This window comes from Scardinius erythrophthalmus (assembly GCF_964197995.2).
Source record: "Scardinius erythrophthalmus genome assembly, chromosome: 21".
Classification (NCBI taxonomy): Eukaryota; Metazoa; Chordata; class Actinopteri; order Cypriniformes; family Leuciscidae; genus Scardinius; species Scardinius erythrophthalmus.
In genome coordinates, this window is record NC_138241.1 from 26661889 (window position 1) to 26733977 (window position 72089).

Below are 72089 nucleotides of genomic sequence, written 5' to 3' on the forward strand. Positions count from 1 at the left end.
TGCACTTAAACAGCACTTTGACTGACATAATTGATGTGGGAATTTCCTGGTTATTTCTTGCGCTCTCTCTCTCTCTCTCCCTTTCCATGTATATCCCTTTTTCTTTCTCTGTTTTTCTAATGACATATTTAACAATTTGTCATAAACACCACAATCATACCCTCTACCCCGGGAATTTCTATTAAAGGGGGTTGAGGGGAGAATCAGCGAATAAATAAAAAACATTCTCGGGGGAAATCAAGGAAACATGCAGATACATGTTGAAACTCTAGAGAGGCTTCTCATTGAGACTTGAGAGGGATCTGCCAAACGCTGATGTGATGGAACCACAGATGCCACACAACAAGAGGAGGGGGAAAAAAACAGAGGGCCCGAGACCCGCAAGAAATAATGAAGCAATTAGAGAGACAATTATGAGCACCTGTGATGCTGATTGGCACACTCACACTCCATCTGTGTTTTCCTGATGCTAAAGATGCCTTAATGTTGCTAAGTTAACCTCTAACAAGGCCAGTAATGATTAGGAGTGCCCAAACGTACCGTCTCTCACACACACACACACACGTCCTCATCTGTGCTCCATACACACACAGGAGGTTTGCATTAGGAAGAAGAGTTCATCCCATAGAGCAGTATTGCGTCATGTATTATTCAAGCTCTTGCTTGTATAAACACAACTCCAATAAATTGGGGTCTCCATTTTTCCGATTCATTAACGTTAATGCAGTTTTAATTAGTACTTGATTTGAAGCCTATTAGATGTAATTTATAAGTCCTCTCTCGGACCTGCAAACTTTGCTGCATGGGATTACTAAGATAAAAGGGCCGAACTGAATTAGTCACTGTCTGGTACCGGCATGGGCTCTGAGATTCCTTTCTATCAGTTCTAACTGCCTGTTTATTTGCACAAGTGCTTTCAATCACATTAGGTCGGACTAATGAATGGTGGCTTTCTCTTCTGGGATTGCATCACCAGTCTTGTCAACTCTTTCTGTCAGATTAAAACCATCCGTAATCAATTCTGAAGGAAAAGGGTGTTCCTACATTGACGTTTCTCTGCGATTTCCTGAAACAACTCTCTCTCCCTCAAAGCTCTCTCATGGGCGAGTCTCTTTTTAATAGCTGGTTTTATAAAGGATCAATTATTCAAGAGAAGAGAGAGAGGATATGGCCTTGGAATTAATGGAGCCGCTGAGCTTTTCAATTGCACTTGCGATTTATGTGTGGCCTTTTGCCTTAGTGGGAGAGAGATAAGGCATTAACATCATCATCTTATAACCTGACTTACACGTCATACTTCTTTGTGTATCATGTCGTCTGTTGTGATCAGCTCAGTGAATGCCATTGTGAATGAAATTGTGATTATTATTAACATAAAGTCAAAGAACATGACTGTTCTTCCCATGAGCTGTTTAACCACTAATGAACAGGTTTGGATGAAAACAGGCTTGAATAGTTTGAACTTCATTTGTGTGTGTGTGTGTGTGTGTGTGTGTGTGTGTGTGTGTGTGTGTGTGTGTGTGTGTGTGTGTGTGTGTGTGTGTGTGTGTGTGTGTGTGTGTGTGTGTGTGTGTGCAAGAAATATACAAATTATAAATTTATATATTTAAATCATAAATATATAAATTACTATATATATATATATACTGTATATATATATATATATATATTTCTAAAGTCTCACTTTTTATATTCATAGTTATGACTGTTCAGGATTTACATACTGTGTACAGTATATTCCAATTTCAGACATTTAAATATATTTAGACCTACAAATGTAGATATTGAGATTAACATCTGTATTTTCATGATATCCATTTATATATTCATATTTACATTATATTCACTTATATTCAGATTTATAAATAAATATTCAGATTTACATTTCTATATTTAGAAATGTGACATTATATTCAGGATTTATGCATGTAGGCTGTATGTATTTACTTAATGTCCAAATATACACTGACATGAATAACAGTAGGCTTACTGGACTACACGCAAACATCTGTATCTCTCAGTATCTGTTCTCTATTATAGTAAAGGTCTTTGTCAACGTGTGAGTGGCAGCGATATTACCTGTTGCTCATCTGTTTCTGCTTTCACGTATGAACACCACAAAGCAGTAAAACTTCCAGTGCGATAGACACCAATACAACCGACCTCCTCGTTTTGTTTTGATATACTTATTCTGGGAGACACAGACTGAAATGTTAGAAGAGAGTCAAATTTAGCAGAACAGGACAGATACTGTAACATGGTTCCCCTTTGTTGACAGCCAAAGTCACAACAGATGAGAAAATCCCCCCTTTTCAACATGACGTGCTTACTGTATGGAAGAGAATCGTTAACATGGTCAATTTGAAGGCCATGTCACACACACAGATGTTTATCTCAAGCGTGGAAAGACAGGAAAACTTTCTGACAGGAGAGCAGCGAGGAACAGGTGGAGCACTTCTGCTGCACAGGTTCTCTGGGAAAGAGATATTCTCTTTCACTAGCATGTGTTTGTGAATTGCCCCTAGACGTGAATTAAATGGTCCCATCTGTAACCTTATAAGACGCAGCTTTGCTCGCAAGACCTGAGATCGATTTTGTGCACTTATTCTTTGAGAGGAAAAACGCAAAAGAAGCTCGCCGGGGATCCGTTTTCAGACGGATAATGGCATTGTGAAACAAGGGGGCAATAAAGGGCAGCGCTTTCACACATTCTTACATCTTTATATCTACATAACATGAACCATATTTACGATCAAAATCGCAGCCGCACACACAGAAGGTTCCACTTCATTCAATCTACCTCAAGCTATTACATTTCTACTGTGTGCTGTTCGTTCCTTTATTAGCTTATACAAACAGCTGTACTGGAACTGGATATTTCATCCACAAGGAATCATACGTTTCACTTTTCTTAAGTAAAAAAAACTTTTTTTCCCCATTTTGCTGTATTCCTTTTTATTCTTTCGTATGGACTTGCATGTGTAATAATAGCTTTTGACTGACACTTGACCTTTGGCTCTGTTCCTCGTGCTTGCAGACAGTGTGGTGAGGAGAGAGAGGTTTGCTGGCTCGTCTTAGTTTATCAGTCTAACCGGCTCCAGCCACTAGATGGGGTATGATAACCATGAAGAGATTCCCCGCAAGCTCTCAACTACTTAAAAACCTTTAGATCAGTGGCTCCCAACTGGTTTTGTTTGAGCATCCATGTTTACGCTGGTCATCATGTGGCGAATTCTAGAATTATTTTGTGTGTAAATGTGAAGAATATTAAAATTTACAATTGAAACTTGATACATTCTTAATATGACAGACTGAACAGGACAATTGACATGTTTAAATCCATGAGCAACAGAAGATTTAACAAATGTAACAAACAATATTACATTGGGCTATCCATATTGTGTTGTAGCTTTAGGCTTAATTTTTTTCCGTTTTATTTTTTCACTTTTAAAAACAGAAATTCTAAAAACCTAAATTCTTTACTGTCCTATGCACAATTTGATGGTTAGTTTCAGTTTATTATTTGTTTATTATTATGTTGTTCGCTTTCACGCCATGACTACATGAAAAAAAGACTAGAAAGAAAGAAAGATTTAAATCTCTTTTTTTTCCACAGGTCTTGTTGGTGATTTATGGTTTCTTTTTCCTCAAATGAAAACTTTGCACTTGCAGTACACTATAATAATTTTTATGGCTGTCTTTAAAGACGGGGAATTTCATAGAAAGTGATAGACCAATAAAAGTCAATTGTAATTTACATTAACAACATGATAACTGGTCTGTATTTCTGTACTTGAAATGTGGTGACATACCAACTTGCCATGATGCCAGGGCTTGATAGGAAATTCTGCTGTTGTAATACCATGTAAATCTATGTGTCTAAACAACTGTTGAACTCACTCTTTTTGTGATGATGAATCTGTAATATCAAAGCTGCAGTGAAGTTAGTGAATTGAATCAGTGAGAAATACTGCAAGCATTTTACAATTTTTATGTATTAGAAATAAAGTTAAAACAGTAGAAATATTTTTGACTTGATGTCTAACTTGAAACGCAATTACAGCAAATTTCTGACCCCAAAAAATTAAAATGCAGGTGTGCAAGAATCAATTTACATACAGTTTTTGGTTTCAACTGATAAATTCCCAAGCTAGCGAAAATGTCAGCATGTAACCAAAGCAAAACACTCTCTCCATGGGTGGATATTCCATCCTTCATGAATATTAAAATCTTTCCAAAGTAATCACGGGTGTTTTGGGTTTCATCCATGTAACCTGATGTAGGTTTGTGTATGTGCTGATGGACTGTATTGAATTTTTTTTACAATCCATACTGATATTTTTAGAGAAATGAGAGAAAATCACACACTGTATATATATATATAAACAATTTGAATATATACACACACGCTACTGTTCAAATCTTTGGGGTCGGTAAGATTTTAAATTGTTTTGCTCACCAAGGCTGCATTTATTTGAAAAAAAAATTAAGTAAAAAGTAATAGTGTGCAATATTTTTACAATTAAAAATAACTCTTTTTCATTTTATCTTATGTTAAATATTTAAAAAAAGTATTTAAATATTTTAAACTAACTTAATTCTGTGATGCAAAGCTGAATTTTGTTAAAATTTCACATTTGATTTTTTTTAAACCATTTTTTTTCAGGATTCTTTAATGAATAGAAAGTTCAAAAGAACTCGTTTTTAACATTATAAATGTCTTTACTGACAATATCAATAGTTTGATGAATAAAAGTATTCATTTCTTTAAAAAATATATAGTTATGCAATAAATGCACTGTCACACGTCATTTTTTCATAGCCAGATTTAACCTCTGAGTCTGTGAGTGAGAGAAGTGATAAAGCTCTACTGGTCACTAGAAAATTTAAAGCAGGTCCTAGATTACAAGAGAGAGACACTGAGACAGAATATTTCCCCACCTGCTCTGAGTTCAGCAAGGGTTCACTCCTCAACGTTAAGCCGCTTTGAGTTCACTCTCCTCAGGGCACCCTCAGTGTAACACCAGTCAGACTCACACTCACACACATGCACAGTTCAAGCCATCTGATTGTAAGTGCTCAAATATTTTTAATGTCTTTAGTGGTGCAGTGAGCGGACAGGAGTGGAGGAGCATTCCTGGGACTGAGTTGGTACTAACGTGCGCTTCTCACCGCAACTGGCCAGGCCGATCGTGCTGTTATACCGAATAAAACGCATAAAAGCAAACATTTGCTCCCCACAGTTTAAACACACTTTTGGATGAGATGGTGTGGATATATTGTAAGTGTGGGATATACAGTATCAAGGGGAATTTATTCCCTGCTCAATTGTAACACCCACCGACCAGCACCTCTATTAAAATCAACCTACACCATCCCCATCTCTTATTTGACCTTTCTTCTGAAATTTTCCCTCGCCCCAAAATAATGAATGCCTCCTGACTACTTCAGAGAGATGACCTAACACGTCGTCCTGCAGTAGTGGAATGTCATATCGCTCCAAAATCGCCCAATCAGCATGCCGGAGCACAGAGCAAACAGAGAGGGGGCCCGGTTGTGGGCCGAGGATGAGTTCGCGCTGGGCTGAAGTGCGCTCCTCGGGATGTCAATGTAATAGACTGGCTTATGATGTGTAAATAGCACGCTGCTTTAATGGCGGCTGTGTCACGCCGATGCTCTCAGCGATTGAATTTAAATCACAGGGGAGAGGAGATGGAGGTAGAGTGAGGGGAGGCTCCACACCAGGCCATCCCTGGCTTCCTCTCACGTTCCCCGGGCTAATCTCGTTGACCTCCGGGGTGGCAGGAACTGGTGGAAGACAGGGGCCGGTGAAAGCGGGATATGGAGTGCTGGCTCACATTTTACGTGACATACATTTACTGCAGAGCAGCGTTGTATAGTTCACATTTAGCATTCTCCTTTTGATGTCAAGAGCTGGATCGGTGCATTCAAAAGATTCACATTGTTTCATTTGAAAAGTGAAGATATTTGTACAGTAAATGTGTTTTTCTGTGAGCCTTTCTGTGTAATTACTGAAGTTACTAATCAACACAGAGATTGTAAAATAAGGGAAGTTCATAAATTCACACTTTTTTCCTTGTACTTATCTGTTTTTGTTTCTTATACAAATAAATCTAGTCATTTTTAGTCCCATGTATGAATATATATAGGATAGCAGACAACAAGAGAGTCTTTTAGAGGAAAAATGCATTTTCAGAATGCCCTGCATTATACATTTTTTGTTGCATATATGTATCTCATATTTTATCTTTAATTTAATTATATAACAATATATATTTATTTAATATTTAAAATAATTATAGTGTATTTATTCTATTAAATCATAAAAATGCAAAATATTCAGATAAATGAAATAAAGAACACATAGCCTTTGTCTGAATCTGGCAGCTGAAACTCCTCCAGCCGGGAATTTCTTTTAAACACACACAACGTTCACACACCAAATGCTTTTGTCTCTGCTACTGTCAAGACCTTTTAATAGCTGAGAGAAAGGTTTATAATGTAAGACTTATAGATTTAGTGTAGAGTTTAACTAATGAAGCTTTAGATTAACATCACATCATAAAGGATTTAATACTGAATCAAAGGTCAAATATAAACCTTTTATTATTTTATTTTGTTTTCACTTCAATCACAGATGCATGGAAATAATATTAATAACGTATAACGTAATAAGTTAATACGTTTAGCAACCAAAATACACCCACCATCTCCGTCCTTTATTAATCTCTTTCTTTTTCATTTTTTGGGGGAAAAGAACTCACATGGTCAAAATTATTTTTGGATTGACAAGAATACCACATTCATCTGTTTATATTTACTTATGTGGTTACATAAGTTTCACTTACATTTTAATTTTGTACTTGGCTGCATGTTTCCAATTTTACTTTGAATTAAATGTGGTAGATGCAAACTTACTTTTAACTACATTTAGCCCCCCAGTTATGCCACATATACTTTACAAGGCCTCCATCAACATGAAGTAGACATATGATAGTGTCCGCTGAGAGAGGTGAAAGCAAGAGTTTGAATCCAGCCTCCGTGGAGGTAGCAGCCTTTGATACGTTCTCCGTTTTCTTTTTCATTCTGGCAAAAGTGTCGGTTCCCACAGCAATTGACCTTGGAGTCTCTTCAGAACTTTCTCCCCACCCAATCTGCTGGTGCTAAAAGCTTGCCTGGAATCTGGATGTTGTTTCATTACATCACTAAACTCCGACTCTCTCGAGATCCTCTTTTGAAAAATAACACCTGAGTTTTGGTGCAGCAGTGGCACGGGAAAGGAGGATCGGATTGGAAGCGGCAGGTTGGAGAGGGCAGATAAAGAGAAGAGGAAGAAATAAACAAAGTAGATGAAGTGAAATATAATTTGGCCTCCTGTGTAATCCAGGGCTGCTGGAGACACCTCTGATCTGGCAGTTTGTGTGGTTAGCTTAGCGGGACTGAGCGAAGCTCGACTGGCTGCTGCTTTTCGTTCTGATCCTGAGAAGCAATCAGGCCTAGGTCGCTATCTCAGGAGCTGAGGAACACTCTAAGCCCATGTGCGTCTGAGGCAAGTCAGCGCAAAGTGGAAAAACTGAACTGTGGCTCGACATCCCATGATGCACTGGGGGAAACCATATTTAATAAACATTTACTGAAACAAATTAACACATCTTAGTTATTATTATTAGTGGTGGTTCAGCCAATGTATTTTTTATATTTATTATGATTATTATTATTATTAATAATAATTATTATTGTAAATAAGAACTACTACTACTAATAATAATTATAATTATTATTCGTGGTGGTGGTTCAGACAATAAAATGTTGCTCTTATATTTAGTAATCTTATTCTTATTATTATTCTTATTATTAAATATTATGAATATGAAATATACAAATATTATGAATATATGAAACTACAACTAATAATATTAGTAGTAGTAGTAGTAGTTCTTATATTTAGTCATATTTAATAATATAATAATACTTATTATTATTATTAGTAGTAGTAGTAGTAGTTATTATATTTAATAATACTATTTATTATTATTATTATTATTGGTGATGTTATTAGTTATTAGTGAGGCAATAAAATGGGCAAAAAAATATCCCATAGAGATTTTTTGCAATGGCCTATCAATTCCCTAGCAACCATTCACAACACCTTAGCAACAGCATAGCAACACCCTAGCAACCACTGAGTACACTCTAGAAAGTCTTCTAACTCCAACATTGTGGAGGAAAGTTTTGCACGAGCAAACACTTTTGCATGAAAAATTTAAAAAGTACATTTAGTAGTAGTAGTACTTATATTTAATAATATTTTATAAAAAATAATAATAATTATTATCATTAGTGGTGGTGGTTCAGCCAAAATAATTTAGCTCTTATATTTAGTAATATAATTTGTATTATTATTATTATTATTAGTAGTAGTAGTAGTAGTAGTAGTAGTAGTAGTTCTTATATTTATTAATAATAATAATAATAACAATTATATGTATTATTATTATTAGTGATGTTATTAGTTATTAGAGAGGCAATAAAATGGGCAAAATAATATATCATAGAGATTTTTTTTAAATGGCCTATCAATTCCCTAGCAACCACTCACAACACCTTAGCAACACCCTAGCAACCACTGAGTACACTCTAGAAAGTTTTCTAACTCCAACATTGTGGAGGCAAGTTTTGCATGAGCAAGCACTTTTCCATAGAAAATATAAAACTCTAGTTAATATTATTTTGGTCTTGTAAATGTTATGCAGTCTTTTAATGTTTGACACAGGCACATTACTTAATACTTCCATAGAGTATTTTTGCTTAAGTTGTGGATTAATTTACATTTTGCTCCGGCATATTCACAGTCCATCTTGAGCGGAAACTGCACTTTAAAATTATAAACACAAGTGCTTGCGTAAAGCATATTTCAAGACATTAGTCTCTCAGATGTGTTTGTGTTCTCTGTTTATACAAAAATCTTTGGTGGTAAAATGATATATCACAGGAAACCTAATTCTTCGATAAACCTTAACACAAGGGCAAAGAAAGAAAAAGAAAACAGTGAGAAAGAAGAAAAACAAAGTGCTATGTCCTCCAGAGGAACTCGCACTATATGCTAATAATGCGTCTGCAAATCATCTGGACAGACAGACCATCTCCCTCTCCTGATATACTGCTTCCTTTCAGCCCGTTTCAAATTCCTGTGACACTTCTAATAAAGGGTGACTAATACACATTAGTCATCATTTACTAATTAAAGTCCTAACATGTTTATACACTTTTGCTTCGCTGACATGTCAAACATTTTGAAGAGTAGTTAGATGAATCTACATGAATTCAAATGTTTATTGTGTTTAAATTACTTACTGGCACAGAAGGAGAGTTTGACAAATCACATCTTGGAAATTCTGTTTGCGTTGTGTTGGATATTTGCGTAGCATATACGCTGGTCAGGCAGTATGAATGAATTAAACTCTGATCATGTAGCTAAAAGTCAAAAAGAGATTATGTGTGAAGCTGAAACACTTTACCAGCTCTCGCAAAGACCATGACGTAATTTTAAGTTTGTTTATGAAACTTTTACAGAAGAACTTTGATGCACAAACTCTCAAAGCTTGTGTTTGAAGAAGAAGCTTAGTGTGTGAACATACTGTATGATGAACGACTCAGTTATCATATCAAGAATCAGTAATGCTTTCTAACAGTGACAATAATGCACACTATAAAGTCAAATGTCTTGCAATGAGCGCTGAACATGATATAATTCCCACTGCTTGTGGAAAAATATTACCTTCCTGATTTCTACCTTGTGAAAAAAGATTATTGGAGTATGTTTTACAAGAAAATACTATTTCAGTCTTTCTAGTTCAAAATTTCACGTTTAATTCAATGTTACTTGCCGTTTCATTTGTGAAAATAATTTGATTGAAAACTTTTTTAGTGTACAGTACCTGCTTCATATCCCATTGCATTCCATGCTACCATAATGTTTATTGAGTGTCATGCTAAAAGAAGTTTATTGTGACATCCTGAGTAGCGTGACCATTGAAATCATTTGATATGTGCTTGTTTAGAACCGCAATCAACTGTATTTCAGTCATTTGGTTCTATTTAAGTTATTTGATCCATTTCACTGATCAGATTCACTCCTAGAAATGTGTTTAGACGAAGCTTTTCCTCCTTTTTGAGCACCACCAGATGACTGTTTCAGGCTACAGCGTTTATCCCAGGCCCAAGGCATGGCGAATTCCATGCATGTGCGTTTATTTGATTGTTTAAGAGTGATTTCCGGAAACCAAGTATTAAAGCGCCAGGAGCTGCCTTGTAACAATTAGGGGGTTAAATGGTAGTTGGCCACACAGGAGGGCATCGTCACACTGCACCCCTCTTCCTGGTCCCCACAGGTCAAAGTTCAAGGAACTTTTCAGGAAACGTCAATTTCTCAACTGCCCCAAAGCAGGTGGACACCAGGCTGGCACTGTTTACCCAAACAGAATGAGGGAAGTGAGGGAACGAAGAAAGTCCAAGGATGAGGGTGTCCCGTTGTCTCTCCTGAAACCCTCATCTCCAAACTGTGTGGCGTGACGTGTGCAAAGTGGAGTTTGTTATTATTATATTAGGTTAATCCTGCCCTTCGGCAATAGCAAGTCTAATTTAACTTAAACTTTAGTTCAGGTGCTCCAGCTTTGAAGCTGATGCCCTTAAAGCTGATGGTCCCTCAGAGTTATGCACTTCCTCCATGTTATTGTATTGAGACCTGAAGATGAACCCTCCGGGGAAGAGTTAGCCATTAGTAAAAGGATCAGACTGTTATTTGAAGAGCCAGGGTCAGATTTAGAAGATTGAAGGAGAGATAAGCTTTAGGCTTTAGTGTTTTGATTATGAGGTAAACATCATGGTCTCGGTTGGGACGTCTCTCGAAGGAACGCTCCGCCCTTTCTCCACCGATCGCCACGCACCTGCGAGAGGAGCTCGAGGAGTACAGCAGGGGACAGAGGTCCCGGGAACTCTGTGGCGTTGTTCTCCTTGACACCAGCTGCCATCACCAGCGTGGCCAAGGGCAAGGTCACTACGCCGACCAGAGGGAACAGCAGGCAGATTGTTTTCGCTCCAGCAATAGACAAACAGCCGCCGTGGACACGCTGAGAGAGCCAGCTGTGGCCGTGACCTTTACACCCCACAGCCTGACCCCAAATTAGCACTATAAAGGCAAGCAGGGATGACAACTAATTATTGGCCTCTTGGCCGCCTCTGGCCCCACCTGAGAAAAATGCAGCTCAGATGTGCTGCTATGTGCTGCTTGTTTAAAGGCATACATTTGAGTTATGACTTCAGTGGGTATTTAATTTTATACAAGCAGCAACTTGTATCATTAATTCATTCATCATCTATGACTTTTACGACAAAAACTGCTAATTACTGTTTATTAATAGTTACTAAGGTAGTTGTTAAGTTTAGGTATTTGGGTAGGATTAAGGTATGTAGAATATGGTCATGTAGAATAAGGCATTAATATGTGCTTTATAAGTACTAATAAACAGCAGTAACATGTTAATAGTGAGAATTGGACCCTAAACTGAAGTGTTACCATATATTTACAAATCTTTATATATGAAGACTTCAGTACTATAGCCTTATATAGTACTGGGCAAAAGTCTTAGGCAAGTTAGGTGTTTTGCTCCTTACTGCCTACATAAGCATTGCCTTCTAAGAAAGCATCGGATCTGAAATGGGACTTCATTAGTGATGATTTGAAATGCTCCACATATGGGCAGCAACTCTGCACAGCACGCAAATAACGCTTCACACGGTAGACTTGACTTGCAATTGATTTCAATTGAGTTTGATGTTAGCATGTTGCTAAGCAAAATACTCAACAAAAATTACGGCACAGATGTTCATGATAATATAACATTAAATATTTGATGATTTGATTATATTGAACTAATCTGAACAATGCTTTTTTTTGTAATGAATTAAGGAATTGTGATATATATATTATAATTGATTAATTTATATATTTTTGAATTGTAATATAAACATGGATCTTTTCTCCCATCTTGGATTTTTTTTTTTTTTTTCAGTGAGCTTGTTATGCGGCATTCTGGGATCGTCTTTTCTGTGAAGGATATGCCAGAAACATTATAATGGGAGGAGAATAGATTTTAGTCAGGATTATATATGTTTTTCAAAAGGACTATTCATTTCTTAATTGTGCACCTCTAATTTTTATGTTTGACTTGTAAGTAAATTTGGCTTGTAATTTTATCTTTACCTCTTAAATACTGTTATGCTCAATATTTGTCCGTGTGAATTATTAGTATTATTATAGTTGGTGTATTTTACTACAACACTCACATTCATCCCATGACCTATATTCACCGTCAGACAAGCCTCTGTAATGACACCGATTTTGTAGTCTGTCCCCTGACAGACTGCTTGCCTAAAACATAGGTTTTATAGGTTCATATGACATAACATTTATCGCTAAATTAAAGAACTGCTTGCAGTGTTGGCTCGGTTCCCTCCGATGGAAATACCCACATAGTCGTCTAATTATTATCATTTCAGCACTGTAATCACGGAAACGTTTGGTAAAAGCTACAGGTTAGCATTTGAAAGCGTTTTGCACAAACACAATTCTCACGAAGATTGTGCTCCACCTGTTTTACCACCCAAATGAAAAAATATAGTTCCATTAAAACAACTCAATTTTTCCATTGCGTTTCCCATCGACCACAAGCTCATGAGCTCATAGCACATATTGTGCTGATGTTGCCTGGTGTTCTTTGCGCAGTATGTCGCTAAGTTGGCCTTATCCCATTATTAGGCTAATGTAATGGGCTGTCCTAATCCAAACACACCAACTCGCTGGACCACAGGGGGTGAAACGTTGGGGCACCATGTTATCTGGGCACAATGCGGCTTCTTCCACTGATACTCTGGCAGGCATTAGGCCTGTTCAAACAAGTCCTTCACACCAGCTCTCTTTTAAAATGATTTTCTCCCTTCAGTCTCTCTTTTTCTCTCGCCCCGACTCTGACTGACAATCACATCGCTGGCTGTGCACATTCTACGGTCTTTAATGCCAAATTAAGCTCCGGACTCTTTTATTTTAAATGGGGGAGCCAGAGAGAGTGCTGACAATCACGATTGTGCCAGAGAGAGGAAAAATTAAACGGTATTTAAAAAATACAGAACCCCACATTAAAACCCTCCGCCACAATTGCTGCTAATTGGTAGATTATCCGGCCGCTCTTGGAAGCCTAACACACGGGGTGAGGAAGAGGAGACCCGGCCCCCGTACTCTTCCTCGGAGCGGCGGGGTGTGGGGGTCCAATCGCGTCTGAGTGGGCGAAGGATTAGAGTAGCGCCATTGTCGGAGAACATGACCTTGAGTGGAGTTTGGTTTAGCCCCTCCCTGTCCTCTCCGCAATCTCTGTCACCATATTCTTTAACGGCACATAATGATATGCTTTGGGAGAGCCGCCGATCCCACAACAGACAGGATCATGCTCGCCGATGCCAAAGGAGGTCTGATTTACAAGTATATAAAAGTGTCACGTTTCATGTCCTTTTGAAATAAAAGAGAAACAACTGGTAATGAATTCCTCCAACTTGACCTTCCAGAGTGACAGACATAAAACACACTGATTTGGGATTTCACCCCAAAAAATATATCCTCATGTTGTTCCAAACCTCCATGACTTACTTTCTTCTGTGACACACACACACACAAAAGATATTTGAAGAAAACAGTCATATGGATTCATTTCGTGTTAAATACACTATTGGTCAAAAGTTTGGATTAATTATGATTTTTTAAATGTTTTTGAAAGAGGACTTATGCTTACCAAGGCTGCATTTATTTAATGACATACACACTGCAAACAGTAATATTGTGAACTATTATTACAATTTCTGTTTTAATATATTTTGAAATGTAAGTTAGTCTGTGTATAAGAATGATTTCTGAAGGAGCACGTGACACTAAAGACTGGAGTAATCACTAAATTACATTTTAAAATACAAGTTATTTACTGTATTTTTCATCAAATAAATGCAGCCATGGTTAGCATATTTCTTTCAAAAGGATTTAAAAAAAAGTAATCATTTGAATGCATGTGCTTTTTAGAGCTTGAAGGTTTTGCACTGCACTGATTTTCAGAATATGGACAAAGGAGATGATGCATTCTTCAAAATATCTTCTTTTGTTTCCTGAAGAATAAAGAAAGTCCTACAAGTTTAGAACATCGTGATGGTGAGTTTTTGGTCGAACTATCCCTTTACTATTCAGAATTTTCTCCAAAGTTGTTCCATTTGAAGGGAGAGATCAAATGCCCAAGCTGTTGACGAGCAATTATCTTCATTAATAAGAAAAATATTTAATTCCTGTACATTATAACTAACTGCTGTACTATCTCCCTCACGTTTATTGCAAAGCCTCTTTTAATTAATCACTACTGCACCATAATAACACTCAAATTACATTTAAACTTCATTACTATTTGGCTTACTGATCCATAAACAGGGGGCTGGGAACAAATTAGCAGTGTGTTGTCCAGTATTGCGCTCCTAATAATTTGAACCCTAATCCTTTAATTGCGAGTGTGTGTGACTCGGATATCGTAGCAGGAAGACGTGTACAATGTCCACACCTGTGCAGGCGACTGCTTTTCAGCACTCTGAGTGGACACTTTACACAGTCCTTGGCTGTGTGATTTCCCAGAACGAGAGCGAGACCCATTACCGTCCCAAAGAAAGAGATGTTTTTCGGGGCTGCTTTTGATGAGCGTCCATTTGCATCAAAAAAGGCCTCAGTTTCCGACTGTAACTTGTGAACTGATCAAAAGGCCAAGCGATGTCTTAAAAGCTGAGCGGCTTTTCCCCTCTTTTGACATAAGAGAGGCTCTCCAGAGGCCCCCTTGCTGTTGTGGCCTTGGAGGTTAGCTAAACCAGCCTCTCAGACTGTACTGAACAGATCTGTGCGCTCCTCTCCACTGTGACCCGTTTCAAAGGAGAGGCTCAGTCACAGCGTATCGACGCCCCCTTTCACGAAAACACAATGAAAGCAACTTGTGTGCCTGCAATATGTGTATATGTGCGTATCGGTGGTCATAATGTGCGCTGCTGTGAGTGCATGTTGGAATGCTTTGGAATAAAACGCCTGGAATTCTAGAATTATCCCTCGAGTTGCATTATTCGCGCTATGCACCGAGTACATTTATACTCCCGAATCTGCTTAAGATATATGAGAAGAAATACAGTGAAGGTCTAAATGTCTGAGAGCACTATAGTGATTTTTTTTTTTGTGCAAATATTTAGAAACATAAAAAATAAAATAAAATGTTTTATTATTATTATTATTTATAAAATATATTTTATATATATATTTTTTTTATTTGAATATTATTTTACAAATTGTATTATCAGCGTGACAATTTGAGAGAAAGATTAAACTTAAAAATGTCAAACCTGATGATCATATTTTCAGCATGATTTGAGAATGATCTAAAGAGTATCATATGCTTTAATGGAAGCAATAATGTCTATGAAATGGAGTTTGCATGATCAATATCATAAATTTGCTTTTTGAAATTTGCTATTTTATTACTGGCATTGAAAAAGCACAGAACATTAATTATATATATTTAAATAAATATAAAAAATATATTTTACATCATAATTTTTCATAAGCCCTCTGTTTATTTCAGTAAAAAAAGAAAAAAGAAAAACAGATTTAAGATTTTCAATTTGAACCCCACTATACTGTATGTTCCCTTGACCTGCTTTCCTCCATTTGTTCTGCTAAGGTAAGTAATAGAGCACTTCCTTTTAAAAATAAACGTCAATTTAGTTCATTTAAGAGCTATCGATCCATCTCAGTTTTAAAATATAAATATTTGTAAAAACCTTTACAGATGTCATATTGACCCTTCATAACGTTCTACATTTTGTGAAAGGGTTTACATTTTTTCATAGACCGGCACATTATTATAACACAGAATAGAGTTGAGAACAGGTTGTATGTGTGCGTGTATGAGTGTGTACATGTGCAAATCTCTCCTGATCTGCACCCAGCTGCTTTCACTTACAGGACATAGGGGTATAGGGGTCACAAGGTCACAGCATGACCTCATCAAATTAGCCCCAACCGAGCGAGGTGTTTAGCACGAGTTAACGCTCGTAATCTGAAGGGCATTAAATGCAAATGCAGCAACCATATGCCCACTTCAAACAGGCACCTCTCGCTGGCCCCCCCTACCAGTATGTATTCACTGCCCAATCATTCACATGCCTGCCTGAGTAGGGGGCTGTTAAAATGACAATGGTTTTCTCTCATACTGACCAGGTGCAAAACATTTCCATCCCTGCAGAGGGAAAGACTGGGAATGGAAAGGCATTTGATATCTGTTACATCAAAATATCTAATGTTGAGCACCAAATTGTGTTTTCCAACTCTTCCGCACTCCCATGCATATCTCCTGATGAGTCAATGACGTGATGCAGATTCTTTGTCCGATCTATTACTTTATTTAAAAAATACATAGTGCAATTCAGATACTGTATAATTTGAATACAGAAAAAAATTATAAATATGACATATTCATGACAAGGCACAGGGATTTCAGATTATAAAATCCCATGAGGTGCAACTCCCAGAAAGAGATTTTTTTTTTATTATTGTGATCGAGACATTCAATTTAAAAGTTTTAAACATTTGCCTCTAACATTTAAACTAACTTTGTTTTTTCATTTTCTTAATCGTGGACATTCTTATAAGACACTGACCCTTATATATACTAGAGTACTGTTGATCTAGTGAAGTGAACTTTAGGGTGTATTTACAAAATGGTTTGCTGCCGTAGTCGATCTCTCATGAGACAGAATGAGTGAGTAAAAGAGAGAGAGTGAGTGCTGCCAGGGTTGCTGATGATTATGGGTGTGAGGGCTGATTGTACACCCTGAGGCTGTGTTGCATGCTGGGACATATGGCAGCTCCTATGTGCTAATAAACACCTGTGGACAAAGTGAAACAGGGGAGACCCCCACTGGGCCTGAGGCCTTTAATGCCACCTGTGCAGACCTCCACTATTCATACTCTTGTTTTTTCTCCTCTTGACTTTGTAATTTTACCCAATAGTTATCTTTTATCTCCTTTTTGGTCTGGATTTCTTTAATGATGCACTCAGGAATTTTCTGATTTAAAAAAAGTAACCCAACTAAAATTACTGAGTACACCTTGAATACTGTTTAAAAAAAATGGAGAAATTTGAAGATACTCACCATTAAAGCGTAATGCAATGTTAAAACGTGTATCATGACCACCACGTACTATTATTATGGTGGCATTTGAATAAGGAAATGTTTTCATAATGCTCTCAGAGTGAGATTCAAGTGTTGGGTTAAGACGCACCTCTGCACAGCTGCTGTGGAGTAGGAGGAGTTCCCGGCAAAAAGAGAGCATTGTGGGAGAGCTCCCCCCTGTCACTCAAAGCTCCTCTGATTAAATTTGTTTAAGCTGTAAAAGCACTTTGACAAGAGTTAGACTGTGTGCCTCATAACATATTCCAAATGGTAAACCTGAAAATTAGGGATGCGCTATCAGGGATTCCCAGAGAACAGTTTGCTGCTTTGAAACCAAGGGAAATCGAGTCTACTATGGTTAATGTCTTTTAAAACTAATATCACCACTGCTTTTAATATAACCTCAGAAAATATTTATTTCTCATCATTAATGAATGACACACTATCCATTATTGTTATGTGTTGGTATAATATTATGTTGGTGAAATTCATGATCCCTTAAGGCCAGGGCAGAGTGGCCAGAAAGCACATGATGGTATGTGTGTGAGATGTACACATGCATTTATACCCACTTAAAACTCAGATAATTAGATTCTTTACTGTGGGTCCAGTCTGCAAAACCACATTACAGAGGGGCAAAATATGTGGGGCTTTAATCTGGGAAAAAGGCTATGAGCGATGTCCTGGTACATATTTCAACTTATTTCAAAATAATTTATAGAATTTCATTTTAAACATCTGCTTTTCATTAAGAGATTTGTGTGATGTATGCTGACCTCTGTGGACATTCTGTGTATTTCAATGAAGATTTGAAATTTATTTTAATAAATGTTTTTCTGCTTTTATCCGTATTTGATAAATTACACAGAAGTTCTGTAAAACAAAATAAAAATACATCAATGGGTATAAAAGAAGTATATTGTAACTGAAGAATTTACTGTAAGTGTATAAGTGTATCTTTTGTCGTCCAGCTGCTGATTTAAAAAAAAAAATTACATTCTAATCAATGATACACAATAAAGAGTGATTTTTAAAAAGGAATATCATTTTTAAGAATAGCTCAAATGCACTCACCAGAGAAATATTTGTAGACACACAATTCAATCCTTTACCTTCTATCAAAATAAAAGTTCCACAAGGACTTTTTTGTTCTTTAGCGGTTTTCAACTTTTTTGTACTGTCTGTCCGTCTACACATGACTTATTTATATGTATTATTTGATTGCATGGACTTATGAAATAAAAATGAGTTTAATTCATTTGCAATAGATCACATCATCAGTTGCCACTCGGTCACACGTGTTTTGCGTCGTTTTCTTGTTTGTTTTGGTGGCAATATTACAAATCTGAGATTTAGTTCACCCTACACAGCCAGGATTCTCAAGATTACGTCAGTTCAATTCTTTGTTACGCCATTTATGTGAAGACTAACATTAGACTACCCACCTTTAATCCTTTTCCTGAGCCTGTGTCCTAAACAAGGGCCTTTTGACCCATTCATTGAGCCTGTGCCCTTTGATATTGAGGACTGGTTGTAGAGGAGCGCAGCCCCTTTTGCAATGCCTTAATAAGTAGCTTCAAGCGCAAGGTATGGAGATCTGCTCTTGAAGGTGAAGGGTTAGCATTGCTAGGGCATGAGATCAAGCACTGGTTTATCCCAGCATGGTATTGAAAAGCAGAGCCACTTCAGACACTAACTGCCCGGACAATGCCGATCGGGTCGAACAGCGTTTGGATGAAGTGGTGCCCCTTTCACATCCGCAACAAGTGACAAAAGAGGCAGAATGAGAGACTAACCTGCTGTTTAGATAAATAAAGCTACTCTATCAGCTCTCATAATTGCTCCGGCCCCCTTCTCCTCTTCAGAGTCCCAGCACCCCTATTGTCCAGCGGCGAGTGCTGCATGGCCCCCTCAGATCCTCCTAATTGCTGACAGATTTGATTTCTCAGTGACGGCGGGAGCTCTGTTCGTGGCCTTTACATCCAGTAATTGCTTTCTCTTCTCCCCCCTCGTTCTCCCCTTCCCCTTCCCCCTCCTTCTTCACTCTGCAGTCCGTTCTGCCCCCACTCTTCTCCCAAAACGGAATTCCCCCCTCCCCGTTCCGAACCCCCTTTTAATGGTTTCCTTCTATGTTAATAAATCCTCGCCATTTAAATCACATTTAGAGATGTTTTGAATAACTGATTCCAATTACCCCGTGCCCCTCTCGCAGAGGAGAGTCTCGGTGCGAGACCGAGCTGCATTTGGAAAGTGGGAAAAAGTACAGGGTTTAAAGTGAAAGAGGGGTCCTCGAGTCTCTCTTCAACCCTCAATAGTGCATGAGCGCATACTGCGGAAGTTTCCAGAAGCCGTCTGAATCGTAGAATCACTGGATTTGACTCTCCTCTTGAATATTTCAGGGAGATTAAAATGATACAGTTGTGCTTCGTAATTCTTTTTCCTGTCTAAAGGTTATTATTATTTTATTCATTATTATGAATACTGTATATCCAGTAATTTCCATTTTAAACAAGAAAAGTAATTAATAAATTAAAAGTAATAATAATAATAATAAATATTTCTAGATAACAGTTCAATGCAGCTTCAATGACATGAAAGACAAATCATACAAGTTTTCTTGTTTTATGTTCTTATTCATGTATGTGTGTGTGTATACAATATTATATATATATTACACACACACACACACACACACACACACACACACACACACACACACACACACACACACACATATATATATATACACACACACACACACACACACAGAAATTAATTGATGCAGCCATGCAGTTAAGCCATAAACATGCCTCAAATATGCTTATTTAGCCACTAAAAATTCAGCTTTTCTAAAATATAAGTTCAGTACTATTTTATTCTATTTGTGTATTATATTACATATTCTAGCTTAAAACAAAAAATGTTTGATATATCAAATATTTAAAAAAGATCTGTCTTTATATATATATATATATATATATATATATATATATATATATATATATATATATATATATATATATATATATATATATATATATGGTGTAATTTTCATATACATACTGTAAAATAATATGATAAAATATACTGTAAATAATTACATGTGTAGGTGCACCAAAATATTTTACGATGAAATTCACGAAGCACATTCAAAACACAAAGCAATTTTGGCTCTGTAAATGTGTTTTAAACATGAATGAAAGGGCAATTTCAAAAGCAACTAACCTATTAATGCAACTCCATTAAAATATGTACAAAGCCTCAAGCATAAAATCAAAAAGAAGTCTAAACAAACAAATATGCTGAACTACAAAGTTATTTACAGCCAGAAAGCCACTTTTCCCCGCTAATAAAAGTCCTCAACACACATACACAAGCAAACACAAGTCTCATTCCCCTCAGGAAAGCTAGAGGGCCCACTTGAAAAAAGAACAGGCACCAGAGCACAGCTCCCACAATCACTCCAGCAAACATTAAAAAGCTAATTATCCCGGGAACAAAAGTGCCAGTTTATTTTCACTTAACACAATTAGTCATAAACTGCATTTTGAGTTGTTAATCCAAGCCAGCTCCCATTCTCTGCCAATTATTCATAGTTGCATATTCATGCCGACCGTATTCAAAGTTTCAAAGCAAATGTTTTTTTTTTCATTCGGTTGTGTGAACGTTAATCACCCCACCCACACATTGCATGGATTAGCCATTTAGATATGAGGCTGTATCAGGGCCCGAACGCAGCACCGCCAAGTGCTCGCTTTAATGTATATAGTGTTTATTCTCTTACTGTGGTAAGTGGCTAGGTACTATGTTCTCTGTTGAAATCGTTCTAATCCACTCTCAGAGTGGGTGGAATAATTAAATGATTAGCAAAATATAGAAATATTTAATGCGTCTTGCCTTTTATTCACTGAGCATCAATGCAGCCCCTTGAAGTGTCATAGGAGCTTGAAATGCTCAAAATCAAATTGGCTTGACATTCATTTTCAAATGCTTGAAACTAATTCAAATGAACTCTGTCAACGCGTGACCCTGAAAGCCACAACTTTTCATTACCGTCCTGCAGACTCACACGTTCACAAGTGTGCGTGAGCTTGTGAAACTGACCAACTGCTTTTTTGTTTGTCCTGCCCACCAAATATTTAGTGAATGTTCCATAAAAAGAAATGTGCAGAATCTCTTGTTTGGAAGTTGCATCTCTGTTCCGTATGTTTAAAAATACCAAATTATTATTTCCGATCCATCGCGGACATCACCTCTGAAGGTCATAAACCTCAATGTGTCAGTCAAACGCGTCTAAGGAGCATAATGTCATCTTGGTAACCTTTAATGTTAAGATATCATTTTTTAATCGAAACACCTCTCTGATGTGAGATGCCCTTTGTTCAGCCAGCAAATATACAAATAATTATGTGGCTTGTGATTCAAAGACTTGACGCTGTCGAGTATGCAACCTCCTCGTTTGTTTGACTGTGACAATGAAAAATAAAAGTAGATGACCTGCAGGCCACGTTCAGGATAAGGCACAGAGAATAGTAGGTGTACAAAAATATCAAACATAAAGCCGAATGCATAACATCTGGATAGTGCATTAGCAGTCTGGTCAGATATAAGTGATTTTTTGGTAAGGTCACTAACACGTCTTGCGCAGCGCTGGATGAAGAGTGATGGCGACAGTAAAGCAGTGCTGTGACTCGCTGACCCTCCTGTGCTACCACTCCTGGGACACCTGGGAAGAGTTTTTAACAATACCCATGACAGCTACGGTCTACACAGAGGCGTTATTTAAAACATTTAGAAGTTACGGCATTTCCGCTGCAACTTACTTCATTTTAGCGTCCTAGTGCAGACTTATAAAATACACATACAGGAACATCACATAAAAAAATGTAAAGTGTGACCAAATTTTCTCTGATTTGATTGGTTACATTTTTTTCAATAGTGCACTTTAGACATTCTACTAAATATAAGTAACTTTGCAACTACGTCAACTAACTTAATTTGCAACATCAACTAAGTGTACATTTACAAGATTGCGTTGCGTTTTTTTGCATACAGACAACGTTTTCAAAGTGATCCCCATTCACACAGATCCTCAAAAATGATTAAAAACGCTCTATGCCAGGCCAGTAGTTGATGATGTCCCTTTGTAAAGAAACAATATGCACCTATAGACTGAAAACATAACATGCATGCACATGACGTCACTTTTTTTTGCTTACACAGAAACGATAACGGTATTGTTTTTAAAAACGTTCACTCTGAAACCTGTTTTTAGACCTCCAAATCGCTGTTGTCGCGTACATGAGCGTCCACAACGCGTAATACGTTGTCGTGTAAATGGCCTTTTACTCTCATTAATTTGCAATTACATGTCAACTAACTCTCATTTGTTACTGGTAGCTTATAGGGTTAGTAGAATAAGTTGACTTGTTCTTGCAAAGTTACTTCAGTATAGTGTCTGTTGGGGAGCATCAAAATAGTGTTAGCAGATATTAAGTTAAAGGACTGCTAGATGACATAGTTGCAAAGATATATTTAGTAGAATGTCTAAAGTGGAATATCAAAATAAAGCGTTGATTTATTTTGATTTGCCTTATTATTCTTTTCTTTTCACTTGCATACATCAGCAAAACTTGATTTATGAGTACATGGCTTTTGCAGGTACTTGCAACACCATTTGCGGTGTTAAACAACCATAAATAGCTCTGTCTCTGCCAGTGGATTTGTACAGTACTAGCCTTGTAACGGTCTAGTGTGGATACCAGTCCCAAAACATTTGAAAATGATTTCTAAGCTAGACGAAAGCATGTCAAGACCCCGAGATGACTTCATCACAGCTGCGGAGTGAAGATGTGTGAGTGTTTGTACAGTAGTTTTGTACGCCGCTCTCTTCTGCTTCAGGGATAAGATGAGTGTGCTGATGTAGCTGGAGTAGAACTTTGCCTCTAGTCAACAACACAGCTCTCTGTCTGCACTGGCCTCCACTCTCACCATTCTGACTAACAAAGGTAACGGGAAAAAAATTATTCAAGGAAATATTGTCTAACCAAATGCATTTGTTATGTATATTTTTATGGATTGTTCATTGTGTTTTTTAAAACCATCGAAATATATTTTGTGTGAGTAACTATGTATGTTCAAAAGATTTTCTTAAGTAAATCTCCATTTAAATGATTAAATAATTATTTGTGAAGTAATGAATTTGTGGTAATTATATTAGATGAATGATAATATTTGTTGCTTTAAAAGGAACGATAAAGACAATCAGCAGTGAAGCATGCAGTCACCTGATAAATTACTCATAGATTCAGAATAAAGCAAAATGTGCTTATATACACTGTCACAAAGATATTATCAGTGTTTTTACTTAAATACAGAATGCAGTTTTCAGCAAATTTTTCATCCATAAATAAATTATACGGTAACATTTATTTCAGTGTCCTTGCTGCATATCTTTCATGCACTTTTACCGGTAAATTATGCATAATTACATGCAGCTAACCCTAAACCAAACAGTAAATCTATAGTAAGTACCCTATAGTAAGTACATATTGTTAATTAATATTAGTATTTAAATAAGTAAAATAAAATGACACCTTAAAAAAATACCAATTATAATTTAATATAAAATCTTCTTTCACATTCCCTATAATAGCTTCGGTTCATGATGTGTCTTTAACTACTTTGCATTTAAATTAATCATTTAAGACAATTCACTTCTTGTTTGCATACATGTTTTTGTATATATATTTTTTAATACCTGCATGTAATTACAGCTGTTATTAATTTCTGTAATGACATCTATAATTACACTGTTGACCCTTCCCTTACCTCTTAACCCACCCTTAAACCTAACCATATTACTAAACTGACCCGTATCTCATCTCAATAGCAGCAAAAGTGTTTTGCAATACAACATGAACACAATAATCACATTGTACCAGACATTTGTGTTGTTGTTGTTGTTGTTGTTGTAAGTACATAGTAGTTAAAGTGTGACCATAGCATAGTAACAAATATCTCCTTGGTTGTGTCTTGAAACTACTCACAATGCAACAATTTATCAGTTATGGTATCGCTCGTGTGCATGGCAGGTCGAGACAACCTTTATCGGTGTAATGCATTCCCGTGGGAGAGAGAAGACCTTCGCCACAATCCTAACCTTTGGCACCAGGTGCACACAAAGGGCATCAATTTAGCTAAATGTTACCAATAAAAAGAGATGCATCTACTTATCTCATATATTACAAAAGAAAACTGCAATGACATTAGCAGCTAGATAATATTTGATGGATAAATATCATTCTGTTCAATGTAGTAAAATCACCAAATGAAGGCTGTCTGTAAAATGATGAAACTGTTTCTTATACAAATATGCAAGTTACAAATCGCTACTTTGCAAATTTGCTAAAATGTATGAATTATTATTATTAGCATTATTTTGATGAGAAAGACTATCTGCAAATGCTGTTAAATCTTGGAGGGAAAGATTCTGTATTTGTTAATGCTAATCAAAAATAAATCATATATTATTCTGTATTTAATGCATTTACACAATGTGGGCGACGAGCACAAAACGTGTCCATTATCTTATTATTAACCGGAGTGTGTTTATCAGTTGTGTATTCAGTACATTTTTTTTTTATTATTGTGCAATTTCTGTTTAATTGACATTACTGATTACTGTAATTGCATCATGTGTTTGTCTGTGTTTAGATTGTGAGAGGTTTTATAAGGCTGTCCTGTCCATACGCATTCAATAATAAATCTTTGCACATTTTCACAAACATCTTCAGGAATTTTGATTGATTTGTTTAAACAGATTGAGAAAAGCCTCGTCTTGTGCTAAGATTTTGCTTATTCGGCGAGGCTTTCAATGTGGGTGTCTTTTCATTGTGCGTGTGATTAACCGCATGGAGTTTGATTTATATATGTGCAATGTGTTTATTTAATTTATTCTAATATGCTGCTCAATATGAGCTATTTTCAAGCATCTTAAATAGATAAGGCTTTATCACTGAGGGAAGACATGAAAACAGTACGCCGTTTAGTGCGGAGTTGAGCTTCCCAGTGACTGCTAATAGGCTTTCACTAGAGCGCTTTAGCACTTTGAAGCCGAGGAGACTTAATGATCCCACAGAGTGCATTTCCATGCAGGGTAAAGCTGTTTCTCACACATTTTTTTGAACTCATCATTACTTTAGATGTATAGCCCCTTTCCCCGTAACACTTCTCCTGCATGTAATACAGCTTAAATATGTCCCTGGTATGCAAATAACACAGGCTCTTATACTCCTACATGGAAAAAAATGGAATGCCGTAACAGCTTTTTCTCCATTTCTCCTACTTCAGGCTATAAGCAAAAAAAATTTGGAATAATAATTTCAAATTCTGAGAGCAAAAATGTTTGACTGCCTTCCTCAAAGACATCTGTATATTTGCTCATCCTTGTTACATAAAAAAAAGATATAGGCCTAAAGAATTTACATAAGAATATACACACAAACACATTACTCTATCAGAACAATGATTTTTTTTGGTAAAACAGCTAATACTTATTATACGCATAAAATGTTAATATAATGTTGACAGTCGTTATATTAATATAACACACGATAGATAGATAGATAGATAGATAGATAGATAGATAGATAGATAGATAGATAGATAGATAGATAGATAGATAGATAGATAGATAGATAGATAGATAGATAGATAGATAGATAGATAGATAGAGAGATAGATAGATAGATAGATAGATAGATAGATAGATAGATAGATAGATAGATAGATAGATAGATAGACAACTTTAAGAAAGTATAGTGTAGGTGTGTGTGTATATCACTCTCAGAAAAAAAGGTACGAAAGCTGTCACTGTGGCGGTACACCTTTGTACCTAAAGAGTGCATTTAAGTCCCTCAAAAGTACATATTGGTACCAAACGTGTACATATTAGTACCTAAATGGTACATATTAGAATCCTTTTGAAGGGTACTGTCCCAGTGACAGCTTTTGTACCTTTTTTTTGAGAGTGTATAGAGAGAGAGAGAGAAAGAGAAAGAGAGAGAGAGAATTCTTTATTTTAGTATTAAATAGTATTCAATTATATATTAAATGTGTGTATTCTGAGACTGAAATCATCATCAACAACCACATTAGGTTGCAATCTCTCATGAAGGCAGTGATGAAGCATCGTAAAATTCCAGCGGAATTTTTGGCTTGTGAAATCTAACCTGTCAGTTTCCGTAGGGGAGATGCCTGGTCTTCGGTTGCCCAGCACATTTCATCAGGCGTCAGAATTACTGACATGCTATAGCTTAACTCATCAGCACCAACAGAGATCTTACTGAGAGATAAACACACATGGCTCCTGTGTTAAAGGACAGGTCTTTGATATGGACTTGACACTTTTCTTTCGTCAAGTGTAAAAATGAAGATGGGTTTGAGCATTTTACAGTTATTCAAACTTTAATGTCACTTTGAAATCAAAATTGATCATTCTTATTTATATGCAGTATCGCAGTATTTATTATAAATGATTTATCCATGCACATTATTATCATTATAATTTGTATGTGCCCTCAAAATATCAAAATAACTTCCCCTCCCTCTTGCAGCGACTTCTCTTCTTGTCACTCACATGAGATCACAGCAATAGCAAACCACAACCATCCAACCATCCAATCAATTAAAGAAAAAAAAAAAAGTCCCGCCCTACATTTTTTCTTGTTTGAGAAGCTGTTTCTCTCTGATATATGGCACAATTAACAAGAAAATTCCATTGCAACTTCCGTTTCATGCCGTCCTTAAATGGAATCAGTCTGCAATCTGTTAATAAGAAATATCTCAGCACAAATGCAGACTGTGGCAGTCAAAAAGATGAGTCATTTATTAATTGAAAAGCAATTAACACATTTCTTTCCCTGTCTACAAGGCACGCATACGATCACCACATTAATCAGATATAACATGTCATTCAGTTCTAACACTGTCACTCCATCCCTTACAATGACTTCTGGTTGTTATTTTAATATTATTGCTGATAAAACCTATTATTTGCCCATAACTTTCTCATCTTTCAGAAAGCCTCTGTGTCTTTTAACACAACACCTTCAAAGCTTTTCTCCTTCGTCTATTCCCAACTTATTTCTGGGAGCGCATTAGCATGTGTCTGAACTATGGCACTGCATACCTCCCCATCACTCTAATATATACATACACACAAGGGGGGAAAGAGGGGCCGCGGGGCACACACATGTGTGTCTTTTCTTTCTTTCTCCCTCTCTCTTTCTCTTTACTATCTCACTTTCTCAGGCTGGGGCACAGGGGACTTCTCTTAAACTCCAGCAGGAGGGACACCTGTTCACTCGCCCCCTGAAGACATGAGTTCAGTATTGCTCTGTCAATCTCTCAGCATCCTGGCTGTTGAACACATGGCAGCGGCTAACCGTTCACTGACTCATTGAGAATGGAATGACTGAGTAAAAACCTGAGCAGTTTAGACATGCTTTACAATTGAAAATGTACATTTGAAAAAGAACGAGAAAATAAACTGAATTACAAATTGCACTGTAAAAAGAGGGTTTCTTTGATAATTTGCGTTTCGTGTGGTAACATCTAAATTAATTGGGGTTTATTCAAGCCATGAATGTTTAATCTGACTAAATAAACTTGGCAAATCACAGTTTTTTATTCACTTTCATACTGTTTTCGGAACATTTTCAAAACTACAAAAATCCAAACTGATCACACTTGTAACACTACTAAATCACTCTTTCAAACCCTAATTTACTGTTATACACATTTTCTTCACAGCTTCAAAACACAATATCATGAGGTACATTTGGTTTAATCACTGAAACACGGTATGATTTAGTACTTATAACAACCCTTTAATTCAGTAAATAATGCAAGATATGTGTTTCAAATCAGCTTTGTTGCTGAATTAAAGATGTTAGAGTAATACAGGCCACTTTAGAAAATAAACCTACATTACCTAACTTAAGGAAATTACATCAATCCATAATGTTTGTAATATTATATGTGCAGTGTGTTATTAAAAGGTGTGATATGGTGTGAAGTGAAGAAATGACATGACTACAAGGTTTTGTGCTAGAACAGTTTGCTGCAAATACAGTTATGACTTTACCATATGACTGAATATACTATATACTATACTGTATACTATACTGTAGTTGTCTATACTGTAGTTGACACTTTCAGCGTGAGTTACGGTGATTTTGCATTCTCTACCATGTTAAGGCATCTGTTTACAGTATCATGTGGCATACTGTATGTAAAATGCCTGTATTTGATCCGATCTGTCTTCTAAAGCATCTCTGATCAATCTTATGGACAGACAGTCATTGATTGTTTCATCTCTCTATATATCTCTCTCTCTCTCACACACACACACACACACACACACACACACACACACACACACACACACACACACACACACACACACACACACACACACACACACACACACACACACACACACACACCACTCTCACACACACACACACACACACACACACACACACACACACACACACACACACACACACACACACACACACACACTTTGAACATCATATCAGAGATAAATCGCTACACTGTAACAAGAAATTTAGGTATACATTTTTTTATACACTGTGAAATCTAATAGTTGTTGTAACTATCACTTTTTAGTTAACTTTACTTAACGTCTAAACTTAATTGAAAAAAATCTAGTAATATTTGCATACTATTTCTTTGATGCCAAATTAAGATTAATGGTTTGAGTATTTTGTCATAAAAAGAGGGTTTGAGGTGAGGAAATTCTTAATAGAATTTTCATTTTAAATCTTGTCTCTATTTAGACCCTTCCCTTCCACCCCAAAAAATATAAATGCAACATAAAACCAAGAAAAAAGAAAGAAATTAAATAATAAAACTAAAAACAATTAAAAAATAATTATAGATTCATTGTTAGAAATTAACAGAATTTATAGAATTATATTATCGAATTCTCACTCATTTCCTCCACGTGTGCAGTTATCTTTTTCCTAGTTGCCTTCGTTCATTTTCCAAAGTTATTTTGAATGTTGAATTGTCAATACAACTGAAACATCTGAGAGAACATCTCGTAAGTTGACTTCAGAAATTTGTTCATTTCCTAAAATGGTTTTGTTGCACCATTATGGTGATCAGTGTCCCATTTGGCTGACAGCCTGGATCTTTATTTATATTACTACAACTCTCTTCCTATTGATGCAGTTATGCAACAAGAAATCAGTTATTTTTGGTTTCTAAGAAAAATAAGTAATAAGCTGTTTTTAAAAGGTGACCTAACTAAAAACTAATCTATATCTATGGAATCTATTCCAAAAGAAATCTACTGATGTACCAAATGCAACTGAGCGAGAAGAGATTCAGATGAAAAGTTTGATAGTAAAAGCATTATGAAAGGCAGTTACTGTGAATAAAATGTTTAAATAGATGAACTGTAATTTCTTTCTTTAAACATTTTTGATGTAACTGATTACTTTAGTTTTGCCAGCTTATTCGGGTTTACAGATTGCATCAGTTTCTTTCTTGAAAAAAACTATGATTTTAAACTCCCTTGCAAAAATAACACTTCTTGGAAAGCCAAAATTAGTTTTAACAAAATGATAACACATAAAACCCAACCTTATGAAAGTATGTTTTTTTTTCTACATTTCCCAACAATATTATGAAATGCAATGCCGTTTGAGGATTTCGACATGACGAACTCTGACTGCAAATTAAGTGCTTTGGAGAGAAGAGCTTTATAAAGACTTCAGCTGAATAACAGCAGAAGGACACAGGGGATTCTACTGCTAATTTAATGTAATATGAATTGCACAGTAGAAACAGACCATTTAAATTAATGCAACATCTGAGAAGCGCAAAGTGGGTGTACCTCATTTGCTATATAATTGCGTGCATTTGCCTCCATAATTCCCTGAATTGGTCATGCCATTTGTGGATCCAGCTGTTTTAATCACTCTCATTTGTTTAATTTGTTTGTCATATCCCTGGTCTGCACGTCCTCTCATGCATACAAAAGAGCGTTCAAAGGCAGCGCTTGATTCATGCAGTGGAATGTGGATAAAATCCAGATAACTTGTTTATTTTACAACATACCAGCAGTATGTTTACATTTGCAAATGACTTGCTTGCCAGTTCACAATGCTCAGCATCATTAAATAAGCACCACTCGACTGTGTCATACTGGTAGCAGTTTTGCACTTCTGTGTGCAGCCATGAAAAATAAAATAAAAAACTTGTTTAATTTACTGTAATTTGTTTGTAGTCATAAAATAGTAACCTCAATACCCTCATATGACTATTCAGACAGATATGAATGCACACAAAATACACTCACGGACAGTTGCATCATGAAGAGAATTTGCGCTGACACAATATGAGATAAAAGAAATGTGCTCTCATAAAACATCTTAATGTTACTTTTGACAATGTTAACATCGTTTTTTTTTTTTTTTTTTTTTTTTTTCATACCCATCACCGTTTATGATTTGGCCTCAGAGGTTTTCTCGACGCTCAAAGTGCAAACCTGACTTCCGTGACTTGAAGGGGTGAGAGGTGATAGCCTTTAGTGATACTCAAATAAACACTCTTGAAGTATTGTTCCACACAATGGACCTTTCGGCAGCCGTACGCCCCCAACAATTTCTGCTCCAGCCGTCGCGGGCTACATGCACATCTGCAGATCTATATATCACCATGCATTGCACACCCTAACATTCCACAGAGCGCAGCGCCGGCAGTGATTTGTGCTCTTCTCTCCTACCTTTTTTTTTATTATTATTAAATTTTCATCTGCAATCTGAATGTCCTCTTGACTAAAAGCACAGCCTTTTAAATCAATCTCACAACCCGACCGTAAACCTGAAGTGCATTATGAGGCTTACTGATGTTACAATGGCATCCGCTCACCTTCTTTTGCTCCCTCTGCACTTGGAACGCATATATATTGTCGTGCGCTAACAGATGGGCAATCTTGCAGCCAGAGATGCTTAAAAGTGTTTAATAAATGTAAAACAACCTATATAGTGTTGAAGAAAGGGGCCTAAAGCAGAACCAGCTGTCTGACCGTGGCAAGAGACCTTACAGAGGATCCAGGCCCATAAAGATGATGCCTAATACAGGCCAACACGTGGACCTTACTGATACGCAATACAGGGTCCTGTTGAATATTGGACAGTTTATGGGCTACAACATCATTCCTCTGGAAAAGTGGACTGAGGCCATACGTTGCTCTTGGCTAATTTATGACTTGATGGATTTTTTTTTCCCCTTTATATACTCTATCAGAGGAGAACAATAAAAGGAAGCAGGTGAGGTTGGAATGTAGAGCCTTTCATGTTTTTATCCCACTCCAGAGGCACACAGGCGTATTATGGTCTTAGAAGGTAATACATGAAAGTGTCTAACAAATTGTCAAATTAAGGATTGGTGTCATGACCCCTGGTGGTGTCTCTTTACAGCCATGAGCCTTTAAAACTGAACAGAGCAAAATTGAGAGCTAAATTTATGGAACGCAGAGGAAAAAGCTGTCTTCTTTCCTATCTATCTTTACTTTGTCTGTTTTTGCTCCGCCAATGAAAATAGTTCCAAACGCTACAGGAGAATCAGTACAACACACAGTAGTGATGCTTTATTATTATTACTAATATTATTTTTTTGCCATTGATTCAGATAGGATAGTTAGAAATTGGACAAGAAGCAAATTGGAGATGAGAAAGGATCGAGAGCCAAGATTCAAACTACCCTCTATGTCGAAGCACTTCCCATGAGGCTGACGATAGTGGTGTTTTGTTCCTGAATTTCAAATTATTTGAGTAAATGATTCAGTGATTCATTCAAGACAGTCACTTTTTGCATTCCTGAATGAATCTGTGTTTTTTAATAGATTGGTTGAGTGAGTGAATAATTTGATGACTCATTTGTAAACACAGTTGCTGAATCAGTGTTTTTTAATGAATAAGTCATTGAATGATTCAAATGACTGACTCAACATAAAGTCCCTTGTTACCACCAACTAACCATGTAACCTGCAGAAAGAGTCCCTGAAAAAAAATTTGTAAAAATAATCAACAGAGTGATACAAACAAGGAACGACTATACATTAAACATGGTTTCATTGGTCAATGAAAGGACCAGCTATCTCCAGGGCTTGAATGTGGAGACTCTTCCACTCTGGTTCCTCAGCTGTTTCCTGGTGTTTGCAATGAAGCTTAACTGGAAATGGCACATAGAAGGGCCCCTCCTCAGTTTAAGCTGTCTTAAATGCATTTTATATGACCTAATATTTCACCACACCAGGCCCATTTTCATCCTGAGATACAGTCCAGATAAGAGTGTGACAAATGTGCCAGACTCATGCCTCTGACTCTGGTATGTACACAACACTCTGCGGTTATGGCAGACTGATGGGGATAAGGAGAGAGAAAGAGAATAAAATGAAAGAGCAGGTGTGTTTGGTTAAGATCTACCTGTCAAGTGGGTGACACACACATTTAAATGAATCTCTTATCAGTACCTCAATGTCCCCACTCAAGAAACATTGGCAGACAGTATGTTAACATGGTTGGTTTAGTTTTGTCAAGAGCCCCCAATAGACAGTTATTGGCTTTACTGTCGACATTATAAGAATCCCAGATAGCCTGAATGGGACAACGTTATGTGTGTCTATCTATCTATCTATCTATCTATCTATCTATCTATCTATCTATCTATCTATCTATCTATCTATCTATCTATCTATCTATTCATCACTATCTATCTATATGAATACTGCACTGTAAGAATGTATCTATATGAATACTGCACTATAATTATTGTTGGTTTAACTTAAAAAAATAAGTTACCTGATTTCCTTAAAATTTTGAGTTAATTGAATTAAAAAATGTGAGTTAATACAATGCAAAGGAGATTGGTTTAATAAATACAAACTCAAAATACTCTTATCTGAACCACATTAATTATCGATGTTGATTTGACAGAAGTTGTGATAACAAATCATGAAAATAGCCTATTTCCTTAGTGTGATGAAGTGGGACATGTTTTTAACATATGATCCAGATCCATTTCACCTGTATTCATCTGACTTAATACATACACCCTACGCAAATGATTTACTGATGAATGACCTGCTATTAACAAACTAATAGGGCTAGCCTTCTACTGATTATAGCCTACTGTATCATCAACTATCTAAAGCTAACGTAGCCTATATCTATAGCACATTTGTGTATCTTTAATATATTGCAATCTTTTACAAATCTTTTACAAACAAGCTGTTGTTTATTCATTTTCCTCTTTCTTTTTTCTTGACATAACTGACAACAAAAGAAAAAAATACCGAAATGCTCAAAAGTCTAATAATCCTCCCAGTCATTCGAATCCCAGGAACAGCGCCAGGCGCGCGGTGATCAAATCCTGTGTTTCTACGGCAACAGAGGAGGAGTTTCCACTTCGACCCGTGACCGCATCAGCGGAAATGAGGAACTAGGAAGTCGAGTACAAGGCTGATGTGGAATACCACACATATTTGTTTAAGATGAATTAGTGTCGACTAAAGCAATTTATTCATTTCCATCCACCACAGATGTAGAGAATTGATGCCGGTTCGTTTAAGCAGTCATCCCACATGCAGTGGCGTCGCGAGCTGTGCTCGAGGAAAGATGCTTCAGAGGTAATTATCAGAGCTTTGTGCTGTATGTTTGACAGAAGCAGTAACTGTGGCTAATAATAAAACTAGCTGTAATGCTTCAGTGGTTTTGTACCATGTCTGATTGAATCACATAAGGGAAGACCGCGAAGTACTTGGTCAGTAACCAATTTAACCCATGAACACCAATTGTAAATTGAAATTTTAAGTTGTAAATCTATATGAAAAAAAAAAATCCTTAATGTAAAATTTCAGGTCTTTCTTGATTAAAAAAAAATGAATGTGACAGAACTGAACAAAGAACTTATTTGAAATTGCAGTTTTTTCTTATTTAATTTCATATACAGTATAAAACAACCTATTAATCTACATCATGAGCTATTTGTTTAGAATGACTTATATGTTAGTAGCCTATATGTAGGCTACTATATATCTTTTCTGAATGATAACGTTTCCTATACGTTTAACATTTGGTTGACAGGACAGGACATAGGGCAACTATTATTTTGGATGCAAGTAAATTTGATTACCACAATAAATTCATGTGCACAATGTAATAAAAAATACATATGAGAATAATATAGCCTATATATATATAAGTTTGAGATGCATAGTTAAAAAAAAAAATCTTTAAGCAATTTTAACTGTTTTTTTTGTATTGTTAAAGTCAATGTTTAAGTCAATATTTTAATTTTGATGTTATTCATATTGTAATATAAATTTAAGTTTGATATTTAATTTTCTGTTTTTTTTTTTTTTTTTGTCTTTTTAGGTGACCTGAGTTGGAGCAGGGTCAATGTGTGGAGTGTTTTGTAGACACGTATGTTAATAGACACAACGTTTGTAATTACAAATTATGTTCTTCCCACGCTGTTAAACATAACTTTCAACTTTAATCACCTCTTGGTCACTCATTTACTGTGATTAGAAGCTAAAAAAAAAATGCCACGGCCAAATTGAAGTAGCTACTACACTTTATCATTTCACACACCAAAATCCATAGTTTTACACTTGAAGTCATCATGTCATTGGGCGAACAGTCGCAGAAGTGGTTTCCAACTCATGTCCAAGCCACTGTTCTCCAAGCCACAGACCTGCAACCAAAGGGCAAGAATGGCACCAACGATGCCTACACCATCATCCAGCTGGGCAGAGAGAAGTACTCCACATCAGTGGCAGAGAAGACCCTCAGCCCGGTGTGGAAGGAAGAGGCTTCGTTTGAACTGCCAGGGCTGCTGATGGAGAGCAATCCAGAGGTTTATGAGCTGTGCCTCACAGTGATGCACAGGTCCCTGGTTGGATTGGATAAATTTCTGGGCCAAAAACTCATCAACTTAAATGAGATATTTGACAACAAGGAACGACGGAAAACTGAGTAAGTGGGCTATTTCATTCATTGTTGATGCCTGATCTTTAAACTTATTAACGCAAAAGCCACGTAGAACTATACAAACATATTCTTTCAAATGGAGCCTTTTCACATTTCCAGGGTTCTCAGAAGCGGATGTCTTCATAGTTGGGTAAACTTTTATAGTGGTGAATGGGAGACAACAGCAAGTATCATTTTTGTATTCCCATTTGCTCTAATGGCAAAAGAAAAAAAAAACATGAAAGCTTTTGCATGCTACTTTTGCCGTCCCTCTCTCAGCCGTTGTATTATAAATACTCTCGCAGCAGCGTTAATTTACTGCCAATGTAATAAAACAAACTATAGCATATATATTTATTACATTTTTTTTATTATTACGATGAAAAACTACTAGATGTTGATAAAGGTGGAGCCATCACAGTCCAGGAAAAGGGTCCATAAGCAGAAGTGCAACTAAAAAGAGGAACCTGATACTAAAGCTTTGTCCTCTTTTAGTATCACAGTGAAGTTAGTGACTATGAATGGTGTTTAAACAATGCACTTTAATGTTCCAATCCCAACGTGCAAATCTTTTTATGGTACCACAGTACCAGTGATCGTCACTACTGTATTTACACAATCTATATAATTCTTTTGAAATCACTCACTGGCCTTTTTTTCTCATTTAGATTTTTTTTTTTTTAACTAATTGTTTTTAATATTTGTAGGTCACATGTGATAGCTGTTGACTGATTACCTTTATCATAAGAGCAGACCTCAAGGTCTGGCTTTGAAATATCAGCCTACATAGACCCTAGTGCTTGTCTGCATTTTGAAGCCAATAGTACTCAAAGAATAACAGAATGAAAGGTTTTTAAATGGCCTGGGCTATTTTTAACTCCTGTAACTTTAACTCCACGCTGCTGACATTGAACTTTAGAGTAATTAGCCTATGTCTTTGTTTTTGAAACCTGTTGTCTGAGTTTTAAATGTCTTTGGACATGCCATTGCTGTTCAATACTATGGAAGGGCAACCATCTCATGTAGGCCATTTTGTTCTGGTATGCAACTCAGATAAAGGCCGTTTGACTTCTTTTAACGTCAGTTTTGAGTCACAATCCCATGGCGGATGAACCGGTTTAGTGAGGATGATTATCCTGCATGCTGTTATATTTTCCTTTCTTCTTGTCAGGCAGTGGTGACCGTATTCTCTTTAAAGAAACTTCATTTTATGTTCTTCTGTCTTCTGACTTCCTCCTTGTAACGAGGTTAGATGTTATGGGAAGAAGGAAGCAGGAACCGGCAAACATTCAAACAGATTTGAATGAAATAAATAAACAAATACAAAATTAAAGTAAAGACGGCAATCCCTCACAGTCGACTGCCGCCACACATAATAAAACAAAACACAACATAAATCCAGGCCTAGCCTCTCTCGATATTCAATGTCGTCGCTCCTAATTTTATGCTTCCGCTCCTCCGTGAGAGATACGAGACCGGTGCGTCTCACAGGTGTCGCTTATTAGCAATCACGCCACCGGCCTTGCCCGGTTCTCCCACGGCCCTCAGCCTCGTGCTGCTCGCCACACTCCTCTTTTATTTTCAGATGTGACATAGGCTACTTTCTGTAAATAAATGTCAAGACTAATTCATTAGTGCGTCTTAATATTTTCTGATTTTACTTATTTTAGGCATGTACAGACCAGTAATAGCTTATTTGAGTACTGAGAGAGAAACTGTTATGGCTGGTTGAAGTAGAAAAAGCAGTGCTGCATACCTCACGTTATTGAATGCAGAAAATGACAGAAATTACAAAATGTAGTTTTTAAAATATTACTATTTGCTTTTATCTACATGTAAGTTAGTTAAGTGTAAGTATGTTTTGCACTGGAGATCTGTTGATGATTGTAGGATTTAAAGTGATTGATTTAACTTCTCAATAAAAAATCTAAGTAGTGTAGGATTTTATTAACTGCAGTTATTGGCCATAATATGAAAAATAATGTTGCATTCCATTTGTCTTTCGGAAGTGGGAAAGTCCCGGTTTTAAAGGAACTTTTAAATGGAACACCCCCTCAAGTCAGAGTTGCAACTGGGAAACTCTGGGGAAGCGCAACAACCCTGACTTCTGAATTCAATATGGCTACTCTGCGCATCAACCATAGCAAATCAGTAGTAATATAAGTGCTTTTATATAGTGCTTTTCGAGGTACTCAAAGCACTTTACATATAGAAGGAGGAATCTCCTCCACCACCACCAATGTGCAGCATCCACCTGGATGATGCGACGGCAGCCATATTGCGCCAGAACACTCACCACACACTAGTAGCTTATTGGTGGCTTACTGAAGACACAGAGTGATGAAGTCAATCAGTATATATGGGGATGATTAGGAGGCCATGATGGACAGAGGCCAGTGGGCAAATTTGACCATAAATGGGATGGTCTAGCCTATGGAGGATTGTTCTTGTTGCCTAGCAACTGTTACAGCTTCCGTTGACGAGCGGAAGTAACGTTTGTACTGGACTTTTTAAAGTTATATCAAAGACTTTAGATATACTAATATATATATATATATATATATTTGTAAAGTTATTGCATCACTGTAGCTGCCCTTAGAAGCTCAGGTTGCAAAAATACAGTTCTTTTTTTCTCATGATTTGAGCGTTTGGAAACAAAATTTCAGACAGTTGTCACAGATTTCACTGGTGATTTCAAATATGAAATTTAATCATAAGCTTGGTGAACAGCTTTGTAGAATTTGATGTTCCCCATTCAAAGAGATAGGAGCTGTACTGCATGAAATAGCTGCCCGAGAGGCATTTCAAAGATGGCCACTATCTGAAATGACTTGCCTGAAAGAGACTTTGGTTATATTCAACTGTCTGAAAACAGTTAACAACCTTCCTAAATATGTTCACCGTTGTCCATTTCTGTACATATAATAAAGAGTATAAACTGTAAAAGTATATCAGGTCACTCCATGATAAGTAGTAACTATCTTAGTAAGATATGTCAACATTTGAACCTCTTTAAAGTTTTTTTTTTTACACATTTGTATCATTTTGATATTTGATTAAGTTGAAACCCAATACTTGCATTTAATAGTGTAATCCAGCAATTTCTCTAAAAATACTGTCGTCACCGGTGTGCAATGATTTCTGGGGTAGGGTAGGCCGTGAAGGATCCATCTGTTGAATCCTTCATTGCTTGGGAAATGATGCATTTCGAGGTCGCTTTTAAAGGAGATATGGGACAGCCTTCGTCGTGCCGCTCTGAAGCAATCGGCCTTCGAAGGATGCAGCCTCTGAATTGGGATGCAGCTATATTGTTTATTAACTACTTCCGTTTGTCGGTGTCTCAGCAAACTCAGTGGAGCACACAGTACTAACCAAATTCTATTTGTGGGCATGATACTTGGGATTATCTGTGCAAAAAAAAGCACAACTAAGGTTTGCTTGGATGCGTCCAGCTTAGTTTTTCATCTTAGTAGTCCATTTTAACTAGGGTGTGACATCATTCCCAGCTATGGCATCCCTCCTCCGAGGTAAATGGAACACAGCATAATTATTAGCTTATTGGTATCTGCTAGAATATTACTAATATTACTACTGAATATTACCTTACTCTCTTGGATGTTTCAACACTTCCTCCAAGCTTATAATTATTGTCGGTATGTCACAATCCGTGCCTGTATTTATTCAATGATACTATGGTGTCACACCCTTGGGAGGGAGATATGTACAGTAACTGATTGCTGAGATCATTTTTGATACTCGTGGCACAAATCACTCTACCAACCTTGCATCCCATTGACTCTCAGGGTTAGTAGTCCCCAATGACTCTGTTCATGCAAAGGTTTCCTACTAACTGACGCTAGGGTACAAGAGTCCGTTTCGACATTGGAGTCGACAGACCCTAATTATCGCACACCTGTGTTTGTTGATTGTACGCTGGTTCCCAGCGGCCCTCGCAGAGTGGGAGTATTGTGGTTCCAGGCAGAGGAAGATTTATCTTGGCCTTGACTCCCATGTGAAGAACAGGGGCTGGCTGGCTCTCCACATGCCCAGATCAGAGCTCCCTTACTGGGCCTGAGACCAGGTAAACCCTCTTCCCTCGGATCTACAAGCTCCCCAGTGTGTGGATGGTCTTGGAAAGAAACATAATCACCATTCACTAGCTGTGCCATGAAGGAAGAAGAGCACTCAGCAAGATGGCAGCCTTTGACGACCCCAGAGGGAACCGTGTCCCGATACTGAAGGAGTGTTTACAGTAGTGTTTGCATGAAAGAACTGTGTCTAGGGTGGAAGTGTCGAACTACATTTCTGCAGGGCTGGTTTATGAGTGTACAGAGTGTCTTTTTAATCAGTGCTGAGGTCAAAAAAGGGCCCAAACTATGTTTGTACAAAAATATTCAATCCCATTCAACACAGTCTATCAGGTTTTATTCCTTTTTCAGTTGAATATGGGTGCACAGATATAATACCGATAAACCAATAATTATTTTCATGTTAGTCCAAAATTAAAATTCTATAACATTTTGTCTTAATAAATTATCAAATACTAAAATCAGTCAATTTAAACACAAGTGAGTCTAGACATCGCACCATTATAATGTACAGTATGAAAAATGGATGGAAAAAATAGTTGTACTATCCAAAGGAATAACACAAAATATAGAACGATTACAACTTTCCCACCTCAAAAATGTCTAATAATAAATTTACATAAGAAAATTACTTAAATTATACAGTTAATCTGTATCTGTTATTGTTTAAAAAAATCTCACATCATAATTTGTTCACAATCATTAATTATTTGTTAAATTGTGTAAAGTGTAAATTGTGTAATTATTAGTGTTTTTAATAATTAACTTTCTGGGCATTAAATGATGGCAAAAGGGCATCTAAAAAAATAGGGAAAATGAGCATGCACAATAAATAATAAATATACAATATCGGCCTACAAATATCCAACATTGACTAATAAAAAAATCTCTAACATCTTTTGAAATATGCTTTACCACAGTATGTTTGCCTATGCAGGTGTAAGATGATGTATTGCATAATTCACCCATTGAACACTCTGGCCAAATCTCTGTCTAGTATTGTACCTACATTAAGTGTTCACGATGATCATTTCTAAATGAATGATCCTGCTCCAAGTGTCTTATATCGCAGGAGCATCACGCAGCTCTGCTGAAATATTGTCCATTTCATAATCTCCAAATACCGGTGTGAGCATCAATGAACAAAGGCCAGATTTGTGCAAATGCCACCTCCTTTTCACACAGTTACAGCATCAATCACATTACTTCCAGCAGAAAAAAGAGCAAGAGGTTAAATAAACAGGAGCCGGGGAATGGCCTAGATGGTGGCGTATTACTTCACATTCTTTATGTGGCCCAAACCTTTGCAGTTACCAGGGAATTATGTTTATCCCTGCTATAATATGCGTTCTCAGGAAGGGGGAAGGCTTTCAAATTCACTAAATGGACTATGCTGTGGATTTTTGTGAAGTGAAATTGGGTTTCTGGCCAGACAAACACATTGCCCCCATGTCGTTTTTGTATGAATTATACATACAGAGCAAAGCCTGAAAGAGAGTCTTACCACCAGGGGGGTTTCACAGAAAAGGAGAAGTGAAAGAGTGTGTGGTTTTCTGCTCTTTGTTTTTATCAAGCTGTGAAGTACACTAGAACATCTGCAAATTACTGGCGCATGTAACACCAGCCTAGCTGTTTCCAATAACACCTAAGAGGCCAACCATGCATGTGACACAACGATAAAAAAAAAAAAAAAATCTAGTACAACTAGTCACCTCCACTAATTGAGTTTTTGGATGAATAGTGTTGTGTTAGCTGGATAGATTTTTTTTTTTTTTTTTTTTTGTCATTTACCCCGTTTAAACATTTTTTATGGATAATGTGAAATACTTTCTGCCGTTTTGAAGTATAAACAATAATGAATATTCATAAGAAATCTTTCTTTAAAAACTAATTGTTATAAATATTTCAAACATTACATCATATATTGATAAGAAGAGCATGATTGAATATGCACATGTAACCGGTCCTACTCAACTCGCTCCGAGTGGAATTTGAACCGTGGTCTCTGACGTGGGAGGCGAGCACGCTAACAAAGTCGCTAAAGACTGCAGCCGCATGTGTGCCTCTTGAGGACAGGCGACTGAGGTTTACATGCACAGCTCTTACTGGCCTACGTCCATTACACTTACTCCCCTAAACCTCACTCCCATCTGAGTCAGGGCACAAAATGTAACCGGTCCTACTCGACCTGCTCCGAGCGGGATTCGAACCGGGGTCTCTGGCGTGAGAGGTGGACGCGCTAACAAGAACAATAAAGACCGCAGCCGCTAGCATCAGTCGCTAACACGCCTCTTTAGACCAGGGGAGTGAGGTTTACATACACAGCTCTCACTGGCCTTTGTCTGTTACACATAGCCCAGTCCAAAGTAACATAGTGTATCTACTCTGTCAGTTAATTTGTCTTTTTTCAATGTTTTCTGTATTTCAGACAATTTTATTTATAACATTTAGCCATATGCCTCATACTTCCTGTCTCTCTCTTGTCAGCTGGTACAATCTAGACTCACGGCCAGGTAAGAAGAGGAAAGACAGGGGCAAGATTCAAGTTAGCATCCAGTTCATGCGGAACAACATGACTGCCAGCATGTTCGATTTGTCGATGCGAGACAAACCCAGATCGCCGTTCTCCAAGCTCAAGGAAAAGATGAAGGGTCGCAAGCACGACGGTGCCTTTTCAGACACATCTTCTGCCATCCTTCCACGCTCAGGACGGAGCGAGACTGATTCTCTGCCAGACCAGCACCCGCACCCTCAGGCTGCACCTGAACTCAAGCCAAAACGCTCGCTGCTCACTGGGACGCAGAAACTTTCTGCTGCTCACTCCATGTCTGATCTGATAGGAACTCACTTCAGGCCTAAACTCGACTCTATGAACTCAATTGAGGAGAAAGGTGAGGACATAGAGTACATGGTCTGCTCAAATAGTTCACTGTGCTCAGTACAGCAATTTTATTCTTTTATATTTTCTTTTTTCATGTGTTTAATTATTGTGTGATATTAGCAGCAAAAGGTATTCCGTGACTCTGTAAAAGGTAAGGGTAAAGGTAACTCTGTGACCAACAAAAGTTTATGATTCTTAAACGTATTGTTCACCTTCACAAATGAACAACCAGTGTAAACAAGTGAAAAGCTAAACATAGTCTTAAAATGAACTTTAGTATAGCCACTAGACTTTTACATCACCATCACTAAGCTTCTGACAACTCTTTCTGTCTTTATTTAAAAAAAAAATATTTACACTGAAAGTTTGAGTTAGAAATTTGAATAGTTTGCAAGAGCAGGATTATAAACACAGTAAGGCTGTAAAAGCGGACTAGTAAGTAGATGAGATTACCTGTTCAGTGTGTTGTTTAATGTCCCGACAACTTCTGTAGTCCCATTTAGCCACTTGTTAGCAACCGCCTTTTGCTTAAAAAAAAATCACAAGGGGTATTACTTATGTATTTTACGTCGTAGAACAAAACGTGAACATTTCTTGAGCTTGTTCTCCACAGACCTAATTTCATGCGTTTAACCAAAGTGCTAAAATACTAAATTGTTTTTGGGTTTTGGACTACACAAATATGTAATCCCAGCTGCACTTTATGGAGAAATGCTAAAGAAAACATTGTCTTTCTCATCCGTAGGGGGCGCTGCCTCTCACCGACACTCTCAGAGCGATGGATATGGTGTCCCAAACAGCGACGTGCCATGTGACCCCTTTTCCGACATCGGAGACAACATGCCCCAGAAGTTCGCCACTCTCCCTCGCAACCACAATCCCTTCGAGGGAGATCAGGGGATGATGTGGGGGGCAGAGAAGAGAGAGAAGAAGGAGAAGGTCAGTCTTCTGGGCAGAGTGACTGGGAAGAAGGAAGGAAAGAAAGTGGCCACTGGAGCACGGACCGGAAGCTCTGGAGACCTGCGATCTCCAAACCCCTTTACCAGTGAAACCTCAAGTGAAACCAACCCTTTCATCTCACATTACAGATCCAGGTACAATTTGTTTTTAGCCATTTTGTTTTTGTCTTAAATTTGTTTATCAAGCTTTCATTATAGTTACTTGAGGTCAAATGCCATTAGTATCTTTTTTGACACCATACTGTTCAATGAGGAAAACTAAATAGATTCAAATTAATTAAAATTAATAATCAAATAAATATGTAAGTATTATATGTAGTGCTATAATTTATGATAGTATTATAGATTATATTAAAATAATTACTTCCAGTACATTCCCAACTTCTGCTCTTTTGTCAGGAGAGATAGGTGAGGACAGTCAAGCACTTAATGTTTATCAGAGAAAGTCTGTCATTAGGAAGACCTTATCGATGTCATTAGGCCCAACAGGGGCCTGACCAAGTCACAGTAATGAGATCTGAATGAGAGATAGACCATTCAATTAACAATTTATCTGCCCGTAGCCTACCAGGCCGCTCATCCTCTCAGATTACTCTCGCATCTTAAATCAGAGGTCTTCCAGGGGTCACAGGTTAGCTGAAAAGACATTTAACAAACATGCTTAATGTTGTCTAGTGTACAAAGATATCTGTGATCTTTCCAACCTTATACATTAACTGACTTTTTACAACCAGCATCCTTAATGTATCCCATCCATTCACAAGTTTTTATCATTAAAGGATCGGACTATTACTCATAACTGTACTCCCATGTAAGTTTAAAGTCAGTTTATTTTCCTGCAAGTTGCAATGGTGTTTGACTGTTGTGGCATGGGTGGAAAAAATGTGTCAACTGGTTAAATTTCCTAATTTCCTGTTATGTTTTTTTTTTTAATCATAAGGGGGAAGGGGGGAGGGAGGGGGGGGGGGGTTTCTTGAGTGCACCTATGATGCTATATTAAAGGTTCCTAATTTTGTGTTGGATGTCTCCTACAATAGGTTTACATGTATCCAAGGTCAAAAACACTGATTTTCTCATAATATAGTTTGCAGAATCACCTCTTATCTCACAGTGTCTGAAACGGCTTGATCAATGATCCAGTCTCTCTACTCTCCTCCTTTCTGAGAGCATACTCTGCTCTGATTGGTCAGATGGCCCAGCCTGTTGTGATTGGTCTATAGCTTACAACATGTGTCAGAAACAAAACGTCCATTACCATATCTGAATTTCAGATTCTATACACAGTGATACAAACAGTAATGGTGGTGTCGGATTTACTGTCAGTTTTCATCCTTGAAATTCAGAAAACAGATGCATTTGTTTCCACAAAAGCAGAACAACTTTTTTCAACTATAATAATAAGAAAAGTTTCTTGAGCACCAAATCAGCATATTAGAATGATTTCTCAAGGATCATTTGACACCGAAGACTAGAGTAATGTTGCTGGAAATTCAAAGTTTATGTTTATATATATATAGATAGATAGATAGATATAGATATAGATAAAAAAAAAAATCTAAAAACATTAAAAAAAAAATCTTACTGACCCTAAGCTTTTAAATGTTTAAAGCAAATAAGGAAATTAAGACATACACCGTTACTGTGATATAAAATTGCTCATACTGTGATATACGATTTTGGTCGTACCGCCCACCCCAACTGTGCGAGCCGTAACTTACTGTTGCAGCCAGTAAGTTACGGCTCGCACAGTTGGGGTGGGCGGTACGACCAAAAGCCTTTGTTGTGGTTAGTGACCAAATGTTAGGAAATGAAAAGTAGACTGGCTGTTTGCGTGTGAGGGGGCGTCAAACCATTTCCTGACCCCCTGTTTGTTACTTCATAAAGGTCAACTCAAAAATGATATCGAACTTTTGCTGGCAAGTGGCAGTCGCGCTAAAGGATTTGATGTGTTTTATGACAGTACTTGTTGGTGTTGAGCAAGATTTCACCTGTATTGATAGGTCAGAACGGTAAATAAAGGACTTTCTTGTAAGATAAAAAAGGCAGGTAACACTTTAGTTGAGGGTCCAATTCTCACTATTAACTAGTTGCTTATTAGCATGCATATTACCAGGTGTTTTGGAACACAATTTACACATTTATTGGAGTAAAATTTGATCTCTGACATTTTTCTTTTTTTTTCCTGTTTAACAGTGACAACATGAGAAATCCCACTAGTAATGAGGACCTTACTCAGAGATTCAAAAACTCTCCAGAGAAGAAGCATGGCATGAAATATGCAAGAGAACAGGTAAGTTCATTCAAAAGAAATATTGCACACTCCATTTCTTTTATGCTTTACACTATTGTCATACATATAAAGTTTAATTACATGTGACCACATTAAATGTAAGAATATTATTTTCTATTTCTACGCATTGGTAAACAAGGGTGAATTTTCACGTTGTCACTGTCCAGTCTGTCCAGACACAGCTTGACCACATTTCTCACAAGTTTTCCAAACTTGCCCAAAGTTTTAATTGGTCATTTATTGCAGCCCTATTATACATGGAAGTTGATGATGCTGATCTCTGACTGAGTATCACTTGTGGCGCTCTGCTTGGAGGCCCATTTATCTAATTAACAGCTGAAATGGGTGGGCATCGTCTGTGATCTGCATGTAATTTGAAGTAGTGTGATGTTATTAGTGCGCTTCCATTTCGTTCGTGAACCATCTTGGACAGTATGTTCTCTCACTCAATAATTGGAAATCTAATCATTAATAATACGCAATTTGTCACTGGTCTAATTTTACACTGTAGGTCAAACCACGGTCAGTGTTAAATGTGGAAAGGAGCCCTCTCTCACTTTGTCATAATTATACTGATTGTGATCGCCATCATGTCCAGCGCAGAGTAACGCGACGTTTGCTTGTCTGCTGTGTGAGAATAGCTGCTGAAGTGATGTTGAAACTGGAGACGCGTTGCTGAAAATGGCTTTCCTCACCCATTTTTGAGGTTATGTTAACACTGCATCCGTGAAATAGTGTCTCTGGCACTCTAAGGCCTTAATTAAAGGATGGGGGGTGTGGGGCGGGAGAGTCGGCCGAGGCATTTCAAAGGACTTGGAGTTTTAGATTTTCAACGCAAAGGCCCTCATTAGTGCCCATAATGAGACAACTGAAGAATGCCAAGTGGAAGTCTTATCTCTCCCACACTCCTGATTGCCTAAATCTGCTCATCAGCTGCTTGCCAGTTCATGGTCATTTCCTGGGCTCTTTTCCTGCACCCACTTGCTTGTGCCCTGGTGTTTTTGCAATTCACGCAGCATCTCTTTCTCTGAATCTTCCTTTGATTCAGTGTTTGCTTTTCTGTATGTGCCAGAAAGTGTTGTTTTGGCCTGCATTGTCTGTTGACCTGCATTACCAAACATTCAACTCAACAAGCACACCTAAAAATGTTTGAATTTTATTGCATGCAAGTGGCATCAAACAAATAATGAACCTGCTATGAAATAATTACGACTTTTAGTGGATGTATAAGTTCACCACATAGTTCATCACATTAACTAAATATTCCACTACCAGAAACAATAAAGCATCCAAATTATTTTTGCCTTAATTCTGAGTGATATATCTTTCTTTTTATTTCCTTGTTTCTTTCTTTTTTTTTTTTTTTACAGTCGATTCATTCTGCAAATGTTTTTCTTGGAAAGTGTGCCTTTTTTAACTGTACTTTGTGTACTTTTTCCCTTTAAAATAAATGCTACTTGGTTTTCTATTTTGTTATCTAATGCAATGACATTCACATTTTGATTTACGCGTCTAGATGCTTTTTAGGGCCACTGTATTTTTGCATTAGTTTCTAGAATGGCAGTTTTATGGAGTCAAATTTGTTCTGCTGTTTCCTCAGGGAAAAAGAGAAGGAATGTTTTGTTTTCATTACCGTAATCTAAGGAGGATAATCATAATCAAAGTGTCACATGTATAAACATCTGTCCGATATGGTGGATCAAGTTCAAACCCAGAAGCAGTTCAGACTCTGAGGCTTCAGGTTAAAAGTGTAGAGGCTTGTTCCTGCATATTATTATTTCATAACAAGTGCAATGTATTAGTCTTACATTTAATATTATACATACTATAAACACAGATCATTTATACAGGTTTTAATATTTTAATTATATTTATCATCACACATGGCTACCCATAAAATAATCAAATGTGTTTAATTCACTTTTCAAAATTTAAGGCTGTAAAAAGTGTTATATTGTTTGTGGAGGTTTTAAATTTGAGAAAGTAAATTTAATTTTCACTTTAACTACTCTAATAGCCAAATGTGAGGCAATTTTGGTGCATATGAATAAATGTGGTGAAAATATTTTATGAAGGAAAATCAAACGTTTGAGGAAATGTATTGATTATTTAAACTAGAATTATACTGTATTCTACTCATTAAACATTTTATGATTTTGAAACTTTTTCTGTACTTACTGTAGTATGTCACCTAGTCCTAATCTACGTAATCTTGTAATTCAGACTTTTTTCTCACAATTGCGATAAATAAACTTGCAATTGTAAAAGAAAGTCAGAATTGCGAGAAATAGTTAGAATCGCAATTCTGACTTTTTTCTCGCAATTCGAAATTTATATTTCGCAATTCTTTTCTTGCAATTCTGACTTTTTTTCTAGCAATTGCAAGTTGTAAAGTCAGAATTGCAGGATATAAACTCACAATTGCGAGGAGTAGCCTAAAGTCAGAATCGCAAATCTGACTTTATAACATGCAACTGCAACTTTATATTGCGCAATTCTTAGAAAAAAAATCTGAATTGCGAGATAAAAAGTCTGAATTGTAAGATTAAAGAATGCAATTACCTTTTTTTTTTTTTCAGTGGCGGAAACAAGCTTCCATACTAATCACCATTGAACTAACCAAAGCAATGTTATTTAAAACGTCCCAGTTAAAACCTTTAGGCTATTTAATGACCTAATATATTCATTTATTATAATAATTTGCATCAAAAATCTATCTAGGGCGTAAATTTAATTTCTTTAAACACCCAGATAACCTTATCAGAGTAGATTTGGTACGAGTACTTCATTTCTGGAGCTATTTGGATTGTTTGGTAATTAGATGAATTACAGGTCTGTGTCCTGTTGTGTTGATGTTGATTTTGGGTGGCAGTTTTATTTTAATTATCTAAGCATCAGTAATTAAGCAGGACTTAGAGACATTGACTCATATTTTGACAACAGTGAAATGGATAAGCTCTTTGAGAGATTTTATCAACTGACTGCATTTAGTGCTTGTTTTCACCTTGACAGCAAAAAGTGTGAATTTGTCAGATGCATGATAGCAGATGAGCCAATGTTTCTAAATTGCTGGTCCCTCAATATCATGGTTAAGTCAGATGCAGACACTTCTCATGTCAACACATGATCACTCTGCTTCAGAGAACTGAGGCTTGAACGTTTAGAGCAACACCTTTAATAAAAGCTCATTTATCAAGTGAGTTCTGTTTTGAAGGAAACATTAACATGTTTATTTCACTCTTTTACACTTTTTTTGCCTAGTTTACTTTGTCCAGCTACTACTGTATATGGCATTATTGCTTATACACTTGTCCGTTTACAAACCAATGTGAATTGTTTAAATTAACATATTGTTTCATGTTGGAAATTTAGCAAAAATATCAAATTATAGGTCATAGAACTTTTTGAATTCTCAGCATTCTATGAGCAATCAAGAAGAATTTTCTAAATTATTTAATACATGGTACATTTAACAATCATATATCATCTGTTCTTCCTCTCGCATAGGAGCCTGCACATCTGCATGCGAATATGGCGGCCTACAGCAATCTCTCCTTTGAGGAAGTTGTGCAAGAGCTCATCAAGCAGAAAGAGGTGGTAAGAAAGAAAGATGCTCATATTCGGGAGCTGGAGGACTACATTGATAACCTGCTGGTCAGGGTAATGGAAGAGACGCCCAGCATCCTGAGAACACCCTACGAGCCCAAGAGAAAAGCTGGGAAGATCTCAAAGAAGTAAAAGATCTCGGAAGCGTATTGTAACTTAAGATTTCTGGCAAAATATATATTTCTTATATAAGGATACTGCAATGTTGGTAACTTGTGACAGAACGCAAGTGTATTCTTTCACACACGGACACCTTTCATGTCATTCAGTTACTCTAGGTTTGCAAGAACAACCGGATATATTGTGAAGAGAGACGGGCACTAAATGTGGAGATGCCAAATGGCCTTTTTCGATTTTTCCATAACTTTATTTAGATTTTTTTTTTTTTTTTTTAAGAATCCTGTGAGCTGTTCACTGATACTTGTGAATGGAAACATTTTTGAAAATATTCACAAGCTGCCATTTATAGTTTAGAGCGGCGTTTTCGTGCGAGGAGACCAATGTTATGTTCGTACCGAAAATAACTGTGTTTGTTGACTTTTTCTTTGAATTCAGTCAGTATAACATAATTCAGCACTTAATACTCTTAGTAGTACTGTGTTTTGTAGTTATCACTGGGATGGACTATCCATATGAGGCCTTTGCTGTGATTGAATTCAGTGAATTTGCTGTGACTGAATTCACACTGCAAAAGCTGTACCAGATCAATGTACACGTTTGTCCTACACACATATGTGGTGAGGCAAGGAAACACTTGGATTGATGGCACCACGTGACATAGAAGTGAATGTTTACTGGATGGCGGATTGGTTTACTGAACAACCAGGTTGGGTTTGACAGGGTAACTCTCCTATCGCTCTTGATGGTGTTTACACTGTAGACAAAGAGTGATCAGACTCTTGATATTGGCATGTGTTTGGGGCCATATTGGTACGTTAGTTGCAGAATGTTGGTAATGAAACTTTTTGGTACTTTTTCAGAGCATACGTCTATGAAATAATAGACTGGTACACTACTAATTATTTATTTTGAGCTTGATTGTAATGAGCAAAATGTGTATGTGAATAACACTGTTCACTTTACAAGCAACTTTACTAACACAAGGCCAAGAAACAAACTGCCTCTGATGTATAGTGGCAACGGAAGTGTAGAAATGAGCATCCAGTCTCCAAAGACTTTATTCTGAGTGTCATACTGTTGCACTGATGCTCCATATCTTCAGTATACTGCAGGACTGTCAAAACCTGTGGACTGCCTACAGTTGACTACACCAAAGTGTTGACGGTTTCTGATTAAACTTAAGTTAAGCCAGTCAAGTCGGTCAGTCAATCGAGCAATTAACTTCTTTTAGCTATTTGAACTTAATTTCTAACATTAACAGAGCAAGTCTAGCCCATTCAAAATTGAAACCACAGCAAATAACTGATTCATTTGGGAAGTCTGAATAAGTCTTTAGTTCAAAAGGCCTCTTTATACAAACATTTCTGTCGGTTTGATTTATTACAATGTAAAGCATGTTTCTTACAAAACAATTATGAGCAATGTTGTGAAAACCTTGCTAAAGAACAGTTGTTTACAGATTGCTTTATAGTTTCAAGGCAGTATTTTGACATTGTACTACTTTTTTGGTGAGAAAATGACATTGGCTTTAGGTCTTGGTAACTGAGCATCTTTTTTTGCACCTTAGGCTGATAAGCTGGCCTGGAGCATCTGTGTAGTGACATACTGTACAACAGTGGTGCATGTGTGCACCAGATACTAAATAATGTACATTTGAGAAAACTAGAATGATAAATTTAGTTTAACTGTAAAATAACCGGTTTTAATATAGCCCTTCATGTGAAGAACGAAACTGATACAGGGCAATTCTTTAGGCCATAATAAAGACCCCTTTTTATGTTTATTTGATGAAAACACAATAGTGTATACTCTCTGTATATAGCTCTGCAGAAAGCTTCCCAGATGTAGTTTTTCTTATTAACATGGTAAAACACTGTGCTGGTTATTTGTGCTGGAAAGGAAGTCACATCATCTACTACATTGGGTCACAATGAGCAAGCGTTGTATTCAAGTTATAAATGATTGTATTGTTTTGTTTTGTTTACTTACACTTTAATATGTATTTGGAGAGGTTTACATGTGTGTAGTTGACGATTCACGTTAAAAGCATTCAGTGCCACTTGCAGTGTTACACAGTGCTGACATTAAAACCCTAGTTTAATGCCCTATGTTTTTTTTTTAATGATTTCAGTTAATAGGTTTATGCAAGAAGTTGGTCTTTAGTTAATTTTTTTTTCTTTCTCAATATAGTTTTCTGTACATGCTAAATTTTTAACCTTTTTAATATGCATAAACGTGTTAACGTGTTTATTTACAAATTTCACAAATATGTTATAATACGCTGGGCTTAATTACGTTTTTATTTATGATTTTTTCAGCATTATATTAGTCACCGGCCAAAAATGTTCCAGTGAATGTGATTCAGTTCAGGAAAGTTATTAGCTGAAGAGTAAAGTTTGTTATAATACAGTTTGCTTTCACTAACTCACCATCTCAGCTTATCCTTTTTTTATTTTATTTTTTTTTTTTTATCTGGACTTCTATGCATTACATGCTTTAATTTTCTTCTCGAGCTTTCGATCAAATAAGGTTCAAAACTTAAGATTTGCTGTAGATCATATTGTTGGGCAGTTACGATGTGTTGCCTCCCATGAACGGTACGCATTGTATTTTTCTCACATTCAGCCGAGCACTTTCCTTCTCCTCTCCATTTTGTCTCATTGAACTGGAACTGCTATGCATCTCTCTCCAGAGCAAATCTGTGTGGTACTCTGAATGTATTTTGACCAATCAGCAATGTCTGTAATCACACAAACAGTGTTGATCAGCCAGTGTAGATATTATCTAGCACTTCTTTTATCACTTTTTACAGTATACACAGCTGAAATGATAATTATACATTGTTTGCCTTCACTCATATTTACAGAATAATGGTTGACACATTGTATATGGTTTCACTGTGGTTGATTATCAAGAAGACACATTTGTTTTTTTAATAAGTACTTTTTTTTTGTTTTATTCATTGATTTAATTGTCTAAATGTTTAGACTTCCTTGTGTTTTTTTTTCTGATTCTCTCATGGCTGTTGATCTTTGATTTTAATCTTTTCATTGTTTTTTATTTAGCTATGTTTATAGCTACTTAAAGCTTAATGTGTTAAGGTTATCATGTTTTTGTACTGTATGCTGCTATTTTCCTGCAATTTCCCAACAGATGGTTAAGGGTGAATTTACGTAACTTTGTTGAGACTTGAAAAATCTGAGTTAAAAAAAAAGATTATATTTGTGATTTTAGCAAAGGATAGTAGCAAGACAAACGTGAAATTAAAACATATGAAAGCCACAGTGTCTACACAAAGTTAAAATAGAAAATAATATTTGAATATCAATTTTTTTCTTTTCCATTTGGTGTCTTATATACATTAAATCTCTGGTGCTGCAATCATATCTAATAAGTTACCAGTTTTTCAGTATTCCGCATCATATATGTTTCCATTTGATGTAAACTACTTTCTACTCAGACACTCCTTCCTTTAAAATACTAAAAAACTTGAATTTCCAATAGTGTGTAAATAACACTACTTAGAATATAGAATTTTACCCTAGGAATTTGCTTCTGGTTTCAGAAAAATCATAGGCAAGTTGGGAACTTTTCTCAACGAGACACTTTCCTGTTGGGTGGTTAAACATTTTGCGTAGATGTAGTTATTGATGATTCATCCAGAAGTAACATGTCTGTCTTTGCATTCTTGGCATGCGGCATGAATGAGTGTAGAAGAGAGAGCTGAGTGTATTGTCTATGTGACTACCGTACAAAAGGGGGAAAATTACGGTACAGCCCATTTCAATAAATCTCCTGTACTTCATGACGTGTCTTTCATTGCTTTGATATACGTGTAAAAGCTTGTAGAACAACGTATTTTCACGTTCCAAGCTTGGTAAACTCAAATATTGCTCTTCACCACAAAAGCATCAGTCTGCATTCAGCATTCAGTGTGTATCTTTATTTCGATGTACTGCAAGCCACTGGTGTCCACATCAACATATCCGTTAATGAAAATTCATTAGGCTTTGCAATTATCTCTCCAAGCTGAGGGATTTTAGCTTTCTATTTGCATTACACTGCGAACCTCACGGATGTTGTTTCTTTCAGGGAAATTAATGGGAAGGAAATTCTCATGCCCGCCCAAACAAATAAAATAGCCTCTTTAGTGACAAGGTAGCTTGTTAAACTTCTCACCTCATTTGTTTACGAGTAACAGGAGTGTGTGTATGTGAACGGCTGCATGTACAAGTGCCACTCAAGCTGTTTACCATCTCCTCCTTCTGAGGAGCAGTATCATTGCTCTTCATTCACAAGACCGGCCCCTTTACAATCAGCCCAGGGTCCTCCACGTCTCCGATTTGGATGAAAATGGAGCTTTTTCAGACGCAATGAGATGTAGATGAACAGAATTCCCCATTGAAACAGAACGCTTCTCAAAGCAAGGATTTCCAGTAGTTCATTCAGTAAGAAACAATGTGCTGTGCCAGACAGATGCTTAAAAGTATTCAGAGAGCTTTTTCGTTCACTAGCTGTTTAGTTTTGTTTATAAGGTTTACAGGCGAATAGGAAACCACTAAAGTGTAGTCCATAAGTCTGGCCGAAAAAATAAAATAATGCATTCATTCTTTTATTTAAGTTTATTTGTTAAATGTAATGACCTTTGCTGAGTATTTAAACAGGTTAAAAGTCTAACACAGCTAAGATATAACATAAATATGTAAATGTGTGAATTTTCAAAGTTTGTGGGGGGATATATTTCCATTCTTGCTTAATGATTCCACAATCTATATATAAATCTTTTTTTCACACGTTTCTATGGTATGCTGGAAAACAATGATGTGCATGTTTAAATGTGAATTAAGTGTCCAAATACTTCCTGGGGTCATTGTAAATGTTCCACTTTGTACCACTAAAGTTAATGATTATGCAGCATTAGACACAGATGGTGGAAGGTGTAATGTTTAATGAGGTGCACTGTGGATCATTTTAGACTGGTAATACATTAATTACCCTTTTTGAAGGACGTCTAAAAGCCAGTAGTTACATTCATTACAGCATAATGTTTTTCCCCTCTGAATCAGAAATGTGATCCTCTTTTGGTCAAGTCAAGTGTATATTGTATTCTGATGTCGGCCAGCAATATGCAACATAATCCTAAAAAATACACGAGGAGCATCTTTTTATGCTAACTTTTCATGAATAAGCAATGACTAACGCTGTAGATGTCCTGGCGTAGGTTTACGTCTCATTTTCATCTGCTCTAATTGGAACAATAACTTCAACACATTCATTGCGAGATACTGTTTCGTTCTGTGTAGTGTCCAGTGGACGTGGCACGCGTCACATCCCTTTCGATCTGAAGCCCATAAGGACAGGGTTTTATATGATACGTGGTAGCACCTGCTTGTGATCATAAATTACAGGACGGACAGCCGTGGTTCGAGCTCACCGGGCGACGCGTGTGTTTACAGGAACACGCGTGCAGGTTGAGGCCACCCACAGTTCATCTGTGCTGGTGTTAAAAATGGATGGGCGTCGTGGCGCAGGATCGGTGACACACGGCACACGTCCATTCAGAGAGAAACACCCGCAGCAATTTCTGTGACAAGATGTTCGACAAGTGAAACTCAACACATGGATGAGCTGTTCGGAAATGACAGGCATAGGTGGCTGTCGGCCCCTCCTTATGGCCCGTGCTCTGTCTGAACCTGACCTAACATAAGCCAGATGTCAAGGTTAGCTTGCACTCGGGCTTCCACCCTGCTCTGAAGCTTTAGGAGAGAACAGTAAGTTAATCTGGCAAAGCACTTGGTTTATAGGGGAAACCTGCACGCGGCAAGGTGTCAAATGAGCCTCTCAGCGCAAGGATGGGCCCCCATCAGGCCCTATTGTGTGTTCCATTGTGTGCTTGATTGGTGCCACGTGTCCTAGATCAGGTGAACAAAGGCCAGATGACACCCTGAGGTGCGGGACGAGGGGAAATCAGATAACGGGACAATTAAAAGAAAAGGATGTGTAAGGACCTGAACCAAAGCTAAGAGAAAGCAAAGAGAAATTCAAAGCTGATAAAGTTTATAAAAGAGATCAGGGCAAGTGGGAGAAACAAGGACATTTTCAAACATTTTTTAGAGAACTGCAATAAGGAATGACTTCATTTATCAAGAGATTTACAGAACTTTCATTAAAAAGCACAGATTGTTCCGCAACTATGTGCATCTATATGGCTTCAGTCCTGACCTTTGGCACATCGCTTTAGTTTACCCTAAACAACATTACTCGGTTGAACAAATATAAGTAACATGTATATATATAGTGTGTGTGTGTGTGTGTGTGCTAAAATAAAAATATATTACAATTATTATCTATAATATTATAAAAACCTATTGTACAAATTGATTTTATGTTACTAGCCACTACACGTCATTTGACTGCTTGATAATCCAACAGATGAGCTGCAATGTCAAAGAAAACAAAAAAAATATTCACATACTATAACTTTAGATTTTTATTGTATTTGATTGTTTTCTTGAGCAGGTTGTAGTTGATGTAGGTTTCAGAAGGACTTTACTCTTTACAAAGAATTACTTGAGGTTTCCCAAACTGGGGATTTTGAACCCCTGGTGGTTTTTGAGGGAACTGCTGGTGTTTTGTGAGTTGATGAAAAATAAAACAATACATCATGTGACCATTAGCCAACATCAGAGAATAATTCAAATAATTCAATCAAATCAAATGGGCCTTAAAGGGATACTCACCCTCAAGTTGTTCCAAACCTGTATGAATTTCTTTCTTCTGCTGAACACAAAAGAAGATATTTTGAGGAATATGGATAACCAAACATTTTATGGGCCCCATTGACGGCCATAGTATGGGAAAAAAATTCTATAGAGGTTTATATTTGGCTTTTTGGTTACTGACATTCTTCAAAATATATTCTTTTGTGTTCATTTTATGCTTTGTGAGAACTGCCATTACTTCTAGTGTCCCCTAATCTGACTTTAATATTGTGATTTTTTTTCATTTTATTTATTATATATTTTATAAGATATACATTTACATACTTATACATTTTATTGTGATTTTACCAGCTTATCTTTTCTCTCTGGTCTCCCAGCCTTGTCAAACTGCGATCTCCATATTAAAATATATGATCCGGGCTTGTCTGCATTACTTATAGCGTTTTATCTTAACTTATCTTAAAATATTTCTGTTTTATGAGAAATGGCTGTTTGGTTGCATATAACTCCTGTCAGATAATTACCAACAAAAGCACTTGTTCAGATCTGTTGAAATGCAAATGACAAACTGAACTTTGGAATGTTTATTAAGGACGACTTGCGTGAGTCAGTGTGTATGTTGATCTGTAAATGCCTCATTAGTCAGTCTTTACATTGTTCATAGTGGACCCATCTGGTGGTACCAGATTTTCTGGTTTAAGCTGATACGACACAACCTCAGGTTTCTCTCTTGCTCTCCTGAGCTCTTTTACTCTCAAATATGCCGCTAAACACGGAGTAATACAGTCAATCAGTCAGTTGTCTGCCCGGCTTTCCTCTAACATGAAAGCCCGGTTGGAGCACCGCTGGACCCTATACCAGCCAAATTACTCCGGCGGGAATTACCAGCTCATAAATTCTAATGTGTCAGAGGGGTGGCGGGCTTTCGGAAGCAGAATGTTTTCACCGTTTTCTATTGGTTCCTGTGTAAGAGCTTGTCATTTTGCAGGCCAGACAAACAGTATCACAAACTGACAAAATGTAATGGTGTTTACACCTAAACACGGCCCAAAATCACAGCAATCTGGGCGGAGGGAAGCGATGGAAGCTGGGAGGCTGAGTGGCTTCCCACCATGCCTTAACAGGTCTCTTCAAAAGCAACATCTGCGATGTGTCAACTCCCAGAGACTCAAATCACCATCCTAAACCATGATAATCCACTTTGTAAATGTGGGGCAAGTTACAGCCTGCCTTTTTCTATTTCCTATTTTGCTCTCTCTTGCACACTTTCTCTCTGTTTTGTTCACCGTAGTAAATGTTTATTCTTCCGGCACCTTGCTGACACTTTTTGTGGTATTTTAAATTCACATCTTCCTCCTCTATGCTGTTTCTGATCATTGAACGCATGGTGAAGAATTGAAGTGGATGGATTTAGATGCACATTAGGGAAAGCTGCTCTGTGCTAAATGTGGTTAATGAAATTTCAGCAGAAAAGATGTTCAATGAAGAGAATATTAGAATATTTCCAGCTCACTCAAATACATTTCAGGCTTTCGATGGAGGTTTTGGAAAATAACACCAAACTACTCACCAAACAAAAATTTGTATATTTAAACTACAGTTTAAAAGTTTTGTGTCTGTAAGGTTTTGTTACGTTTTTTAAATATGTCTCTTATGATCACTGAGGCAAAAATTAAAAATGGTAAATATATTTACAATTTGAAATTGTAATAAATTGTAAATTGTAATTGTAAATTCTATATTAATGTATTTTAAAATGTAATTTATTCCTGTGGCGGCAAAGCTGAATTTTCAGCGTCATAACGCCAGTCTTTAGTGTCACATGATCCTTCAGAAATCATATAAACCTAAACCTTTGTTTTGGAGAATCCAACTCCTCTCATTGGCTAAATCAAGTCACCTGATCAGCACCCTCCGATCTCCATAGCTTTTAACAACTATTCAATTGAACTACATGTATATTTCTCCCTGTTTTTTCTTGATTTAGCACAGGGAGCATGGAGACCAAATGGATGGACACCAAAACATGACAGGTGTAGTATTTGTTCCCCATATTTCAGTGAACAAAAGCATGTACTGAGTTAACGATGATATGAAAACATTCACAAAATGGATGTTTGAGGTGTCATTCCAGCAGCTAGTTTTTTCATTTAGTAAATACTAGGTTGCTTGATGAATTTGTGAATTTTGAAGGAGTGTTGGTGAATTTTAGTGTTATGTTTATGAACAGCCTCGGGTGGGCCGGCAATGGGTCACATAACTGACAGTGCCAGCTAAACAGGCACCAATTTGTTTGTTTATTTATTTTTGTTTTTTAGTATGCTGCCATCTATCCAGTCTGAAAACGTCTGGCCTGCTAGTTTTCTTGTGTCAAAGCTAACAGAGGCCACATTCAGCTGTCTGATCATGCCTAATGGGCAGAGAGAGAAAGAAGGACAGGATGACCGTGACTAGACTAGTCTTGATATATTAAAGGATATGACACCAAGCTACTTTTTAACCTATCGCCTCAGAGTTATAAAAGCACAATCTGTAACACTAGCTTTGGCTGTCAACACAGACAGTTAGCATCAAGAAAATAGTGTTCATGCCTCACTGTTAAGCAATGTGTTTCCCTGTTAAGAAAATGCAGTGAGGGATTAAGCATAAAGAAAAATTGTGCCACTTTTTTTTTTTTTTGTTATCAACTATTAAAATATAATACATTTGCATGAAAATATCTGTTTTTAGAGGTAGGTCATTTTTGTAATTTTTCTAAAATGGCCAAGGTTTTTTTTTTTTTTTTATGTATGAAACCAACATGAATACTACACAGAATATGGCACTTGCGTTTTGATCTAGATTAGCATAAACAGTTTATATCATTAAATAAGTATTCCAATTTTGTATCGCTTTTTTAAATCTGCTCTTCCAATGTTTTTTTTTTTTTGAAAATTCATTCTTGTAATTAATTTTAAAGAGTGATGATGGTCCCGTGCACTTTATCACAAAGCGAAGCAGTATAATCTTTCTCGATGGGACGGAACATATTATTTTGGAAAGCTGCTGGCATAATGGTTTGGTATAAGATTGGTTTTGATAGATCATGATGGCGGGACCCAATCCCTCTTTACACCTGCCACCTCCGTTTTACAGGTGCCTAAAATCAAACCGGCTTCTCCCAGTGTGAATGTCACTTCACCTTTATTGCATCTCACTACGTCTGAAATCTTTGTAAAGCTTTAACAGTCAGTCTCATGTGAATACTCTAATTTCTCTGCCTGCATTAGAGGTGTCAAGGTACTTAGTGTAATTTCACTCTAATCCTCTCTGCTAGCCGCTAACAACAGGTGATATGATTTCCCAGCTGTATTTTTTCCCATTATTCCCATTTTTTGAACCTCAATAGAATCATTCTTTGGGACTTTTTATGTTTGGATATTCTTTGGCCTATAGCTGAGCGTGGATTGAACATACTGGCGGAATGAAAATTGGCAGTGTCTCCAGCGTGAAAAAGGTCACCGTGCAAGAGGAGACATCAGTCTCTCGGTGGTCCCTCATTAAGAAACAGGACAATTAGCCAATTGCCCAATTAATTACAATCCTCTAATCTACAGAAAATGACTGGCTGGAAAGATGCACTGCTGCTTTGGGCGCTCCACAGAAGAGACTTAAAAGCTCTTTAATCAAATTAATCTGAGATAAACAATCATTTACCCCACTATAAAACTGCTACCAGTGAGGATTACAGTGGTATTTAAGAAATGAATTAGCTCGAGTCATTCGCGTTCGCCTCTTTCTCTGCTATCGAGATACTTTCTCATTTTCTTCCTCCCTCCCCCCCTCCCTTCCCTCTGTATACCCGACCGTTTATATTACAGTCAAATACTCTGCTGATTCGACACCACTTGACAACAAACCGTGGACTGAAAACCCATCTCCTAGTAATCCCAGAGGTCACGAGGTCACCACGGCTATAATGATAAGCAGCGATGCCAAATCATGCCGAGTGAATTTTTTGAGCAGAAATGAAGCATTGCTGAATATGAGTCAGCACAGATGTTTTACCCTCTTCCTTTGACGCTGTAATTATCCTGGAGAGCCAATACGGCCTCACAATGCTTCATTTATTTTTCGGCCTTTGTGGCAAACTTTCTAAATGATTGTGGTGTTGACATGAAGAATGATCTTTCAGTTCCCAGTCACGGCCAACAACCCCAGGCTCTCACAATCCCCTCTTAGCGGCGTGCTTGCAAACATGCCAAGGTTTATTTTATAAACACGGGAACATGGCAGATAATCGCGCAGTACTTCTCAAAACAGGCCCACAGCGTCATTCCGGCCGGTTTTCGCCCATATGTCCTCATTAGGGTCTCTCGCGCTCCGTTTCCATAGTGCAGACAAGGTGGAAATTCTCCAATGTTTTGCAAGTGTCACATAGCTGGGTGATGAGCCATCAAGCACAGGCTGGCTGGAATATCACTGACCCTCAGTCACCCCTCTTTTTTTTTCCCACCCGTGTTTTTCTCCGAAACGTTCCTGATTTGCAAGTAAAATGAGCACAAGAGTTGGCCTTGTAAACTACTCGCAGGTGGTTCGATTTGAAGGGGTGTTTTGATACAATTAGGCAACAGATAGAGAGAGGGAGGGAGGGGGGGGGGGGTCAAAAGTGGTCTATGACTGTGAGAGTTGGGAAAATATGAGTAATTAATTGTGAGGCATCAGTTTTGACGGGGCAAGAATTAAGCTGTCAGACTGTAAGAATGGAGATTCTTATATCCTCATCCAAATGGAGTAATTGCTGGCTGTCACATGATGAATTGAAAGAGCAAACCTGTATAGTAGAAGAAAAAGCATGGTAAAAAATCATGCAGAAATCAAAACAGTACAGTATTTTGTTGCAAATATGCTTAAACCTTTTTGCGTGTGTGTAAAATGTACTTTTATACATTTTTATACATCAAAAAACACAACTGTCCCTCATTTGTGGTGTCATTTTATGTGCCCCAAAAACTTTTATCCAGATTTTATTGTCAAAAAAGTAAATGTCACTTATAAGCAAATTGAGGCCGTTAAGATGTAATTTTGTCAAATTGTGAAAAAGTGTTAATATTAAATTGGGTACGTTTGGGATACATAAAATGCTATCAATTAAATTAGTCTTTGCTGACAAAACGTAATGCATCATCTGGTGGGAATTTTCAAAAAAGTATTATGTGTAATCCAAAGGGCCAAAAGTGGCCATGTTGAAGAAACGCCCGTGAATGTATAAAATGTCCTGCAGTCTTTGGCGATGGTATTTTCCTTCTCTTTTGACAGAGAATGTCCATTAGGACTGAAATTCTACATCACTTTCCAATGCTTATCAGCACACACTCAGATGTGATATACTGTATATCCTGAAAGAGCAGGAAGGGGCTGAAGTGAATAAGAAGAGAGACCGGGATGAGCATAGATACTGAGGGAGAAAGCAGATAGGAAGACGGATGGACAGATGGATAGATGTGGATGAGTTTAAGGCCGGAGTATGGAGTACCCTCTGACTCACTGGACCAGAACCAAGTGGGGCTGACTGAGCCATCCACAAGAGCTCTATTGTTCTCTTCATTAATCAAACTCCACTAGGGCAGGTAACATTCCCCTTATACACACATACACACGCACACATACTTAAACACAGACTGCCAGGAGGCATGAATGGGCTGCTTTTTTAGCTGGCAGCGATTGGCGTTTGAGCTGAGGAGAGGATGTGTTTCTGTTTCATTAGTGAGATGAGCTCAGCGCAGGCTCGCCACCGTGTTCAACAGCAGGTATTAACCTCCAGAGTTTGACCTCTGCTCAGATTCAGCTTCCATTTTCCGAGTCTTTCCCTCTTTTCTTCTTAGTATGTTTTTCTATATTAACTGTCATCTCTTTCTGATTTTGTTTTGGGATGAAGGTAATTGGTCATTTCTAGTCACTGTGCTGTATAAATCATGGTAGTCAACATCATATTTTTCAAACACATTTAGTACTGTTTGTTTCTTTAAGATGATTCTGTTTCAGGGTGCCAAGAGTTTACAAGTATACATGGTCCAAAAGTTTGAGCCCACTAGTTAATTATATATATATACTAATATTAGTAGTAGTAGTCTGAGACCACTTTAGTGTATTTCTAATTGACTTTTATTCAAATACAATAATAATTACATGAAATCTAAAATAATGTCTAACAGCTTTTCTTTGTTTTAAAATTATGTTTTGATCCATTTCCATGGCATTTAAATTATGCGAACAGTGTTACAGGTGTTTGATCCTTGTGCTGTGTTGAAAATCCTTTACCTAGTTTGGTGTTCAAAATGACCAGCCTTTTTAATTGCTTGTAAATCTCTGATTATGTTATATTATGACCAATTTATATTATGTTTGTCAACTTATTTTCTTTCAATTAGCACAGGGTTTGTATTATTTGGAACTGACTGATTGTGGGCCTCATTGATCTGAGCTGATACACCTCAGTTTTTGAGTGAAAAAAGTTCATTCAAGCTTATTCGCCTTAAAAAAACTAAGGTGTATAAACTTAGATTAATGAGGTCTATGATCAGTTTGTTCCAAAAAGAAATACAAAACTTGTCCTAATCGAAAGAAAACAGGTTGATAAAAAGATTCAATATTTTGCAATAACATTGTATAACGAGAGATTTATAAACAAATTTTTTTTTGTAGGCCTGTCAGTTTTGATCGACCCCAAAAAAAGGTACAAAAATTATTACAATTTTTGGGAAATTGTTATACCTGTGTGATCAAAGTCAGTAAATTTTAGTCCAATGCAAAAACTATATAACTAGCACAATCCTCTCCGGGTCAAAATGACTGGAACACAAAGTAAGGGTTAAGCATATTTCCAGATAAATGCAAGCATATTTGTCTATCATTTTTCAATGCTTTCAAACTTTGACTCGCCTGTATTGGTCACAATTGACTTTTTTTCCCCCATATAGGTGCAAATAAGGATAGTCAAGCACAGAGATATGTCATAACCACCCTCAAGTGTTTCTCTCTCATTCCTTTCAACCATAACAATGTTCTGTTAACTACATTTGTTAACTAAGAGATAGCAAAAAACCATGAAATCAACAGCATGAGTGTCTATGCATAAATTCCCCAAAAGTAACACACACCTCTTCAGGCACAGTAAAGCTGTGAGCCTCGAATTCTCATTCATGATAAAGATCTAAATGGCACACTCATTAACCGATCAAAACAAACAAGAGGGGGCAATCTGCATGCTCAGACACTTAAAAACAGCGCTCTTTATGCACAGGACGCTTTTCTTTTTTCTCTTTAAAGATAACACATTTAGGTGGTTTGTCTATGGCAGAGCTTGAAAATGAGGTACATGCAGCTGAGATACATGCAATATTAAGTTACAGGTGCTATGTTCCTCAAAAGTACCTGTTCTTTTGTGTGCGCATTCATTTCTATTGTGGTGTTTTAAAGAGTTTTGTATTGGACTTGTGTTCTGAAAACCTCATGCTGGTCTTGACCCCCCACCTGAAGTACTAACTAGCCCTGTCATCTTTTTTTCTTTAGAATGCTTGTATGTGTTAATAAGTGTGACAGTGTCACATGATGCTGGTCTGCACAGTGCACTTGGTCACGTGGAAACTTTTTTGTAGGTTTCTCTCATTAATGAAATAACTTTTAGTTATTAGTGTTGAGTAAAAGTTCACTCAAAAATCAGATTTGCTCATGCCATCTCAACCTTTTTTATCTGTACAAAATAGAAGAAAATATATTGAGAAATTAATTTTGTGTGTGTGTGTGTGTGTGTGTGAGTGTATGGCTCTGGTAAATCTTAATTATAGGGACAAAATTTGGGGGATTGAATATACAGTTTGTACAGTACAAAAATCATTATGTTAATGGAAAGAAAACAAACGTGGTCCTGGTAAACCCTATGACTCACATTAAATCATATTATAAACTGAAATAATATTATCAGATTCTAAAAATATATATATTATAAAAATTGGTCTCTTTCACCATGTTTTTGACTTTTAACATGCATGATAAAAATGTACTGTACTGCATAGCCATAGTAGATTACATAGCTAAAGGCCTGTATATATCTATTCTTCAAAATGAATAAAAACTGTGAAATGCAAACTCCAAATATTATGCAAACCTGCAATAATTAAAATGTTAAATACTTCAAATATACTTTAAACCTTGAACTTTCTGTTTCTTCTCCTGTGTCCTGTTCCAGAATGGCAGCACAGCTGTAAGATTTGTTTGAGCTCCGCCTTCTACTGTACAGGAGTGAATTTGAATTTCCTTCAGCCTGAGGCTTATTAATTTTTCGCCAAAAATATAACCTTTTTCTTGTTATTAAAACAAACAAACAAGCAAGCCCAGCCCAGGTGAGAAAAAGTAACGTAATGCATCACTTCCCATAAAAAGTAACTAAGTAATGCTTCCTTTTTGGGAGTAAGGGCATGATTTAAGGTATGTCATTGTTTAAACATTGCTCTAATTAACTGTACTTCTGTTATTTCACCGCAGCTGTGATTTGTTGCACCGGCAATAAGTATGCACAGTATTTCATGGTTCTGTTGTTCTGGACTGCTAAAATTATTTTCAGACTAGTCATTTAATTGGCTTGTACTACTTTGACTGTGCTTATGAAAATAAAATAAAAAGTCTCTGGTGTATATATATCTTCAAAATCCACAAAACAGATGCTCACTTATTTAATTACATGTTAATTCACTTAACCAGAGTGCTCCTTGACTCATGAATTCAAGGGTTCATGGATATCAAAAAAAGCTCTGCTTCTCTAAAGCACCGTGGATTCTGAGGAAAGGCCTTTTCGGAGTCTGACGCATTAATTAAAAAGCTTGTGGAAAGTGAATGTCTTATTTTCCTGTAATGAGTGTGGCTTTCATCATCCTGTTTTCCCCAACATGATGCTTCAGGCTTAAGTTTGCTTTTTTCAGCCTTTACGTGCAGTGCTGACGCTGAGGCGGGCAACAAAGGGCTGTGAGTCACAGCGTGTCAACTCTCTATAGCATACTGTTTTTCCTCACCGCCTTTGAAAACAAATTATTAATTGGATTTAGATATTTGCAAAATGATCTATTTAATGGGATTACTTGAGCAATAATGATCTTATTTGAGAAGGAAGCCATCCAGGCTTTTGGGGGCGGATTTATAGTGTCTTACTAGTTCTTCGGTAGTTAATGTTGTGTTTGGGGCAAAGATAAAACTCGGTTTGTTGTTTTTGTGTGCTTGTGTGAGTGAGAGCGCAAAAGTTTGGATGAGAGATGGGCAATGGAGTGAAAACGAAGCCGGGCTGGCGAGATGTCGGACGAATCCGATGGGACCTCTCGCTCACTTGCATCCAGGGGGCCCCTCAGACACTGAACTCCTGACATGTTCAAGGTTTGAGAGAGGGAGCGAGAGCGGGACAAGCGAAATAAGGGAGAGGGATAGAGTCTCTCGTGGCTACATAATGGCCTTTGCTGGCGTCTTTATCCAGCCTGATATCTGGCTGAAGCTTTAACAGGCCCCATGTCAACTTAAGTGCTGCTATAGGTAATGTCCTTTTCACTATCACTCCCTCTCTCTCCATCTCTGCAATTTGTTCCCCTTCCCCGTTTACACTCATTTTATCTGGTAATGAATTTTGCAGGGAAAAGTCGCACAGAGTTTACATTGTGTTTGAGTATATGAGAGAGGTGCCTTTACACAATCCGATGACACATTTAGGTATTTGGAAACTTTCCTCATGGACGTTCCGACCTAGAATTTGTGCGATTTGTCACACATATATATGAGTCTACTAATGCCCGAACACACTGCGCACTAATTCCTTCACAGTCCACACCACGTTTACATTAACATTTGAATATGTTTCTTTAATATACATGTATTTTAAAATGCGCTGTAATCTTTCACTTGGTTTATAAGGATGTAGTCAAATGTGATTATGCTAATGACTCATAATTTGCATAAAACGGGAGGATATATTAAACTAGATTAAGAATATTGAATATTTATGGCATTAATTGCTGTTAGTCAACAGACATTTGAATGAATCCTCAAGATAAATTCATTGCATTTTAAAATAGTGCAAGGAGCAAGTAAGAGATCTATTGTCTTGAAACACATTTTTTTGTGTCATATGTTCCCATTCTGGGAGGTCCACCATTAAATTTAGAACATCTGTGCATCCAAAATACATTAATTCGTAAATTCTCACATAAAGACATTCAATTATTTTTAGTCTTTAATGCTGTTTATTGTACTAAAGTGAATATTTGGTTACACTTTTTTCAACAGTCCACTTGAGACATTCTAATAAGTAGAACTTTGCTACTACATGTCAACTAACTCTCATTAGAGTTGTAATGGACTGAGATTTGGGTTGGTTAGAATAAGTTGGCATGACACTTGTAAAGTTACTTCTAGTCAGTAGAATGTCTGTTGGGGAGCATCAAATAAAGTGTTAGCGGATATTTAGCAGACAGTCTACTGTAATACTCTATGACTGGTAGTTGTCATGTAGCTGCAAAGTTACTAAGCTAGAATGTCTAAAGTGGACTATCGAAATAAAGTGTTAGCAATATTTTTAATGTTGCTTGTTTAAGTCTAAGTGTGGTTTGTTGACAATTTTATACATGCAACAAAATCTCGACTGGATTTGTGGTACCCGTGTGTTCGTGTGTGTGCGCAGTGTGTAACAGGAGTGAGTTGTAGGTAATCCTCAGGCTTGGTCTTGAGGCCCACATGTGAAGCCATCCATAAAGGGCAGTCTCACAGACCGCCATTCAGAACATTAATCTGCAAACAAGTGTTTTTTTGTGTCCCTCTTCTCCAATTTTCATCGCCATCAATTTGGTACACAGATTGAATGTGATTCAGCTCATGCTATCGAGTTCCAGTCTTCTTTTTACTAACACAGATCCACTACCCCCATCCACACACACACACACACCCGCTGCGTCTTACACACAGCACCTCTCCCCACCTCACCCCTGACCTGCCCCGACTCCAGCCGTGGATTTAAATTGGGTCGGAGGATGAGTAAGACAACAGGATAGATTTATCATGCTCCTGGCTAGACGTACATCAACGTGGATAAACATTATCATAATCATATACATGCATTCAGGGAGATTAAACCATATGCATGAAAATAAATATGTTTACATACCTCAGAGACTCGATTAAAAGCGTTTAAATGCATTCACATGCACACACCTTCACCGATTTGAGGATGCCAGTTCAAGTGCATAGAAAGCAGCGTATTGTGTTGTATACGATACATTTAAATGAGAATACTGCATCAAATCCCACATATGTCTGTACACAAATAGACATGGACATAACTACAGCTTCTGTGTAGTTCATTTCCTCTGAAACAATCAAATAATGAATTAAAGGAGTGAAGAGCAAAGCCTCCAGCAAATCACAAATATCAAACTGCCAATATGATTATATATAAATGATGTATCCCTGTGGTCACCTTTAATTGCATTTTTGGAAAATTAATAGAATATAATTTAATGTAAATAAGCCTTGGGTGGCAATGGCAGCCATGTTGTTCTCATTGTCTATTCCTTTGAGAGACTCAATTGATTGACTCAGGCCAAGACCTACATGTCACTCAAATCAAGTGGCTAATCGAGTTACACCGTTTCATTTTTCCCATAGCCATTCTCTTAATTTGCTCATCGTTGGATCATTCTTCCTACCAGCACCTCAACATGATGCAATCCATTAAATGAAACCATTCATTGTTCTATAAGTTACAGGCTACAGCTCACATTTATGACACTTAAGTGTCTGGAATTCCCTTCTGCATTAATTGGGAATACTTGGCCTTGGAAAATATCTTCCGGGGCATAAAAAATAATAATAATAATAATAATAATTTGTTACTTGTATTAGGGCATTTTCCCCCTCTAATCAAGTTAAAACTTAGTGTGCCATCCATTTAAGTTAAATATAGCTAGTCAATTAAATTTCAAGTTGTAGTTTAAATAAACTGTCGATTTAAACATAATATGAAGTAACTAATTAAAAATGTTTAAACACAATTAATTCTCTAGTTGCTAATAGACAGTTTAGACATATTGAATTAGATGTACAGTCCTTAAAATGGCAAGCACTGCATAAACATCCTAGATCACGTAATTTTCGCAACGCATAACTTTTAAAAGGTGTTTGTGTATTAAACGTTTTTAGCGCAATTTTCCACCGAACAAATTGCGATTGTTAACTCATGATTTCTGTTCTGTGCGTCTGTGCGCACCAATCTTGCACTTCTATCTACTCCTCAACCAGACCACCTAGTGACTTCGGGTTTTCGGCATTATGTTAAGGAAGGTCTAATCTCGGGAACGCACAAAGGAAAAGATTTACTATCTCTTAGTGTTGTGATCCCATGAGGTGAGAAAATTGCGCTAAAACACTCACCGAGTTGAAAAGACGTTCAGTCTGCTGAACAATCGGATTGTTGTTAAACAACAATACAATCCATTAAACACACTGCATTCTATCCCTCACAACCTCGTTTTAATTTCTGTCAAAAATTAAATACCCTGACTAAGATCTATGTACATTTTAAAGGTACAATATGTAACTTTTTTTGTTCAAAATGAACAACATTTAAATAATGGGTCAATAGCCTACATCATTAATCCTTCTTCCAAAATGTGCGTTTGTCTTACTCTGATGTTAAGTTCAATATAAGTTTTTATTTTAGACTTGAATTCACCCATGCGTGTCTTGTCATATTTGTAAATAGAGAAAAGTTGCTCTGGCTACTTTGAAGCATGTATGGTGTGGGAATGTTCACGGACGACTTTGACCGTTCCAATAAGGCCGACGGATTACATTTAGAAGCCCATAGCAACAGCCGCTTATGGGGAATCTATGTGTATATATATCTATGGTTTTCATAACGAACAAGAAATGACATGGAGCACACTAAACCTGGAACCTCTGGGGAATCACCCGTTTTAAAAAATGTGAACAGGAGAGTCTGCTGGCAAAAAGAGAACGCGACAGAGCTCGTAACAAAACGAGAATCAGTGGCTTGGCTTTTCGGTGAAGGCGGGAACTGAGGGATTTGAAAAGTTGTAAAAGCAACGCAGATATGAGGAGAACAGAACTGAGGGATTTGAAATGTTGTAAAAGCGATGCAGAGATGGGGAGAACAGAACTGAGGGATTTGAAATGTTGTAAAAGCAACGCAGAGATGGCGTTTCATTACTCAACAGGTGAGTAAGGTATTTTATCGAATAGATAAATTGCCATATTTGTTATCTCTTGTGAAGGGTCATATTTGTCTGCACAGTCATGCAGAGCGGTCCGTGTAACGCTTCACAATTCACTTTTCAGACCATACCATGCAAATGCAAAAATGAAAAATTGAAACCAGACATTCATTTTTCTTGTTTTTCCAGTTACATTATCAATGGATATTTGCCTTTTTCTCCCCTTTTTTCAATTTTACTTTTGCTAAATTGTGACTTCAGAAACAAACATTTGAATAAATGAAATAAACCGATTTTCTATTTTTCCATTTTTCGTCTTGTAATTTGTGCCGTGGGCGGTACCATTAGCACAGGGGTGTGGCCGTGGACTAACTTAGTCTTTACTATCATTTCATTGATGTAACTGCTTTATTTACTGCATGCACGTTTGAGGAGAAGTTTAAAAGACGGAACACGGGACGACATTTTTCACCCGAAGTGCCATCATTTTTATTATTAATAGTCTGTGCTAAATTATAAGGCAGTCTCGGAACGGCCATCGGGAGCAGCCGGGAAAAGTGAAATTCCGGTGGCCTGGGTTTGGCACATTGCCCTAGTTTGTATTTACCTATTCATTCTTATTTTATTTTATTAATATATAGCTATATCCTTGTTGTTGTTCATTTTACATGGTACAGTAGCCGAGGCAGCCACAACCACGAGATCCCAGACAGTTCATTTTCAGTGCAGCAGAACGGGGGTGGCTCGCGAGCAGCAGCGCTTTTCAAGATACTTCACGAGAATCTAGAATAACGATAAAAATTATAGCCTACTAAGCAAAAAATATAGAAAAAAATAAGCATATCCCCCCCCCCCCCCCCCCCCCACAATTTTTTAAAGGTTTTTAGCTCTCGTTTGTAGGCTAATACAATAGGCTATTTAATGTCTATAGTGCTGATTCATTATCAAATGGCGAATTTAATGTGCTCGGATAAAAAAATAAAAAACAAGCTGGGCAATGTGCCAAACGTAGCAAGGTATTTATGTTTATTTATTGAAAATAAATAAATATTATTGCTTTTGATTTGCAGCACATAGCTATAGCATATAGGCTATCGCCTCATGCTCATATCCCGGCGAACTGCTTCTATTGTAATGAACAGACTATATAGTCTACAACTGTGATTTAAGATAGATTTAGATAGATTTAAGGGCATTTTACGGGAACGAGAAGCAGTGTAGAGCTAAAGCACACAGAAGCTCAAGCGGATGCCTTGGTAACGAACAATGCCCGCTATAGTGAAAACATCTGCATCTTTATTGTATTGTAGACTATTACAAACGAGAGCTAAAAACCTAACAAAAAAAAGAAACTTTTTTTTTCTATATTTTCGCTTGGTAGTATTTTTTATTAGGTCAATACAAACAGGTCGGGCAATGTGCCAAATCATACCCAGGCCACCGGGATTTCACTTTTCCCGGCTGCTCCCGATGGCCGGTCCGAGACTGCCTTATAATTTAGTAGCCTACACGTAGACTATTAGCCTAATAATACAAGTTATGGCACTTCGGGTGAAAAAATGTTGTCCTGTGTTCCGTCTTTTAAACTTCCCCTCAAACGTGCATGCAGTGTAAATAAAGCAGTTACATAAATGAAATGATAGTAAAGACTAAGTTAGTCCACGGCCACCCCCCCGTGCTAATGGTACCGCCCACGGCACAAATTGCAAGACGAAAAAATGGAAAAATAGAAAATTGGTTTATTTCATTTATTCAAATGTTTGTTTCTGAAGTCACAATTTAGCAAAAGTAAAATTGAAAAAAGGGGGAAAAAAGGCAAATATCCATTGATAATGTACTGGAAAAACAAGAAAAAAGAATGTCTGGTTTCACTTTTTCATTTTTGCATTTGCATGGTATGGTCTGAAAACTGAATTGTGAAGCGTTACACGGACCCAGAGCCAAAGCACAATCAAAACAAAGTTTTTCCGCAAAACGCATGGCGTTTTGTTTTTTAAGCCGCTAGAGAGCCAAAACTTGCATAATGTAGGCCTACTTTGATATGACTTTATACTGTGTAGCCTACTATCATAGTACATTTTAATGAAATTGGTAGTGTTTGCTGCACGTTCAGAGTTTTTAAAGCTAAGTTTTTCTCATGAAAACTATCAGCATTTTAATTTAGCCGATTGAATGACATTTTAAAGTGTTCAAAACTGATTCACAATAACACAGCATGCACTGTGGTTGTCCGACATTGTGATGTGGTAGTTTTTGTCACTGACAGTTAAACGCTGCTATTGTCTGCAGAACATTAGTCATGTTTCAGTATCTTTGCACCCCGAGCATCACAGCAGGTTTGAATATTAGTCTCTTCAACCAGCTTGTATTTCATATTAATAGTCCATCTGACATGAAGAATCCAGAGAAAGCTCTCCACGGGCAGCCTCGATTCTGTGCTGTACAATAACACTTTGATGCAATGATTAAGACTGTGCTGCATATGACAGGCTGGCCTTCACACTCTCTCTCTCTCTCTCTCTCTCTCTCTCTCTCTCTCTCTCTCTCTCTCTCTCTCTCTCTCTCTCTCTCTCTCTCTCTCTCTCTCTCTCTCTCTCTCTCTCTCTCTCTCTCTCTCTCTCCCTCCCTCTCTCTCTCTCTCTCTCTCTCTCTCTCTCCCTCCCTCCCTCCCTCCCTCCCTCAGAGATTATTAATGTAGTTGGAGATACTGCCGGAGTGAAATAACTTAGACATTAGGATTAATGGGGGCTGGTGAGTGCAAAGGATATTGAAGTGTAGGGATGCACAGC

General features: G+C 37.1%; 1 protein-coding gene across 1 annotated transcript; it reads left to right on the forward strand.

Moving 5' to 3' along the window:
- Positions 1 to 33860: 33860 nt before the first annotated feature.
- Positions 33861 to 53138, forward strand: rab11fip2 (RAB11 family interacting protein 2 (class I)). The gene is made up of 6 exons (XM_081350695.1): positions 33861 to 34045; positions 34794 to 35396; positions 41966 to 42369; positions 43105 to 43453; positions 45512 to 45608; positions 49116 to 53138. Exons 2-6 carry the CDS (start codon positions 35044 to 35046, stop codon positions 49344 to 49346), a joined length of 1434 nt encoding a protein of 477 aa, XP_081206821.1. The 5' UTR covers positions 33861 to 34045; positions 34794 to 35043; the 3' UTR covers positions 49347 to 53138.
- Positions 53139 to 72089: the final 18951 nt, after the last annotated feature.

Bases quoted from the DNA above. Each gene is read 5' to 3' on its own strand.
- rab11fip2 (XM_081350695.1), top strand. From the start codon at position 35,044: ATGTCATTGGGCGAACAGTCGCAGAAGTGGTTTCCAACTCATGTCCAA. The intron at 42,370-43,104 runs GTGAGGACATAG...TCTCATCCGTAG, and splicing joins GAACTCAATTGAGGAGAAAG to GGGGCGCTGCCTCTCACCGA. The intron at 43,454-45,511 runs GTACAATTTGTT...CCTGTTTAACAG, and splicing joins ATCTCACATTACAGATCCAG to TGACAACATGAGAAATCCCA.